Source organism: Amphiura filiformis, chromosome 14 (genome assembly GCF_039555335.1).
Source record: "Amphiura filiformis chromosome 14, Afil_fr2py, whole genome shotgun sequence".
Lineage (NCBI taxonomy): Eukaryota > Metazoa > Echinodermata > Ophiuroidea > Amphilepidida > Amphiuridae > Amphiura > Amphiura filiformis.
In genome coordinates, this window is record NC_092641.1 from 39,919,924 (window position 1) to 39,992,012 (window position 72,089).

The window sequence follows — 72,089 nt, forward strand, 5'->3', positions numbered from 1 at the left end:
CCAGGTAAATCTAACTGAAGGAATTAAAATGATACACATGTCGTCACCCTCATAACCAAAGTGCCTAAGTCATTATTACATGTTTCTCATTTGCAATTTTGATTCTCTGAGTAATAAACCCATAATTAATCAAATTTCCAGCCGCATTCTTCATTAACTTTCATCTCTTTTGATGTATTCCACAAGTTAATGGAGAATGCGGCTTGAAATTTTATAATCAACTGACATTTTGGGGATATGCTTTTTTCGTGAATATCTCCTGAAAAATGTCATAAAAAGGAGGATGCTAGGATCACAAACTGAAGGGCTTGATTCTACGTTCCATGAAACTTTCTACTTTCCATAAATGTCTAGACTATATCAGTTGCAGTAACAACATTTATTTCCAGGACAGCTTATAGTACTCATGTGTCCTTAAGGATTTTATAGGCAATATGTTTGGAAATAACAAATTATAGGCAATGTGACGAGAAACAAGGTATCGACTTTTATTGGTCTAACACAACTGGATATGACATGTCTTTCGAGAAGGACTTCTGCTATCTGGAATGGGTTGGTGACGCCGATCAGCGAGGTCGAAGGCCGAGAGCAGCCGAGAGTCTTCCTGAAGGACTAAGTATGACATAAATGATAAGCAATGTAGTGAAACATGTGAAAATATAGTGCCTGTTGTGGCGATTAAAATTGTGTTACCAGCATGTGCGGAGACTCAAAAGTGTCGGAGCATCAAATTGCCACAAAGGAAAAAAAGTTGCTGATGATCTGATTTTAATCACATCATCATGATCGATCAACATTATGATCACCACCACCGACACCAACATCACCGTCTTCCTAAGCTTCTTCTCCTTCCCCTCCTCCTCTTCTTCATAATCACCATCAAACACCGTTTATTTTGATACTAATTTTCCTCTACGCAAACAAGTTCCGTTTTCACACTAAATCATATTGACTTAAAATAATCCGAACCATTCCTCTTTAGATAAACATGTCAGCAAACTGAACTTCGAAAATTGATTCCATTTACGTGATAAACGCGGACTTCCTACTCAGCCTGCTCACCAATTCTCAGACAATCAACACAATGAATAATAAACGTTTATCAAAGTGTCAAGAATAGGTGGATTAGAATGCCGAGTCAACAGAAATTTAGATTACTTTGCCTACAGAATGAGGGATCACTTGATATTGTATAATTTGTAAATGAGTTTACATTTCAGCAGATGCGAAGGATACGGACAGTGTGTTTGTTATTCTTTTTGATTTATTCCGATGTGCCTTGAAGCACAGAGTGCTAAATGTTCGAATTCATCTTCGTAAGACGAGAGTTACACCCAATTTTTGTTGTTGTTGTAATGGCAGTTGCGCTCTCATCCATGGTAATTTGTACAATCTCTGGACGAATTTAAGGGGGACTGTCAAGTTTCAGAAATGTATTAAGTAAAATTATCGTACCTTAGTTTGAAAATTTACGATCGACACACGAAAGTATAGATTTTTCAAAAGGAAAGAGTCAATTAATCTAAATGAACACATATTTGATGTAAAACATACCAAGTTATATAGCAAAAAAATGAGCCCCCACGAAGTCCCTGACATGCTAATCGTCATAGCTAATACAGTCTAACCCACTCATTTGCACGTAAAACTTACCGTATTGACCAGGTAAATCTAACTGAAGGAATTAAAATGATACACATGTCGTCACCCTCATAACCAAAGTGCCTAAGTCATTATTACATGTTTCTCATTTGCAATTTTGATTCTCTGAGTAATAAACCCATAATTAATCAAATTTCCAGCCGCATTCTTCATTAACTTTCATCTCTGTTGATGTATTCCACAAGTTAATGGAGAATGCGGCTTGAAATTTTATAATCAACTGACATTTTGGGGATATGCTTTTTTCGTGAATATCTCCTGAAAAATGTCATAAAAAGGAGGATGCTAGGATCACAAACTGAAGGGCTTGATTCTACGTTCCATGAAACTTTCTACTTTCCATAAATGTCTAGACTATATCAGTTGCAGTAACAACATTTATTTCCAGGACAGCTTATAGTACTCATGTGTCCTTAAGGATTTTATAGGCAATATGTTTGGAAATAACAAATTATAGGCAATGTGACGAGAAACAAGGTATCGACTTTTATTGGTCTAACACAACTGGATATGACATGTCTTTCGAGAAGGACTTCTGCTATCTGGAATGGGTTGGTGACGCCGATCAGCGAGGTCGAAGGCCGAGAGCAGCCGAGAGTCTTCCTGAAGGACTAAGTATGACATAAATGATAAGCAATGTAGTGAAACATGTGAAAATATAGTGCCTGTTGTGGCGATTAAAATTGTGTTACCAGCATGTGCGGAGACTCAAAAGTGTCGGAGCATCAAATTGCCACAAAGGAAAAAAAGTTGCTGATGATCTGATTTTAATCACATCATCATGATCGATCAACATTATGATCACCACCACCGACACCAACATCACCGTCTTCCTAAGCTTCTTCCCCTTCCCCTCCTCCTCTTCTTCATAATCACCATCAAACACCGTTTATTTTGATACTAATTTTCCTCTACGCAAACAAGTTCCGTTTTCACACTAAATCATATTGACTTAAAATAATCCGAACCATTCCCTCTTTAGATAAACATGTCAGCAAACTGAACTTCGAAAATTGATTCCATTTACGTGATAAACGCGGACTTCCTACTCAGCCTGCTCACCAATTCTCAGACAATCAACACAATGAATAATAAACGTTTATCAAAGTGTCAAGAATAGGTGGATTAGAATGCCGAGTCAACAGAAATTTAGATTACTTTGCCTACAGAATGAGGGATCCCTTGATATTGTATAATTTGTAAATGAGTTTACATTTCAGCAGATGCGAAGGATACGGACAGTGTGTTTGTTATTCTTTTTGATTTATTCCGATGTGCCTTGAAGCACAGAGTGCTAAATGTTCGAATTCATCTTCGTAAGACGAGAGTTACACCCAATTTTTGTTGTTGTTGTAATGGCAGTTGCGCTCTCATCCATGGTAATTTGTACAATCTCTGGACGAATTTAAGGGGGACTGTCAAGTTTCAGAAATGTATTAAGTAAAATTATCGTACCTTAGTTTGAAAATTTACGATCGACACACGAAAGTATAGATTTTTCAAAAGGAAAGAGTCAATTAATCTAAATGAACACATATTTGATGTAAAACATACCAAGTTATATAGCAAAAAAAGTACATTTTGGGATTTGATGCTTCAAAATGATATACTTTTGTTGAAATATTACGAACATACATCCGATTGCACGGCATCAGGTTCATAAATTATTGTAACTTTCAGTTTGCGCAGTGCCATTATAAAAAATTTATGGGGGGTGGTCCATACAATCATTCCCCATTTGGTCCAAGAGATAGCAAGAATTTCTTTGACAAAAATGACCAGGTGTCTTGTTATGATAGGTGGATAGAACATCCCATGGTCATCTGAAAAGTGAAGTCTTGAGTGTCGTGAGCGGTGGAGCGTGACATCAGAGGTCAATGACCTCAAATTTGACCCGTTTTCCTGTATAATTCGTAATATGCATGCCATTTATTAACAACAGCCTCGATTTTCACATTTTTGGTGTCTAATGAAAGATATTGAAATTATCTATCAAACAAAACCAACATCAATGAGATTTAACAATGTTTCGACCCTAATTTTGAGCCAAAAACGTCAACATTTAGCATTTTTACCCATATTTTGCAAATTGACCTGACATAAAACTTATAATTTCCTGAAAAGCGTGAATGTATTACTTAAACATTCTTACTCAAAAACTGACCCATTATGTTCACAAAAAGATGACAAAAAACAATGTGTGTGGGTAAAGTCGTTTTTGGACAAGGACATTTAAAGTGCAATGACCTCTTAAATTTACTATGTAGGTTTTCTGCACATATAGACTGTGGGCTATGCTAACCCCACTCCCCCCTAGGGGATTTATGGAGGCAGATATTTTTGGGATCCTAATGCATTGAGGTTTTGAAATCCGATTGCCTGCACATTGGCCAGCGGTGGGTGAGGCGGTGAGGGCGCTTTTTTCCCAAAATGGCCGCCAAAATCACAAAAATCAACATAACTAGGCCAGTGAAGCTCCTAGCAGCATAATTATGATGTCTACACCCATGTTTTTAGGGTCAAGGAATCCAATAGTATCACGTACATTAACAGGGGACCTAAATTTCCAAGATGGCTACCAAAATTTCAAAATGGCCGACATTGAAAATGAAAATTATATATATCTCAGTCCTTGAAGCTCCTGCAAGCATAATATTTTGATGTCTATACCCATGTTTGCAGGATCAAGGAGTCCAATAAAATCACTAAGAACAGCCCAGAACACAAATTCAAAGATGACTGCCACTGAATTTTAAAATGGCTGCCATTTAAATCAATTTTGTCTATATCGCAGTCGTTGAAGCTCTAAGGAGCATGTCTCTGATGCATTATGCCGTATTGTCGGAATCAAGGATTCCAGCCAATACATTTAGGTTTTGAAATCCACTTACCTTCACATTGGCCAGCGGTGGGTGAGGCGGTGAGAGCGCTTTTTCAAAATGGCATCAATAATGACACCATAAATAATCAACGACATGTCTATTACCTAAACACAAGAAGTATCAAAGCCTTAGTAGTATAAGTGGGTAAGTGCAATAGCTGTCCTGTGAACATTTGGCAATATATTATGTATTGTGTACTCATATACACATGTCAGCTACACATGGCAGCTATTGCACTTACCCACTTGGGCACTCAACAGTCGATGTCCCAACTCCAAGATCAACAACTAATCTAATCATATTCAGTAACTCTATTTGCAAAAGGATTAATTCTAGGAAAAAAATGAAACGATAGCTAAGAGTATCTTGATGACGTAGCTCCCAGTTGCTGATTGGTGCTGGGTTTACTGTACTCGTCAATATGATTTAGTGTGAAAACGGAACTTGTTCGCGTAGAGGAAAATTAGTATCAAAATAAACGGTGTTTGATGGTGATTATGAAGAAGAGGAGGAGGAGAAGGAGAAGAAGCTTAGGAAGATGGTGATGTTGGTGTCGGTGGTGGTGATCATAATGTTGATCGATCATGATGATGTGATTAAAATCAGATCATCAGCAACTTTTTTTCCTTTGTGGCAATTTGATGCTCCGACACTTTTGAGTCTCCGCACATGCTGGTAACACAATTTTAATCGCCACATTAGAGCCAATGAACAATTGAAAGCTTATTCATCAACACCAATATCAGCAGTAGGTAGTTAACCCAGCAGCAATCAGCAATATGAAGCTACTTCTTCAAGACCAATATCAGCAGTAGATGGCTACATTAGAGCCAATGAACAATTGAAAGCTTATTCATCAACACCAATATCAGCAGTAGATGGCTAACACAGCAACAAGCAGCAATTGGCAGATACTTCGTCAACACCAACATTAGCAGTAGATGGCTACATTAGCGCCAATGAACATTTACTTCAATTGAAAGCTGCTTCATCAACACCAATCAGCAATAGGAAGTTACTTCATCAACGCCAATATCAACAGTAGATAGCACGAACATTTGGAAAAGGCCTCAAACAAATAAATTATGTAAGTGCATGAGTTATGTACCTGTTTATGTTGCTCAGTGAATTGAAGCAGTAACGCTCTTGCTTGTAACTTGGTCCCATTTGAATATCAACAGCAAATCGGTTGCCATTAACATGCCTACTTGTTATTGATTTAATTCAATCATTGATCATGAACTTAATAATTATTATAAAACAAAACAAAAATAGGATATTGGCCAAGAACAACATAATAACCTTTCTGATCGTTCCAGAATGCTAACAACTTAATATCGCATCGGCACATTAAAGATACATAACACTTCTGGAAATGTTTTAAGTTGATAATTATGACAAAGTTTAAATCAGTATCTTTTAAGTTTCAAAAAGTGAGCCGAGGTGGGGGCTTTTTAAACTTGCTGCTTTCTTTACGTTGTAACGTTTTTTTGGTGGATAAATTTCTACTGTCAGCAAAAGGTACTGTAGCCTATTCACTATACTTCCAAAAATTTTGTTTGCAACCCCATACCTGCATACCATGTCAAAAAGAATTCGCCTCTCCACGATGTACACTTGAATCGAACGTGTTACAAGCAAGAGCGTTACTGCTTCAATTCACTGAGCAACATAAACAGGTACATAACTCATGTACTTACATAATTTACCAATCAATTCGCCAACATGGAATCAATTTCATGAGCTTCCAAGTTGTTAAATTATTTCAGAAGTGTAACCACCAGGTTACATCTTGCGTATTACGTAATCGATTCACATTAAATTAAAAACCTCAATTGCCAATAGATGTTTCTGATACGTAGAATATCAAACTAATAGTATACGATTTTACTCTAAGCCTCCTGCCTCCTAATATAATAACTAAAAAATGTGTAATATTATAATTTCAACAAAAATAACGTCATGCATGCCATCCGGAGCTTGACTGGGTTTATTTGAGTCGATTCTTTCGTTCCAAACTTCCAATTCAAGCCTTTATAATTTTGGAATATGATTTTAATTCTGAAGCTGAACCGGAGGTGACCCGGTTTCTACCAATCAATATTTCACTGCCCTAAACATGTTCAAAGGATTAATCCGGGGGAATAATATCACTTTATTCAGGGTGCCGTTGATTGGGTGAGAGAAGGTTGAATTCTAAGATTTGATTTCTCTGGCGTTTGGGTGAGGAAAAAGAAAACCGTATTATATGAGCGGAAGGACCCCGGGGTTGTTTGAGTGTTTTTCCCCCAATACCTATGTATTCCCGCAACATGAACAATTCATTATTTGCAATATAGGCCTCACATTAGTGCTATATTACTTTATGTTTCAGTTGGTTTAGAATTGTCATTAGCATGATTAGGCCATGTGTCACAAGTTGGGACCCCCAAAAGCCTGGCGGCGTATCATTTTTCTTGAAACAAGAGCACCTATGCCCGAATTTATCATTACATTAATTACCAGTCCAATCAATTTCAAAAGTTGGCCCCTACATGAACTTTGACTTTGGCTTTGCTTTTAACAGGTTCCTCCACTTTGGTTTATATCCACCTACATTGAGCCAAGACACAGCTATTTTAAGCTTGACCCCTAAATGACCTTCCTTTGACCTCAACATCCTTCAGGATGTTGTAACTTTGTGCCACCCCCCCCCCCACCCCCAATGATCATTGTCACCGAGTTTCCAAGTTCAGTCCAAGAGAATGCCAAATATGGATCAGGAGTATTACATAATAATACCCTGCTATGACAATAGCTGCACTAGGTTAATCGTATAATCTCCTTATGTGGTTAGCATGGCTGGGCCAGGAAATCCACAAGGTCAGCCAATGTATGTACATGTATTCGGTACATGTGCCATATCTTTTACAATGGGTGATTAATTTCTGGTTTGTTTTATTTCAAAACGCAACAGTCGATATTCTAAAGCTTGGTCCAAATCCAAGAGAAGAACCAACTCTAGTAATTTATGTGGTTTCAAATTATATCGGTGTTGCCTTTTTGATAGAAATGGTGTTTGTTGATGTGCACAGTTTCCCATTAGATCATAACAATAAACATGCTGTTGTACATCCAAGGTCAAAGGTCTTTTAATCCATATTTGGCGTTGTTCTGGGACTGAAGTTTGAGATTCCTAGTAATGATATTTTTGGAATGGCATCTATTTCACGAAACTTTAACCAAATTGATAACATACACATACATACGGATAGACGTAGTAGTCTCTTTCTGAACAAAGTTTAGGCAAGACAAAAATGAAATGTTGATGATATTTCCAATAGGCCAATTCCATGCCAAAAGTGCCTTTTGTAACGTCCGTAACAAAATTTTGGAACATTATTGCTCTAAACAGGAGCATTTATTTCAAACTTGCTAATCATGCCTCCATAGATTGATGTCAGACCTACTTCAAGATAGTAAAGAAAAAAATCTGAGAAAGCACCTTGACAGTTTTTTTTCATTATGTAAAACGTTACGGACGTTACATTTGAGATAAAATGTAACGTCCGTAACACAAAATAAACAGTGTAGGACGATATAGGAGTATTAATTGCAAACTTGCTTTTCATGTTTACATAGATTGGAGTCAGGGCTTGCTCAATATAGTTAACAGAAAAAAATAAAACACAGAACTGAATGGAGATTTAAGGATATGTACCATCTGTCAAAAAGGCAGGCACTTTTGCGTAACGTCCATAACGCTCGTTTCTCAAACAATGGCGAACAAAACCAAAAAAGAACAAGTTAGGTTTAACTTATGCTGGTTTTATTTACTTCAAGTTTACACATACAGTTCTGCTCCGTATTTCAGTATTTAATTAAAATCTTTTAAGATATTTTTAAGAGTCTGATAGTTTAGAAATACAGGTTGCTATTTTTTCTCTTTTGCGTAAGGGCTCGGATGGCAACATTTGCAGATTTCTTTTGTGGGACCTGAGAGCCCATCAGACATGTCAAATTGCATTCTGAATACGAGGAATGTCCTGATGATATCAAATAATTTTGATACTTTGAAATTCGTGATATAATACAAATTTTATGGCAAATTAAGTGAGGTAACAATCCACTCCCTGAAAAACACGCGAGCCAAAGGCGAGCACCTCGCCAAATTTCCGGAAGTGCAAGGGGGCTTGTCCCGGGAATAGGCTGTAGGTTTTTTTTACATTTCCGGAATTATTTGATATTTCTCATATTTATGATATTAAAAACAGTCCTTGAAGTAAACTTTATGTATGTAGACGGGAGGAAAAGCTGTCTATCATCTAAAAATGCTGACCTTTCGTATTGAAGAAATACATTTTTTCCAAAAATGACTTACAATTATTTGGTCTGTTTTATTAAAAATGCACTATGAAAGGTCAAAATTTTCATGATGGACAGCTTTTCCTCCCAGCTACATACACTTTAAGTACATATCATTACATTTATAAAGTTTACTATGTCGTAACGAGGACTGTTAAAGGGGCATTTTGTGATCCACAGCCTCATCCCCCACTTTTCTCAAAAAAGTTGAGATTTTTATATCACTGGAAACCTCTGGCTACATAATGTTTATGTACCAAATATTTCTTGCAGATTAATTCGCTTAGCAAAGATATCGTGAAATTTGAATTTCGCTCTGGTGCACCAGAACGAAATTACAACGCATTGTCTATGGAGCAGTGTAATACACATAATCATGCATAACTCATGAACGCAAAATCGGAATCAACTGAAATTTTGGGAATAGGTTTTTTCGTGGATATCTAATGAAAAATGACATAAATAGAGAATGCTAGGATCACGAAATACTCCTTTAAATGTCAAAATATAAATTTGTAATAATTTGCCATAAAATAATTATTATATTCCGAATTTCACAAAATCACAATTATCGTATATATCAGGATATTACTTGAATTCAAAATGCAAATTGATGTGTCCGATGTGCTCTCATGTCCCACAAACAAAATACAGTGCAAATGTTCCTATCCGATTCCTTAAAGAAAGTCACTTTCAAATTTGTCAGTATTTGCGTTTTGAATAAAACATTTTTTTTGAGGACTGACAACTGAAGCACTCTTTTTCCACAATTTGCTCAGTCCACCACCCGGTACATATTACTCTTGTATTTAATTTATTGGGTTAATTGGCCTATTACAGTTAAAATCCATACACCCCTATGGACGACATGGCCTTAATCTGCTCGGAGGGAGTGTAGATTTTAAATGGAGTCACCTATACAGGCGACCCCATTTAAAATTCACACTCCATGTGTGGAAAATTAAGGTCATGTCTTCCACAGGGGGTGCATGGATTTCAACTGGCATAGCCCATTAGGTAATAAGCCAATATTCGCTCAGGAAGTGAAATGTTTTTTCAACCAATTATGGTATATTATACAAATATTGAATGTTTATGAGTTCAATGGTAAAAATATTTTCACGAGGTGAAATATGGACTGATCCATTCAACAAGGCTTTGCCGAGTTGAATGGCACAGTTCATATTTCACCGAATGGAAATGATTTCCATTGAACGAAAAAACATTCAATATTTGTTTTATATAACTCGTATTGTAAGTTCTCTTTCTTCCTCTTAATTTTATAAATCACCAGGAAAACAAAATAAATAAAAAAATATCAAAATGTATATTTAAAAGCAACACCTATAATTGGCAAGTCGAGGTGGAAACCTCGCACGTCTGTCAGCGTTGCTATGGCAGCTCCGCGTCAGTGCAATGGAAAAATGACTATTGCACTCGCACGGAGTGCAATACGGTAGTCTTTTTGCAGCTGGCCTCTTAAAAATAGTAGAAATAATCATTGGCCAATTAAATGACAAGAAACTTTGAATGAGTTATATAATATTATATACGTATTTACTAGTTCAAAATACATTCACTTGTTAATTTACATATCTTCATGAGAAAATACAAGCCGTTTACTGTATAACAAATAGTACCAAGGGCCCATAGTGCGCATTGTCATACCAAGGGCCCATAGTACGCATCCTTCCGCAGCTAAGCTGCAGCATACAGCAGCCACAATGCAAAGCTCCCCCTGAATGAGAGATTCCCCAGCCAAGCTAAGAAATGCTGCATACTGGTATTTAGGTACAGGCCCTAATTGAGGATCATGGTGGTGGACTGAGCAAGTTTTGCAAAAGCTGTCTTCAATTATAATAAGTCACTCCTGTGTGATCTACTAAAAATTTTTATCATCCTTTAAAGGTCCCTATCATTTTGTCTGGGGCATGTGCATCCCATTCATGGTAGGGCCTGTCCTTTCTTAAATGACCTCCAAATACACTACACAAAGGGGAAAAGAGGGCCTGAAGAAGAGTGGGTACAATCAAGGCATTAGCCAGAGGGTGTCCAAAATGGTCAAAAATACCTTATTCTACAAAATCAGGGTGTCCACTTCCTATTCACTCCATTATTATAAAAATCAGAATTTTAGGGTGTCCAAATTGAAAACAGGGATTCCAATGACACCTGGACACCCCTCTGGCTAATGCCTTGGGTACAATTAAAGGAAGATAAAGAACAAAAGGAAACTGGCTTGAGTCAAATGAATAAATAGCATCACAGAATGGTATCATCATGCACAGAGTATCTTAGCAGGCTATGCAGCAGAACAAGTTTTTAACATATTCATTCCTTGTTCACTATAATCACAAATTTTAATTAATACGCTAATGTGGATATGGTTGCAATGCAATGCAATGCAAAGGCATCATACGGTCACTCAATTACTATAGAAAAACTATTACATTTGTGTACATTGTGGAACATTCAACTACGCTTGTTACTCCGCGACTAATCATGCTATATACACGAGCGTACAACGCTACTCTATGCGTCCATATTAGCAAGGTTATCTGCGTATAACAGCTTACTACGCACAGCCACGCAAAAGTATGTTCCACGATGTACAAGAATTTAATAATTTTTCTATAGTCGGAACAATAGTTTGTGACGCCATCTGCAAAGTGCACCCACAACCACATCTTTCCTGAAAGTCATAAATGACATGTTCCTTAGGCTGCCAGAGGGCGCAGACACCTTCACTGAACTAGGTTGATGGCCGCTATACTGCAAGTACTTGTATACCCAATACAAAATATCCAGGGTTGGCCACCATTGATGTTGACTTGAAAGTATAATTATGAACTGAAGTTGACATGTAGCAAAATAAGATAAAATAAAGTTCTATGGCTATGTTACAAGTGGGTAATAGGATTAAATAAACAGTAAATAATGTAATAGACCTAGTATATTAGCCTAGGGTGATTCTTATTTTATTTCATTTTTCATTGGGCTACTGCTTTATTTAGTTCTTTGTGCTGAAAAATGGAACCTCATCCCAAATTTGGTTACACATTTAGTTAAGGGATCCAAAATGAGCGTTTATTGCGTTTCGACAGTATTTTTTGTTGGACATGAGAGCACCTCGGTCCTGTCGAATTGCATTCTGAATACTGAAGCATGTCTTTCTGATATCAAATAATTTTCATTTTTGAAAATCACAATATAATAAAATTTTATGACAAATTATAAAAATTGATATTTTTCAAATTTTTGATATATAACAGTCCTCGGTAAATTATATAAATCTAATGATATATTCTTAAAGTGATGTAGCAGGGAGGAAATGCTGAATGTCAATTGAAAATTTTGACCTTTCATATTGAAGATATGGATTTTTTCCCAAAAAGACCTAATTTTTTTGGGTGTTTTAGGAAAAAAATCCATATCTTCAATACGAAAGGTCAAAATTTTCAATTGATCGTCGGCTTTTCATCCCACCTACATACACATTAAGTATAAATCATCAGATTTATAAATTTTACTTCAAGTACTGTGTAATATCAAAAATATCAATTTTTAATGATTTGCCATAAAATGTGTATTAAATTGCGAATTTCAAAAAATCAAAATTATTTGATATCAGAATGACTTTCTTCGTATTCAGAATGCAATTCGATATGTCTGATGTGCTCTAATGTCCCAAAATAAATACTGTCCAAACATTCATACCCCAGCCCTTTTTAATGAAATTTAGAGTTAGCTAGTAATCTTGTAAATTTTAAATAGGCAGTGGTAAATTTGATTAATTTTGGGTATGTCTGAATTATAATTATAATTATAATTCTGAATTATTGTCTGAATTATAGACTCTGGTTACTTTTTATCAGTTTTAAATTCTTTAAAGATGCCGTTGTATGCTGTAGAAATAATGGCAGACATACATTTAAAAATACTAAGTTTTTTTAACCATGTAGCCTAAGAAATGGGCAAGATAATATCACACAAAAAAGCAGGACAAAACATTTAAAAACAAATTAACAATTGACTCACTTCACTAAATCATTTTGGAATCCATCCCAAACTTGTAGCAATACACTAGGTCCATTACAGTCGTAAGTAACATATACATAGATGTACACTATAGATACAAATCATGTGACCTTCTTAACAAAGGCCAAATAAAATAATAGGAAAAAATAAACCACGCCTGCATGGCTGTCATAATTCCTGGTATTTTTTTTTTCTAGGGGAAAATTTCGGATTACCTAAAGGCAACAGAACCAAATAGTTTGGTCTCTCGATCGACCATCAATGCTTAGTCGATCTTTATTATTTATGAAATTAATTAATTTATTATTGAAAATTGTGATCATATATGAAGAGTTTCATCGCGAAACGAGATTTTTTACCAATTGTTTAAGGTCAGTTTATAGTAATATTATGGTTCATCCCTTTCATAAAAGAAAAAAGAAAAATTGAGGGACAAATCAAAAACATCACACTACAGTATCATACTGAATATATAATTGGTACAAGTATTTTGCATGGACAGTACAGGGGGCTTACGTTTGTTACCTGCAACTCTCATCATCTAAAAACTTGGGTTTAGGAAAATGTCTGTTTCAACATGTGAAGGAAAAAAGAAAACAGTTTGATTTCATTGAAATAAAAGACTCCTAGCAATAAATGTGACCCATCACATCAAAACCGACCACTTCTTGGTAGAAATAAAAATGGAGATTTAAATACTAGGATAAACTTGTTTTTTAGCTTTAAAATGACACCTTGTTGAAATCAGATACAGTAAAAATGTTTTGTGAGGCTAAACTGTAAACAAGCTCAAATTTCTTTTTATTTTCTTTCCTCTTCTTTCATTGTTATCTGCCCATACAGCCAGCCGTGAAGTGGTCGGTTTTAATGTGATGGGTCACAAATGTGATGCGATCTGCTCCATGGAAGGCATTTTTGACAATTGAGTTACTATTACCTCAGTTTCAAATTTGTCACCATTGGCCTCCATGCACCAGATCGTGTCACAATAATGCCAGAATAATAAGCATTCTGAAAGTGACTTTTCATTCTTATAGATGAAGCAATAGCATTAATAAAAATGTCCATATAAAGATAAAAAAACAGGCTATTCCATTTAAAAGCCACACTACCCTTGTGAGCGAGTTTCAAAATATCTTCCACAGAGGGGGTATGAATTTCAAAAGGAATGAACACATTAGGCAGCTCCATTTGAAACCTTCCCTCTCTCTGTAGAAGATTCAGGTTGAATCTTTTTCAGAGAGTGTATGAAATTCAAATGGAGCTGCCTAATGGGTTCATTCCATTTGAAATCCATATTCCCCCTGTGGAAGATATTTACAAAATCTTCCACAGTGGTAGAGTGAATTTTAAATGTAATAGGCCAATAATATGGATGATAACAGATTTGATTACATTTCTTGAATTAATTACAAGTTAATGTACATAATATAATATTATAGATTACAGATGAACAAGTTCCAATAATTGAGATTGCAATGGGTTCACTAAACAACTCAAATAAAATCGATGAGACCTCTCATAAAATTGTCGTCTCAAATCATGCTCAATTCAGTTGGATGGTAATAGTTACTCTACCCCTTCTACAGTCAGCACACTAAATAGGGTAAACATATGCATGAATCATGACCTTACAGCCAAAGTGAGGGCTGCTTACGAAAATCAGGTAACCACAATGACCGCACACAGGCCTGGAAAGAAATTCACTTCCCAGGAAAGTAAACAAATTTCCCTCCAACATATCAAGATTTCCCACCCCACCATTTCTTATGTATTTCGTTATCCCCAAAAAGCACAATTTCCCTCCAGATTACCAAATTTCCAGGGAATGAGATTCCTGAATTCCCCATTTTTATCCAGGCCTGACCGCAAGGATGTTTTCTGGAATTTGAGATATTAGTGATGGCGCCTATATTGAGCTGCGTCTCTGAATAATAAGTTGCAATGAATCAAGGACTTTACCTAGTATTTTTAAATGTTCTTGTGAAAATACTTGCGCTACCTTGAAATTCCCCTGGACAAGGAACTATAGCTGCCTAATTATCTTGGTTTATACCCATACATTACTCCGGGAGCTGATCCTGGTTGCGATGATTACAATGTGGGTAGACCAGGAGACTGTGCTAGTGTGCTTATATTGAGCTGCATCCCTGAATGCGGTTTAATGGTTTATAAGGGGTGTCTTGGGCCACAGTGGTCAGCGAAAAATCTGTACAGTGTCTAAAGACCTGTGGGCTGACATTGTGCACTATAAATCCCAAAATTTACAAATCTATTTATTTATAACTTAGTCATTTCTGCATCATTTGCCATCACAGATATCTCAAATCAAAGAAAATGTCCTTGCGGTCATTATGGTCACCTTGATTTTTGAAATCAACCCTCACTTATACTACAAGGTCATGATACTTATTTATTGAGCTAACTGTATGCCACTGATTGCTCTTGCACATGTTGACTCAGCCCGCGGTAGGAATTCACCACTGTTATGCTTTCTAAATTTCAGCAGTCTACAAATCTTTTAAGATTTATTTAAATATACTAGGTAAAGTCCCCTATTCATTGTAACTTATTATTTTGGAATCAGGTATTTTTGTACGCATAGAGGGGAAAAAGCCAGTTCTTCCCCACAAAGATAAGCCCAATTTCATCCCAAATTGGTTTTCAAATGGTATAGTACATTGATACAGAAGAGATCTCGAGCTGTGTCCTTAACTACAGAGGTAGACCTAATATACTGCTGGGGTCCAAACTGACAAATGTTGGGTATCCTAAATCAAATGTAAGATGAAATATGTTGAGGGGCCTGGCTCTAAAGCAGCCTATACGGTCAACAAGGAAGTTTGCATACACCCTGCATTCCTGTAAAAGTGCCATCCCTGCTTAAAAGACTAAACAGAACTGATGCATCAGCACAAGTTTCAAAAGTTCTTGACGATCTATGATAAAAATATTGGCATCTTATGCAGTAAAACGAACTGGCAAACAATCAAACCGATACAAGTTGACATTCCTTTCTCTTATTCCACTTCAGAACAGCATCTGGCTATTCCAGTTGAAATCCAGACATCCCCTGTGGAAGACATGACCTTAATCTTCCACACATGGAGTGTAGATTTCAAATGGAGTCACCAATTCAGATAGCCCCATTTGAAATGCACACTCCCTGTGTGAAAGATTAATGTCACATCTTCCATAGGGGGTGTCTGGATTTCAACTTGAATAGCACATTCTCTAAAAATGTAACAAGAAATAAAATATCTGGTATTCACAATAAGAGACTCGTAATTGGTCCAAGACAACAAAATGGGTATACCATTTTCCACTCTGATGTGGCAGAGACGTCGGTGCCCATTTCATTAGGCACAGCTTCAAGTAGGTAGCGGGTACTCAAAGCACTGGTATACGCGCTTAAAGATGCCGCATAGATACGCGTGAGAAACACCTGCCTCAACAGAGTCAACACACTGACATCACTGCCACGTCAGGGTAAAAAATATTATACATGTTATAGTCAAATTTTGTTGATATTCTGCAACAGTTCATGTTCGCAGGATCTGAAAATGGTACATTACATGTAAATCACACAAATCAGATCTTATTTTATATACATAAGTTAAATAACAAATTCAATTCAACAACCTCATTTCAAAAATGTATGTGGATAGTTAACATCATGGGCACTTACTGCCAAGTTTCTTACAGTTCCTCTAATTGTGATGCATCACATCAAAAAAGGGGACTTTGCAGGGGAAGTCAATTTTGAGTTTGGTGTTTCTGCTTTGGAAGCATTCTGCAAGCTTTAAAATGACACCTTATTTGCTATAACTGTCAAGGTGTGCAGAAGGGAAAAAACATTCCAAATTCTTATTATTTTCTTTATATTTTTCTGTCTATTTTAATCTATATCTTGAAAAGCACTTTGCCGAAAAGTCCCCTTTTTGACGTGCTGTATCACAATTGGTTAATTACATGATACTATCATCTTAATAACCAATCAGAACTCTTTTAGATCTCTTAGCACATTTAAGATTAATCCCCTTCAGCACTACGGACATTCTTACCATATTTCTGATTGGCTTAAGTTAATATATAGCCCTCATTAGGACCAATCAAAACAGTTCTTAGAGGATGATAATTTGGCTGTACGTGCCCATGGGATTAACATGGAAACATATTATTGTCTAATGGTTCAAGAGCAAGAAGGATGTTTATAAATGTTTATAAAATGGATTTATTTAAGAAACTTGATGGCTTATTGGAGAGACGTCACTAAAACGCTGAGTAAAACGCACCAACCTTTCACTACTGGATTTGATATTATAACGAACCTTCCACATAATGGTTTTGCACCAAGCCAGATGAACTGGAGCTGGTTCAAAGAGGTCTTCCTTCAATGGCTCAACAACACTGTCTCGACAGAACTATAGAAACCGCATCATATTTAAAGGTAAAATGGGTTATATGTGACGTGTCATGTCAAAAGGAGACACTTTTGGGCAGGGTCGTAAATAGAGAAATAGCCAAAAATCTGCCGGTGGGTGATTTTTTCACAATTTGGGTTTGTTGCGAATTTGTGATGTTATTAATGTTAAAAATAGTGTCTGATAGTTTCAGACCGGAATATAACTGGCATCTTGTATTTTTTAGACATTTTTCAAGTTAATTCCTACTCTCAACATTGTCAATAATATCTTTAAAGGCTGATATCTCAATTTCCAATTTTATAATACCATAACTTCCGAACTCAATATCTTCGCTTAGGAATGTCCGATTTCATTGGGGAAAACGGCGTTGTGGAGCAATATATCTCTATATTTAAGGTATGTAAAAACCTCAAAATTGATAACCTGCCCATAAGTGTCTCCTTTTGACATGACACGTCACATATGTTAGGAAGATCAGCAGTGGTGATATCATGTTACTGTTAGATCGGAAAACAAACTGGAACTTCTTTTATGGTCTATTGAGTGCAGTTGAAATCCGTACACTCCTTATGGAAGACATGACCTTAATCTCTCACACAGCGGGTTCAGATTTCAAATGGAGTCACCCATTCAGGTAAACCCATTTAAAATTGCACTCCTGTGTGGAAGATTAAAGTTAAGTCTTCCACAGGGGGTGTATGAATAGCCCATTTCCTTGCCCTCATCCACACACTGCATTTCTTACACCAAACAGACAAAAAAACATCACGTTTCCACGATATGTGCCGTCCATTTGAGACTCGCCGGTTCTATCACTTTGTTACCCTTGGCCCGTTTTCTCTCTGCGTCCAGATACTCGTCGATTAGGTCTTGTCGTTTTAGCACCAGGTGTTTGCCCTTCCAGTATTTGAGCATGCTCAGTGACTGCAGGGTACTGACAATGTCGTATGGGTTAATCGCTGTCTCTTGGCTTATGTCTGTTAGAAATGGTAATGGAAAGAAAAATGGGTGGATAGAATAAGTGAAAATTTCTTCATGGGTTGTACAGGATGCGGCCTTCAATTTGTTGCTTGAGAGATTGGACACCTTTTGCGCTATATGTTGATGCGTCCAATGCACTCTCCGTGTGGGGGCTTGTGCATTGGACGCATCAACCTCCCAGCAATCATGCATTATAGAATCAATTTCTCTCTCAACAAGTGAAACACATCTATAACCATAAATAATAACTCGGTATCTGCTGTGTGATTTACTTGTACACTGCAAGATTCCTATTGCGGCCCCTGTGCAGGTACACCATCACCAAGATACCCAACTGGTACACGCAAATTTAAGTACCTACACAGTACCAATGTTGCTACTGCACAGGACACACCAGCAGTGGTACAGCACTGGTATTACATAGGTACTCCTGTGGTACTGCACAGTACCAGCTAAGTACCTAGGTGACAGTGTACCTGTGCAGGTGGCCACGGCAACATCACTGGCAAATACTGCATTATTACTTGGGAGGATAAAATGGGCTATTCCAGTTGAAATCCATACACCCCCTATGTAAGACACAATCCTCATCTTCCACAAAGGGAGTGTGAATTTCAAATGGGGTTACCAAAATGGGTAACTCCATTTAAAATCTACACCCCCTTCCTGGCATGATTAAGGTCATGCTTTCCGCAAGGGTGTATACGGATTTCAACTGTCAGCAACCCAATATCAATCACCTACCTTTGATAGAGATCTCTCTGCCATCAAATTTATCTAAGTATTTGAGCACCACACCTTTCCAGTAACTTCTGTAGCTGATGAGACCTAGATCTGACAGCGGCTTCTCAGGTGAACCAATCTTTTCTTCTCTTTTGGACAGGAGGTAACCTGCAGTAAGGTTAGAAAATAACACATTTTTGTTTTGACATCACACATTTACCACTTGACAACATTTCCCACATTTTGAGTATATACAGATCAATGACTGTTTAGAATTCTCTTTCTTATCTTGATACTCAAGTTATTGCTAGAAAATTTGAAAATTAACAAATCCATGTTTCCAATGTTAGTGCACTCCACTAAAAAATCAAGGGTTAAAAACTAGTGGGTTGCATGCTAAAAATATGAAAACAAATTTGACACAAGGTTATAAGTGATCCCACTTTATAGGTCTGCTTCCCCTAGTCCCAATGTCAGAAAAGAATACAATGGAATCAATATAAACAAATATTATTCCACTTTCCGTATCCCATAATCTTTTACTTAAGCTAACTGTGATAGTAGAAATTCTATATTCAGTACAAACATATTTTTTTGTTTCAGAATTTTCTGTCAAAAACACAAAACAGTCACTGAATTCGCAAATTTGGCCCAATTCTAAGCATTAAATATGTTGTGCACCGGCTGAAATTGGTTATTTCAGTTGAAATCCATACACCAACTAATGGAAGACATGACCTTCCACACAGGGAGTGTGAATTTCAAATGGAGTTACCTGAATGGATGACTCCATTTGAAATCTACACCCCCTGTGTGGGAGATTTAATATGGTTAGGTGTTCCACAGGATGTTGTATGTAGTGGATTAATCCAAATTAGCCAATGTTTCTCTTACATTCACTCTCTCTCTCTTGTCTTTGTTTGAATAATAGGTTTTCATGCACCGTTGCTAATTATGTTGAACTAAATTTTAGGATTGTGTTGTTTCATCTAGCAAACCGATAAACGATTTCTTAATGCAAAAAAAATTTAATCCTACTTCTTATTTTTCCGACATCGGGCAGGTGACCTAATACTATTTTTGTAACAAAAAACTCCTGTTTTAACCATATTTTCACCGTTTTTGTAAGCCAATTCTTGACCGTTTCAACCAAATAAAGTTTAATGCTGTTCCTGTATATTCCTCGATCTCCTGTGTGAATTTGACGACATTAGGATCAAAACTGACAGAGACTTTCAATGGACATACCCACAAACACCAAACTTGTTCCTATTTTATAGTAAGATGGTCTAAAGTTTATTTAAAGATGCATTTCGGATTTGACCCCTAGTGATCGCTAGAGGTCACAAAAGGTCACACAGGGTAAAAATTTGAAAATGCTTCAATCTTGTCAACAGTCATACCAAATTATTTGTCTCATCACAGGGATTTCAACAATGTATAGTTTGTGCTATGCAGTGTTTGAAATAAGCACTTATAAATCCTCTTGTCCAAAAATCACTGGGGGACAACCATATTGAGCTATGTGGCCATGCGTTTCAAGCTGGGTACACCAATAGGGTGGAGCAGTACTTTTGTGCGAGATTTTGTGTGCTAATTATTAATATTTTTAAGTCAAGGGTGTCAGCTACATAGACAAATTACCTATCAATTTAAAGCTATTGATGAGACCTTTGTATTGATACCATAATATTTTATGTAGCATTTACCATTTTCAAGTTATTTTGATTTTAGTGAAAAATTGACAGGGTGGAGCCGAGGATTGATATGGAGGATTGATATGTAAATTTAACTAAAAATGTCAAAAAAATGGTGGTATATTGATATGTTTGCTTCTTTTAATTGGTTTTATGTTGTAAAGACTTAAAGGGGCATTTCGTGATCCACAACCTCATCCCCCACTTTTCCCAAAAAAAGTTGAGATTTTTACACCACTGGATACCCCTGGCTACATAATGTTTATGTACCAAATATTTCTTGCAGATTAATTCGCTTAGCAAAAATATCGCCAAATTTGAATTTCGTTCTGGTGCACCAGAACGAAATTACAACACATTGTCTATGGAGCAGTGTAATACACATAATCATGCATAACTCGCAAACGCAAAATCGGAATCAACTGAAATTTTGGAAATAAGCTTTTTTCGTGGCTATCTACTGAAAAATGTCATAAAAAGAGGATGCTAGGATCACGAAATCCTCCTTTAAGAACAATTATTTAGAAACTAAAAAAGGTAACTCTGTCCTAAAATTGAGTGAATTTCTAGTGCAAATCACTTGATTACAGAAAATGCCTTAAATTGCACTGTTTGTGTGTAAATCCCTATTCGGAATGCCTCAAATGTGTGTTTCAAATATGTTCGCACACAGTGAAACCTGTAGTAGGTATCACAATAAAAGTATACATTTTTTTAAAGCTCTTGAGCCAAGGAACTCAAAAATGATGTTCTTTTCAGCATAGGGTATATAAAAAATATATCCCACTGAAGATAGAACACTTTTTATGGAAAATTTTGCTATTCAACTTCCACTACCTCCTTAACCAATCTTCCTACTGGGAAACTAATATCATTTTTGGATTCCCTGTTTAATTTCCTGTCAGGAAATGTATACTTTTCTTGTACAAGTGGGTTTAGTTAAGAAACAATTATATTTGTTTCAAAAAGCGTGCATTTTCAAAGAGGAAAAAAATTTGAAATTTTGAGTACTGAAAAATCTACCAACTCAAAACACATGGCCATGTACTTATCCCCTGGACAACCACTATTTGGATTCTTTGCACTCAAAAACATGACTTACATGTTTTGGGGACAACCAAAATGTTTTGAGGACAAGCAGAATTCATGCTTTAGTTGTCCTCGGGACAACCTCCATATTTCCCAGTGCTATGATTCAGCTTAGCAACTGTACTATAACTGTCAGTTTATATAAAGGCTATAAAACATTTTAGTAACATTCAGAATACATTTGTGAAAACTTGCTGGAAAACACTTTGTACAAATGTTTGCCAATAATACTTTGTGATAACATTTTGACGAGTTTGAAATTGTACTCATTTTTCATGATGGTTTTAAAACCGTCTACATGACCGTTACATAACCCCACATTTATATGCTAATAAAATGTTTTGACCAACACCAGTTATGTGTTCATAACATTTTTTTGTTTACTGGGAAGGTGACAGTAAAATTTAAATGTGGTATTAACGATACTTACTAAAATCTATCAGCATTTTGCCATACCCTTGTCTCATATACTGTGGCAACGTCAAGATACATGATACATTGTAGTTGAGGAAGGAATTTTTCTCCTGTAGCAAATAGAAATAGGAAAGAGAAAACTAACAATTAAGACTACTGAAACATTATATTTTAATTATTGCGGCAAGTTTTTCCTGCTCACATTACAAACCTATTGATGCAGTTGTATATATAATACCAAATTTATATAGACCTAGTGCTTAACATGAACGCCATCTGAATGCGCCGCTGTGTATTAAACATCCGAATCGGTTCACCTCTGTGCATGCGACGGTAGAGCATATCAATGTCTAATGATGACCATCCAAACAGATTGGGTCAGTAGTTACACCCTACTCATTTCCCACTTTGTCCAAAGTTCAACAAAAACGAGGAACTCTCACATCCATGCACAGTAAGAAACACAAACATGTGTGTCCACAGTTGGATAGTGAAATCTCTAATTGTCCATTTTCTGTTGTTTGTTTTTTCATGTCCTCGCTTGTCGTAGCTTATTACATGTTGGGGCATTGGGATGTGTGTGTTTATGCACTTACCTTGGAGAAGTAACCTAATATATGGCATCCCGTTGTGTCATTTTCTGTCATGACATAGAAGAGGAATGGTTCTACATCGTAATACAGCGTCTTGTGATCTAAGAACAGTTTGGCTAGTAAACACAAGTTTTGACAATATATCTGCAAACAGAAAACAAAACGTGGAAGCGTAAGAAGATAAAGAATTGACAAGGAGTGTTAAGCGAGGCAAACCTAAATAAAATTTGTATACAACAAATCCCAGCTCCTAAGTAATCATACGGAGTTGAATTCATACCTCAGAATTAGAGAAGTCCTATACCGCCACGTACAGTCGCGTTTTCAGCTATGGGAAGAAAATTGGGGGTATTTGGGTCCTTGCCGATGGTGCGCGGAGACAAACAAAAATAAGTCTGTGTCTCATCTGAAGCGTCTTGGTACTCGCATGCAGGTCGCATCAAGTGCGTCTCTCAAATGCTCCCATCATCCATGTCGCACTTGAATGATAACAAATGCCTCAAGCGTGTTACGAGGAAAACCGAATTATGTCGGTCCGTGTCACGTCACTTCCGGTTGATGATGTTCGAGTGAAAACAAGTCCCTGATTCGATTTTTGTTGATGATTTCTGTCATTGGTGTTATGTAAATTTCAACCGCAAATAGTCAGTGGAATCACACAACCATTTCTAAGTCTTCAGAGTGGAAGAAACTTACTTGATTTACCGTTTATATACTGACAAACTAAAAATTAAATTCCATGGTCGAGTGTAGTTTTTCCGAAATTGAATGTCACTCCAACAACATCGCTATGTAGCCTCCTTCACAGTCGGTTTCTGTTGTTCATAACAAACCGTGAGCCACATGCAGTTTGGGTCCGAGACTAGAGATAGCCCGGATGTCCGACCGACAGAATACCCACATTTTTTGTATCAAGATGGCGGTCGAGTCCTGGTTCTCCTTCTTTAATTCTGTGATTCATATATCTAGATGATATTTGACAAAATCTGATACATTCATGCAAAGCAGGACATTTTGAAAATTTAGTTTTATCATTATTAACATGGGCAGTACCTAAGCTTACTGATTTTTAAGTCCATGGCATACTTGGTTCCTGGGACTTGATGAGACTCAACCATGCGTAACTGAATTTACATTCAACAACTCTTCCTATAGCTTTGTACAGGACCCAACCGTTGTTAATCCGTGATGAATCCACAGTTCAGTAGCGTATACGAGAACGCAAGGTTATGTGTACGCGTTACGCATTAGCGCGTAAAATTCATCATGCCTGGAACGTACGCGTAAACATGAACTCTCTTTATATGTTGGCAGTAGCAGATAAATATTACCGCTTTATTCTTAGTTTCATTGCTGATATCAACAGAGAAATACTGCGATCTTCTTGTAAGGTTGAGTGGCAATGACAAACGGACATTCCGAATGCAAAGAATCAAGTGAATTCATGAATTAGACATCTTTAGCTTGTTTCGTTGTTGAAAGGGATTCAATCATGTTTCACTGTTGTTCATCACCGATTAACAACTCGCGTCCGGCGCGCGTCTGCGTGGTGCGAGGGCAGCTTGTAAGTTGTAAACCACTCAGACGACGCGGACGAATCGTTGTTAATCGGTGATGAAAAACGGTGAAACATGATTGAATCCCTAAATAATCCATTACCTCAAGTTAGGTTTATGCACATCTCAAATGAAAATGTTTTCACTTGTTGCTGGATGCACACCAAATAACTATTAGTTATATTCTTTGTTTTCTTACTTTATTTTTCTTTCCATCTACTTCAAAAACTGAGATATTTCCCTTCCTGTATATCTCGTCTCCCGGTGGGTGCCTCCAGATACACTTTGCCGTATGCCTCCTCAGTATCGTGGTGCTCTTCATATACTTAAGACAGAACTCACAGATGTACAATTTTGGAAGTCTTGCATATTCTTCGGGGTATGGGGAACTGTACCATGTGTCTAACTCAAATCGACCAAACTCGATTTTCTTTAAGTTGCCGTCCATGAGCTGGCATTCATTTTCTCTTTCCTGTATAAAGAAAGAGTGAAATTGGTTGATGTCGATTAGTAAAGTAAAACCACATCGTCATGCACAATAAAGGAAGTACAAGATCTAATTCTAACCCAATGCTAATTAATATACAGATCTCATTTCATGAGGTTACTACTAGGCACGGAGTTTCATAGCGATTTAAAACGGCAAAATGCGCGCCGTTTTTTTTATATAAAGCGCGAAAATGCGCTGAAAATTCAAGTCAAAAAGCGCTAAAATGCGTTTTCCAGTATTTAAATTCACGATTATGACGATACACACGTACCCCGGGTCTACACCTCATCAAATGTTGATTGTTAAAAAAAAAAAAAAGTGCATTTTCGCCGTGATATTCCATCTCCGTTCGCTATGATATTTTTTCTCATTTCTGTGTCAGTTTTGGTCCGAAACGTGGTCAAAAACAGGTGCAAAAACATGAGCAAAGTCTGTCAATCTTGAGCAATTTTCGTTCGTATTTCACTTCCGCGTTTCTTTTTTAAATTAACGTGTAGTTGATGCTACAAAAACTAAAACACGCGCTACCACAAATAATATGAAAAAGGAGTTATCATTTGGATTTTGTCTTTAAAATTGCTTTTATTCATCGTAACAATAATACTAATAAAGGAAACCTAGATTATTTATGAGAAAATAAACTTAAAATATTAAAAATTGAATATTGTCAGGTTGTGATAAATAATTAAATAAACATTAACTGCACGTGCTTGGTTGTAAACAAATCAATCTGGACTTCCCCACCATCACCATCAGGCCAGCAATCGTTCGGAAAGCATGCAAAAAGTGCACGATTTCCTGACGTTGCATTTACAAATATTGCAGAATTTACTTCAATTCTCAGCAGGTGGGTCAAAATTTTGGGGCTTTTATTATCTGGACGCATTGACGCACACTAACGGGAAGCCTGTTATGTTGTAAAAGGTTATTATTGGTGAATTTACATTGAAAAGTAGTGTGTTTGGCAAAATTCTCAAAATTCACGATGGACCACCAAAATCGCGATGGACCCCCAAAATCGTGATTTTTTGCGCTTTTTGCGCGAAACTCCGGTGCCTAGGTTACTACCCTTTTTCCTACTCTATCTGCGCAGACCATCAATGCAAAATCTTCCAACTGCAATCAGAGGTCCCGGGTTCAACCATCTCTAAATTCCACCAACTGATTGCTTTTTCTAACTCTTATATTAATTTCCATCACATATAGACAAAACAGTCAACTTTTATTGACTGATATGCGTCTTAAATCCAAAGCATATAACACAAGCCCCAAGCACTTTCTAACTCTTCCGTAGGACTAATATTACAGTTACGATGGTTTGCAAGAGATTACGATATATCATACTTTAGTGATATGGAGCTCAGGAAAAACAAGAAAAATCACCGACATTTAAATTGCTTCCACTTTCATTTCAGTGATTTAGGTATGTTAGGCACAATAGAAAGTGTTCTTTGACTTGTATCAAAACTAATACCGGGTAATGGAACAGTTCGTCCATGGGCAGGAAAAACCTATGTTTCTTTGGCCCCTGAACATGTTTAAAGCAAAACCTTCTATGTAACCTATTTGCAGTTTCGTTTTAAACATGTTCAAGGGCCAAAGACACAGGTTTTTCCTGCCTATGGATGAATTATAAACCATTAGGTTAGTGCAACAATACTCTATAAGCAAAAGCTGCCCTATAAAAATTCAATAATTTCTGCATTTCTATAGTACACATATGACACCTGGCAGCTATTGCAGATAGGGCCTTCCAGCGCATCAAAACTCACCATCTCTTCCGATGCTCTATTCTGTGCTTCTCTAAACAAGTCCAGATCATACTGTGACGTCAGCCCGTTTAGTAAGGGTTCTCTAGACTTGTGGAACTCCTCTCTGTGATTCCTATTCTTCTCCTTCTGCTCCTGTGTCCGTTCCTTCCTTGCCCTTCGTAGCTCTTGGATGCTGTATTTCTTTTGCTGCTGTAACCTGGCAGGAGACTGGAGCAAAACAGAATAAGGGAAGAATATTATATGTGACACGATCAAGGGGAATGAGTCGGATGTCGCTAATATTGATTTTGAGATATTGGCAAAGAAGGTGTTAAAATTCTTTTGTTTTATATTGTTTTTGGCGATTGATAAATTGATGTAACTTTGCAAAGAACAGTCGATTTAACATGGGGTTTTCAGTTTCTGACAGCTCTAAATATCCTTTTTAGAAACATATGTAAAACTCATTTTCGACCAGGGTCGACACACGGTTGTTTGATGGGATCATTTATTAATTTTTCAAACAAAACAGCATGTACAACCAAATGTTAGGCTTAAACAGCTAAAAGTGATATCATGCTAATGAATACAGATGCTTTTGCGTCATTTTCAACTTTAATTTCCCCTCTTTTACAAAATTATTCACTTTTATAGTATTTTTTAAAGCTTTTTCTGATATAAAATGTATCTATTAATGACAAAATTGGTGGCGCTATTTAGTTACTAGAAATTACTCTTTTAAGCTTTTAATACAAATAATTCCTTTTATGTTCGATAAAATACGTTTATAAAATGTCCTTCTTGCTTGTTTCACCTATTCCAGCTATTTTAATTGCAGTATTAATCACCTAACCCTTGCAAATAAAGAAATATGATTTAGGATAAATAGCGCCATCTATAGTTTGCATTTTTAGTTAATAATGAAGCCAATTCTATATATATCAAACAACCGTGGACATGTGACTCATTCCCCTTGATCATGTCACATATGAGGGTCAGAATTTCGGCGAGAATCCGAGAATCTTTTCTCGCAAAGATTCCCGTCAACAAATTTGCAAGAATCTAAATGGATTCTTGTAAATATTTCAGTTGATCATGCAAAGTTACATGGCGAGAATCCATGGATTCTTGCAAAATTCCACTGGGATAACATAACCCAAAAGGATTCTCGCAGAATTTCTGACCCAGTGTTCCCACAGCATTGAAAATTTCATGACATTTTTAGTGAGCATATCACAAAATTCTCTAGACCCAGCAATACGTCAACATACTGGTACTTGAAAATCTGCCTCCCTGACCACCACTATGGGCTATTCCAGTTGAAATCCATACTACCCCTGTGGAAGGTATGACATTAATCTGTGTACTCAGGGGTGTAGATTTCAAATGGAGCCACTCATTCAGACATCCCCATTTGAAATTCACACTCCCTGTGTGGAAGATTAGTCATACTCCCTGAGTGGAAGATTACGGTTATGCATTCGGTAGAGGGTGTGTGGATTTCAACTGGAATAAACCATTGGGTATGACAAGAATAAGCCAAATCTGCAACATGACAGTGTACCTGCCCTCTGCTCACTTATTTTGAAATTCAAACTTTGCCACAATTATATTCAGACCCCACGTCACTACATTGCGCGATGCAGATGGTGCCATGATTTTTTACACTGCAGCATTGCAAGACGAAATTTAAATGTACCGTACTGCAACGATATATCATGATATCGCAGCTGCGATGTGGAGTCTATGTCGGACTCTGTGGTCATTCTGCCAACCTGGATTTTTCAACAGCCAATCACAAGCATGCATGGCTACGATATCACAATCTTGAGAGAGTGAAAAAGTTGGACAAAATTCAATTCTCGCCACCGATAAAAATTCCATCACGCCATGAGAACTTTCACCGCTGGCTCATAAAAACCTAGATTTCATCGCTGCTGCGATGTGGAGTCTCAATCTGACTTTACTACGCTTCAAGGAAGTTTTTTTAACACCTCTATATACTCAAGATTCCATCTTACCGATTGTCGTAGATTTTTCCTGCTCAAGTCCGTCATCTGGCTTTCTTTCAGTTTTGTTTTCTCCTTGTCCTCTTGCCTCAGCTTACACTCCTCTGCCGTCATATTATGATACAGTGGACACCCTGTTATCGTCCTATGCTTCATGAACTTGCCTGTGATGTGCCCTGTCAAATTTAAACAAACAACAGCTGGGTTAGGTTTACACCTATGGATGAAGCTATGCTTTGCTTAACCTATTTTTGAGACTCATAACATCATGGACTGATAGACGGACTTAAGTGAATTTATTAGCAGCAACACAAAATGATCATATTCACCACTGTCCAATAATACAAGCATTGGTATCAGAAGGGCTTCTTCATTCAACTCAAATCATAATCTTGATCAAAATATTTTACTAAAATTGTCGCAAAAAAAAGGGCCTAAATATTGAAATGTTCTTTGATGGATTGGGGACCTGCCCCCACCTCTTTGCCTAGATGCAGCATGACACTGCTGAAAAACCATCTGAAGCCATGTTAACTCTATGCTTCTTGCATAGTATGGTCAGCAACCACGGTGTGAAGTTGATTGGAGCAAACAGTAACATGACAAGTTGGTTTATTTCACTTTATAATAAATACAGTCTAATTTTACCCCAGGCCATCCAATGTGCCATGCATTATTTTAGTACTCATCTACTGGTCAGTTTAAATACTCTTATTTCCACATCTATTTTTCAAAGTGCTACTTTAGTTTAAAGACATTGCATAGATGCCAGCACGAAACAGCTGCTGCGATAAGTTGACGTCACTGATATGTACTTGACCAAAAGTACTACACCTACCTAGTGAATCACATCCCGGCACTGGACACTTCAATTCCACCAAACTACCTAGCGTGTCCGTGGCCACCACCTTACTCCGCCTCTTCTCCTTGATCTCTTGAAAAGCCGACGCCACAGACTCGCTGTCTGAAAGTCCGTGTTTCTTCCCGTTTACGGTCGGGGCAAGTGCATCCACTGAATCTGACATGATGATTTCTGTGGTGATGGGTCGTTTTCGTTTAGCGTTCGGTGGTTTTGGGTCATCAACTGGGCCACTTTGGTCACTATCTGAGCTCTCGGCGGATTGGCTTCCATTTGACTTGGGCGATTTTACTGGTGTTTGTCTCTGAAGTGACAGGGCTGCAGAAAAGAAAATTTAATTTTGATACTTTTATAATCATGATTTACACATTCAAACTTGAGCAGTGTACATTGTGGATAACCATTAGCCACGGTGGTGTGCGCATGTTTTTAAGAGGGGCAGACTAAAGTAGGGGTTTGGTCAAAAACATAAACATGTATTTCCAATGACTGGGTACATTTCCCCCGACTGACTGACAAAATGGATGGGGTGTACGGTACACAAATGTGTAAATGATAATAGGGTCCTGGTTTTTACCTGAATTTAGCCAGAACCACTTACTTTGGAATTTCTTCATTTTTTCTAGAGAATTAAAAATATTAAGAAAAATATTAAGAAACAAGTACACTACACACTGTCTGCAAAGAAGCTTTACAAGGCAAGACTGCCAGAAAAGTGGCAAAATATTATACATATACTGAGCTCAAAAAGAAACTTATAATTTTTCACAAGGTCATATCTTACAATCCTGTCCATCAAAATCAACCAAAATTACACACATGCTTACTTCAATACTCTACTCTAAACACATGTCAGTAACCAAACAGTTATCCAACTGACACAAAATACACTGACATGGAACAGCTTCCTGGACCACATTCACAGCCCAATAATTGGCACCGAGCAAAAGAGATCTGTGAGAATGAGTACAAAATCCTTGCACATGTAATAATTCCCTGAGTAAGTGGAATTGTGTGGAACAAGACCTGTTTCTTGAAGAAAGTGTGTGAAAAGTAAAAAGCAGCACCATTTCATCATCTGTACCAGGATCTTGTATGCATTCTCCCAGATTTCCTGTGCTGGGTGCCAAATATTGGGCTGTGAAAGCGGTCCAGAAAGCTGTTCCGTGTCAGTGCTTTTTGCTGTTGTGTGACTTGTGTCAATTGGACAATTGCTTGTTACTGACATGTGTTTTGAGTAGAGTATTGAAGTAATTCTGGGTGTAATTTTGGTTCATTTTGATTGACAGGATAAAAGATATGACCTTGTGATTCACAAGTTGTGAAAAATTATAAGTTTCTTTTTGAGCTCAGTTTACTTTATTCTAAAAGGAAAAGAGTTGGCTTCTTTTTGTTGAAAAAACATTGGAAATGGCACATATATTTTTTTTAAATGAAAATGAGTATTTTCTAGCTGTATCTTTTGTACACCATGAGAGGCATTGCTACGGTGTTCCATGATTGATCCATTGGTTTTTTTTAAGCCCACTACATTTTATGCATCATTTGTAAAAGATAGAATTAGGCCCTGGCAAAAAAAGAGAATTTTCGTAAGGGGCGTTTATTAAAGACAAATTGACGTAGGTTATAATTAAGGGTCCTGAGACGTTCTAGTAGCTTTTCTGATGCAGAAAATGTATTGCAGGTTTACACAGGACTTGTAGTCCTCCAGCTATTTCACTGTATCGACGTCTATCTGTCACTTCAACATTAATGGTACCCTTTAGCAAATTGAAAATACCCTGGTGGGCGCTTATTGGGGCATGGGCGATTGGGCGCTTATTGGAATGAATACGGTACTACTACAATTTAGTATTCAATTACCTTGACATGACATTTTAGAGACCAATTAAGCACTGAAACTACACACTGGTGAGTGCATTTAAGCTTATAACATTGACATGAATTGTCAACACGGCATGGAACTCAATGATTTTCGGAAAGTTTTACGGCATTAAACACCTTGTTTTATTGCTTGTAAAAGCGAGATAATTACTCAATAGCGAGAATTGTGGCGAGAAAACCAAGATTATATTTTTTGCCGGGGCTTAGACAGAATAGACCAAATTATATCAGCAGAGCATAATTTAATGTCAGAATTTTGCATAGGCCTACAGTAGCAAAATTGTGATTTGCCTCATGTGCCAATCATAGAAGTATCGTCCTCCTGCTGTAGCATTAGATTGCCTTTTTTGAAAGTAAACAACAATTTGTAAAATAGAAAGTTTATTTGACACCAAATAGGCCTACCTTTAGTTGCCCTAGTTTGCACCCTGGTGGAGCGTCTCGTAATTCTTCTATTACCCGTTCCTTCTCCATCACAGCTGGACATGTCTTCAACGTCAACAGAGCTGCTGTCTGATTCTTCTTCATACCCTGCATCATCGTGATCATCCGAGCTACTTTCTGGCTTCTGTTATCAAATGTGGGTGAGAAAAATACCAAGCAATCAGGAGAGCGTGAGTATAGAAAATCAAAGGGTCCAATTTAATTTTTCTGGACCCTTGGTACCTGCAATACCAACATTTAAGGGGTCCATTGAGAATCTCAATCTAACTTGGGAGTTCATCTGTCCGCCGCCTCAGTCATAATTGAGCCATTCTTTCCCAGGCAGAATTGTACTTTTATGATGTTTTGCCATGAACAGGAAACTGCAATGATTCACGGCACTGCAATTTTTGGGGTCCCGGACCCACCAAAATAGATTTCGGACCCCCTGTTTTTAATTTTTTTGCAAGTTCAGGGGTCCCTGCAGACCCCCAGTTTTTCAATATAGCGCTATTGCAGACATACTATGCTGCATTTGTGCAACTCGGACTCACCAAACTCTACTCCGGACCCCCTACTTTTTAATTTTCTGCAAGTTCGGGGGTCCCTGCGGACACTGGAGTGTTTAGTTCTAGCGCTACCCCTGATTGTATACTGTACAGTGCATACTGCATGTGTAATTCGATTAAAAACAAATAATTAAATTCGATGTTTGTTCCATACACCGATTTAATTTTCCCTGTCCTTAGTTTTTCCATACACCGATTTAATGTTACAAACGTGCAATGTCTTGTACAGATGGTTTAATCTCAATGACCTGTGACTGTTGACCGAGGTCAAGCAGGAAACTCAATCTTGGCTACCGCTAAAACTCAACATATATATATATACACTGGTTTCCAACCTTTACGACTCCATGCTCGCTCGACGCCGAGTCGCTGGAGACGAAGTGAACAGGCCTGGAAAATATTTCCCTCTAACATAGCAGGATTTCCCACCATTTCCCTCCAATCCAAATCAGGCTTCCCGTTAGTGTGCGTCATTGCGTCCAGACGCGTATTTTACAAATCTGGACGCAAGTTCACATGGCTAATCAAGTATTTTGCGTCCATATCACATGCATGTGGACGCAGACAAAACTTGGAAATTTAATCATTAATTGATGATAAAAATAAGACATTTTTATTCTTTTATATTTTTAAGATAATAAAAGCCCCAAAATTTTGAACCACCTGCTTAAGAATTGTAGTAAATTCTGCAATATTTGTAAATGCAACGTCAGGAAATCGTGCACTGTTTGCAAGCTTTCCGTACGATCGCTGTTTGATGGGAAAGTCCCCCCATTGATACTTTGTTTACAAGCTTGCTGGACTGATGACGTGCGGCTACCAAGCAGTTGCTGTTTATTTAATTATTTATCACAAGCTGACAATATTCAGTTTTTAATGTTTTAAGTTTATTTTCTCATAAATAATCTACGTTTCCTTTATTAGTATTATTGTTACGATGAATAAAAGCAATTTTAAAGACAAAATCCAAATGATAACCTTTTTTTGTATTATTTGTGGCAGCGCGTGTTTTAGCTTTTATAACATCAACAACACGTTTTAAAATTAAAGAAACCCGGAAGTAAAAGTACGAAAATTTGCGCATGTTTTTGCAGCTGTTTCTGACCACGTTTCCAACCAAAACTGACACAGAAATGAGAAAAATTATCATAGCGACTGGAGATGGAATATCACGGCAAAAATGCACTTTTATTTTATTTTAACAATCAACATTTGATGAAGTGTAGACCCCGGGTACGGGTACGTGTGTTAGCAACAAGGGGCTGCTGTTCTGATCATGAAATTCCGCGGCGTTTCTCGGTATGATTGATCATTGTGTTGATCATGAATTTCAGATGGACGCACAAAAATATGTCTGGACGCAAGTTTTTTCAACCTTGTCAGCAAACTTGCGTCACACATGACGCACATTTTTAAATCCTTAACCGGAACCTTGATCCAAATTATGACCAAATTTTTTTCCAGGCCTGGAAGCGAAGCTCCATAACGCCAAGGGACTCGCATTGTTATTGTATTGACTAGTTAGGTTTGTGTGTTTTGGTTGGAACATCATATTCGGAAGGAAATGAACTCGGTCGGTGCTTCACGTCATCAGTGGTCATGCATCTTTTTTCATGACTACATACTAAACGACCGTTTTAGTCATGAAAATATATTCACTAATATGTTGAAATAATGCATAGTTTCTGACATGTTTGGGCTGTTGACTTCATGAATTTTACCTTATGTATGGCGCCATTGGCACCATACTATAATTCCGGTTTTGTGAGGTGCACCGCAACTATCGTATATCATGAAATCTTGCCGCCAGACGGGGCTGGATCAATGCATGTTAATACGTTAAACGCATGCATCACTGATGTGTTAAACGTGTAGGAAAATAAAGACCAAAAACTAGGAAAATCACTAAAAACAGCGTAAAATCAGGGTAAAAACGCCAAATATGGGCTGAAAATAAAAGAAAACCGCGTAAATTTTGGCAACAAAAAAAGAGGAAATCAGCTGAAAAGAGGAACTCTCACATCCCTGATGAGTGATGAAAGTGTTTATATTTTATAGTGACAGTTAGCCCCCCCCCCCCCGAACTCAACACAAAAGTTGGCAACAATGAGAGTTACCAAATAGCGCGGAAAAGGGGTAATATTTTTACCATTAGCGAGGACTGCGATTCAAGCGCTGTGATTAAAGCCAATCGACCAGCTAGCTGGGCCAATTTATAACATATCTAGCACTTATGCAATTGATGTGTTCAGGTTTGACAAGAAAAACACTTAATGTAGGTATCACAGGGAAACCTCAGTTAACACATTGTTAGTCAGTCAAAGGCCTAAACCGGCAATACAAATTTACATTGAAATTAAAAAGAAGCTTTTTAAGAAGGAAACCTTCATAAATATGTTGTCTATACTTCACTTGACCCAAATATATGATTTTTTTTGTGATGAGACTACGCATGGAATTTCAGAGAGATTTTGATAGCAGTTCCATTAAAAAAGATGCTATCGTCATGAGACTAAGATCTAGAAACACCCCGTAATGCTGTTTTGGGAATTTTGCTAGCAGAATCTTTTGATGAAAGTCAATCTTTGACAAGATGTAACTTTGCTTGGAAAGTGCTACAGTGTATGACAAAAAGGTTTTCAGTGTTGGCTTTCTTTACTCAAGGGCTTTAATTTGATATATAAAATGATGCAGTTTGATGGCAAATTTGAATTCACCTGGGATACCTACTTAATGGGCGAGTGGTTTTTCTGTGGTTGACAGAAAATGCACATATGACTTCACAGATCTCGTACAACATGACATGTTTATTGCCATCGTAAACAGTCCATGGGCAAGGCTCCCGCTAGCCTTAAAATAGGTATGCTAGGTGAATTCAAATTTGCCATCAAACTGCATCATTTCATATATATCAAATTAAAGCCCTTGAGTAAACAAAGCCAAAACTGAAAACCATTTTTTTCATAGCACTTTCCGTAGCAAAGTTACATCTTGTCAAAGATTGACTTTCATCAAAAGTTTCAGCTAGCAAAATTCCCCAAAACGGCATTTCGGGGTGTTTCTAGATCTTAAGTCTCATTATGATAGCAGCTTTTTTTAATGGAACTGCTATCCAAATCTCTCTAAAATTCCATGTGCGGGTGACTTATCACCATAAAAAATCACATATTTGGGTCAAGTGAAGTATAGAAAACATATGTAGGTTTCTTTCTTCGGGCACTTGTTTTAAATTTCTATGTAAAAATGCATTGACATTGTCGGCGAATTTGGCTGACTAGCAAATGTGCTAAGGTTTGCCTGGGTTACCTACTTAAAAAACTCTGCGGACGCACAACTGTAAAACCTGGTCGGGAAATGCGCGTCCCACAAAAATTTTTGTGCGTCTGTACATTGTTAATACAATTTTACAAAGCCCCTGATTGCCGGAACTATTGCATCGCATTACATCGCAGTTTGATGCAAATATTTGAATTTTTCCAGGACCATGTTTTACAAAAATTAGTGTAAATAGTGTTGGCATTTTTGAGCGAATCGATTTGGCGTTCGCCATGTTCGCGTTGCATGCATGCATGCAGTGCCGTACTATTACGCTGACTTTCGTATTCGGCGAGGAGGACGATTTCGACCTCCTGGTTTGTTTACAAACAGAGAGGTAGACAAAAACCCTTCCGCTTGTCCAAACACTCAAGTATCAGAAGGATGGTCCACAATAGCGTGATTCACGTAACCTGAATAGGGATTAAAAAGCTGTCACGTAGAACCATGTGCTTCTATTGTCCAATTTGCCATCAAGATTTCATATGGAAACAGTTCAGACCCAGTACACGATCATGTCAGAAATTAATATTTTGTTCTGGGTCTGATTATTCGGACTAGCATGCATGGACGGTTGGATTTCTGATCCGAATGATCGAGCGACGAGCGGTTCCACATCACTCCAGCGCCATGACCATGAACTAATTACCCTTAGAACTCTAAAATGGGATGTTCCCAAAGCCAGGCATGTAACGCACTTTATCATTTTATGCTAACGATTAACGAACAAGTTCAACAACCGGCACTGCAATGCAATTCCAATGCAAATGAATGGCAAAATTACGAATTGGCGGGCATACAATTTGAAAAGCGGGTCCAAAATACGTGTTGGTTCTCATTATGTACATTATGTACTTAGTTATAGAGTATCTTGAGTTATTACCTTTCGTTTTACCATTGTTCGGTTTCCAGTTTAAGCGCAATAGTGACGATTTTCAATGAAATATCGATGAAAACTGATGTCGTCGCGAAAGAAAATTTCCCGAAAATCCTTCGATGGCGATTCACAGAATATGAGGTCATCGTACACCGGGAGGTCAATTTAAACAGGATATGAAATATTTACTTTAGAATAAAAGCTCATAACAAAATTTTAATTGAACAGAATGTCTTTGCAAATTATTTTAACACTATAAAAATTTTACTTATCAAAATTAATGATGACTAAGGTTCCAACAAATAATACTGTTTCTAAACATAAATTGTATTTTTTTCCTAACAATGATCGAGGTGAAATAAATGAATTATGGGATACAAAATGTCAGCGCCCTGTCAAGCAAAAATATATATATTTTTGTACTTCGGAGAATTACAAACACATCAATTTAAATGCCATGCATGTAGATAATGTTACTCCGAGTAAGCTATTTTTGTAGCTAGTTAAGGTTGGTCTGAACCCTGGAATTATGGAAACTTTCGGGCCTCATAACTGTTAAATTGTTGGTCTAAACTTAAACTTATAACAAGGCAGTAAACGTAGTACGGTATATCCTCTTCTTCTTCTTCCTTATAAAGTGCCTCCCTCATATGTATGAGTATTATCGCACTGCGTACAGACAAGTTAAGCAAGCTGTACTTATTTTTTACTCTGGAACCTAGAGTAGATGAGTGTATTTTGAAGTACAGTCAACATGACCGGGATGATCCCCTGCTCTTTTTTCGAATAGCCTGTGACGTTCTTTAACGTGCACACTACATTAATGTGAGAAAATATGCATGTACACGGGACCGACAGCTTAAAGTGCCCTCCGAAGCACTAAGCAAGTAGAGTGAAGTGTCTTGCTCAAGGACACAAAGAGCCGGACCTGGGATTCAAACCCTTGACCCTTGGGTTCACAGTCCTATGCCTTAACCACTAGGCCACGCTCTCTCCAAGACTCTTGAGTCTTGTTATCATTCCAAGACAGATTATAAGAAATTATATTGACCGACGAACTCCTGGAGCAGCTTACCCAATATCAAGTGCACCGATCAATCGATCGTGATGACCTCTATTACTATTGATCATGTTGAGGACGTGATATACCCGGTACCGTTAATATCGCGCCGTTACTGTTATGCTGGTACTTGTCCGTATTGATGTGCATTTGATGCTATTGTTATGTGCCCGGGTTCATATTACATTGTATTAAAGTCATAATGTACGATCTTTTTTCAGAATTTACCTTTATTTTTTTCAAAACCAATTTTTTGGCATATTTGTAATAATACTTACACTTAAAATAAATCTATGAGCAAACTGTCAAATTCGTCCTATTTGTAGTAAAACGGGACGATTTTCTGTTGGTCCGACATAAAGTCATAATTTTTTAGATTATGACTTTATGTCGGCCACGATCGCAAACTGTAGTCTCATACAAAACTAGCTTGGTTAGGGCCCTACGCTTCCTCCACATGTGGAGGGAGCGTAAACAAACTGGCCGCGTAGGAGACTAACTCTGAGGTCGCACTCGCTGTCCTAATCCAAATAGTGCGAGATGTTTCGAGTGATAGAGGTGAAGTTTATGATGTTGTTTCTTTGCAAATTCCCAATGTTTTTTTCGTCCATATGTTTTGGGAACTTTCATAAATTGCATATTATCATTTTAGAAGAAAAAAAGAAAAATCTAATAATTTAAAAAGATCGTACATTAAGGCTTTAAAATGTTATTTTCTTCTCTCTCTCTCTTTATTTATTTTTATTATAATCCATTTGTTTATTTGTTTTAGTATATTAACCTTGTTTATTTATTTATTTTATATTTTATTATAATTGAATTCATTTATATTTATTCATTTTAGACTTCATTTATTTATTTATTTATTTATTTATTTGTTTAGTTATTTATGCCTATTTATTTATTTATTTTATTTATTTAGGCCTATTTATTTGTTTAAATTTGTGCAAGTGCATGTTATTTTTCAATATTTATTTATTATAATTAATTTATATATTAGCCTGGTTAATTTATTTATTTATTTATTTAACTATTTATTTATTTTTGTTTCTTTAATGTGTACAAATGTATGTTATTCTTTGGGAAACATGTATAGTTTCCTTAGACACGTTGAAGAAAGTAGTGTTTTGATACAAATAATGTATATATGTATCATAAAATGTTTCGTTTTTATAAGTTTCACAAGGTGAGACATATTTCGGATATTTTCTTTCATATTTATACCCCTTTGTGGTTTTGATTTTTTGGACTGGATTTTTTAACTTTCTAGTACAGTTAATTGTGGTCGAATAAAATATGTAGCGCATCATCTCCCAGCCTCATCTGTTAAGGCAAGGTTCATAATCAATATTTAACTTTCGAACTGTGGGTGTGATCAATCGATTTATGATGCACGGGTATGTCGTTAGCCCGGGGTCGTTAGTCAAGAGGGGCTTAGAGATCGATTGTCAAGCATGCACGGGTCTAATCTCTTATAATCTGTCTTGGATAACAAGAGGACGTACGCTACGTTTACCGCCTTGTAGTATATAAAAGTATACATCAGCATGTCAGTGTACATATTTAAAGTTAATTCTTTATTACTTCCGTGGTCCGAGCTGTGCGCCAAGCGTAGACTAGCCCAAAACATCATGGCCCTGTTTCTTCCTCAACGCGGAGAAGGCCAGTGGAAATCGTAGTGACGGAGGTGTGAGTACCTCGGGCTAAGTGTAGACGAGTGTACCCACAGACATGACAGAAGAAATAAACAATCACGCTGATTGGCTGATCAACGGACTTGACAACAAGCTGGTTGACCCATTGGTCGTCGGCGCGGCGCGCTGTAGTACGCGACCTTGTCACTTCTACGCGATCACAATTCACCAGCGCGTACCCGGACCACGGAAGTAATAAAAAATTAACTTTAGTAGAATGGCAAAGACTTGATAAGTTCATCTGTGAGGTCAAATTTGGGCCAAAATGCTCATTTTTGGCCCCAAATCCCAAAATACTGTTTTTTTGGCCCACTTCTTTTTTGTGCATCCTACTAGCTCGTTCACGTAGCGGTTGCGTTGTCCCACTGGCCTAATAACATATTGCCTGGCGATCGGAGTGTTATCGTCAGAGCACCTCGGACTAGCATCCTACCAAAAAAATTCTTGGGCCAAAATTTTTTTTTTATTAATTTTTAAAAACTAGATTAAAATATCTAGGAGCCGTTTTTCCATTTTTTGAACTTCACCAACTTCGAAATTTGCACCAAAATGGTCATAAAATGCTGAATTTTCAAAAAAATCATAAAAAAGCCTGATTTTCGCCCAAATTTCAAATATTTTTTTGGTGAAGTTGGTCAACATTCCAAAAAATAAAAAAACGGCTCCTAATTCGTCGTCATGGGCTAAATTTTCATATTTATGCTGATGATGTTCAGATATACATGGTTTTCAATCCTAAGGTACCAGGGGATGTAAGCGTGCGCAATTTTCAAAATAACATCTTGTGTCGAGGAGCTTCGTGTTTGGCTGTTGAACAACATGCTAAAACTGAATGACTCTAATTTTTAATGCTGCTTCGAAATATAACATCAACAGATTGTCTGAGATCACAATACAAATTGGTTGCGCTGATATTGTTCCATCTCCCACCATTAAAAATCTGGGTATCATTTTTGACGCTGCTATGACTATGTCTAATCAAATCACATCCATGGTCAAATCAATTAATTTCTTATTGGTGAACTTGGCTAAGATACGCAGATTCATAGATCATGATGCTTCCTCAAATGCTATGCGGGCACTTATTTTATTTAAACTGGCAATGCACTCCTGTTTGGATGCAACGTAAAAGATCTTGCTCGTCTACAGCGCCTACAAAATCAGGCGGCTCGCATAGTTTACCAAGTTCTGCGCCGTCATTCTACATCTCCTTTGTTAAACTCGCTTCACTGGTTACTGGTTGATAAACGAATTTGATTTAAAATTATTCTTCACATATTCAAAGTGCTAAATGGACTATCACCGATATATCTCACTGACTACATCGCTACCTACATTCCACCTAGGAAGGGCCTTCGCTCTGAGCTTGATATTACTCGCCTTGTCATCCCCAGGAGTAAGAGAAAAATTAGTGATGGCTCATTTAGTGTGTCTGGTCCAACCCTCTGGAACCAGTTACCGCCTACACTTCGCACTGCTCTCACAGTTGAATCTTTTAAAAAGGGTCTTAAAAAGTATATTTTCTAATGTATTTTGCTGTTGTTATTTTTGTATTTGTAAAGCGCAATGTTCATATTTTTGGTATTGCGCTATATCAAGCGCCGTTGTTATGTTAAAAGTGAAGAAGAAGAAGAATTTTTGACTTGGCACCCCCGGGATTCGAACCTTTGACCCCCCGCATGCCAACCACACGATCGCGGACCGGGACACAGGTTATTGCTGCCCAGGCAGCAATTCCGTGAGCATTTGACACTTGGGGTGATTGCGTCATCGCAGACCCTGGGATGCATGCATGCGCATAATTTTTCATTGTGGTATTCTGTGGTATTTTTGGGTGTAATAAGGGTTAACATCTAGGCTCTAATCTGGAAAAATACATCTTAACTAACCCTAACACTGACCCAGGTTTTTTGCTATCGGAAGTCACAGAAGATCCGAAAAAGTGAACAAGAATAATAATTTTTGACTTGGCACCCCCGGGATTCGAACCTTTGACCCCCGCATGCCAACCACACGATCGCGGACCGGGAGCTACACGGGTTATTGCTGCCCGGCCAGCAATTCCGTGAGCATTTGACCCTTTTTAGGGTGATTGCGTCATCGCCGACCCTGGGATGCATGCGCAGAATTTTTCATCGTGGTATTCTGTGGTATTTTTGGGTGTAAGGGTTAACATCTAGGCTCTAATCTGGAAAAATACATCTTAACTAACACTGACCCAGGTTTTTTGCTATCGGAAGTCACAGAAGATCCGAAAATTAAAGAAGAAGGAGAATTTTTGACTTGGCACCCCCAGGATTCGAACCTTTGACCCCCCGCATGCCAACCACACGATCGCGGACCGGGAGCTACACGGGTTATTGCAGACCCTGGGATGCATGCATGCGCAGAATTTTTCATTGTGGTATTCTCTGGTATTTTTGGGTGTAAGGGTTAATATTACACCTCTGTTGACGTCGTTTGAGAGCTGTTGTGTGTAGCCAGATTTAAAAATCTCAACTTTTTTTAGGGGATGATGCTGTGGATCACGAAATGGCCTTTTAAGGAATCATCAAATAAATAAATAAATAATAAGGAATTAAATAAATAAAAAAGGCCCATTAATTTTTCTCATCATTATTATTTCTTATGACTTATTAATTATTATTATTTCAGGGCTGTCAACTCTCACGCATTGGCCGTGAGTCTCACGCATTGGGTCACTTTCTCACGGTCTCACGCCAAGGTAGTATAATCTCACGCCTAGGTAGTAAATCTCACGCAAAAAGATGAAAAATTTGTAAAATCTCACGCATAGATGAATAATCCTGTATGTGCGTGATAGCCACATACAGTCTGGCCCGAAACTACCTCCACGAGGGTCTACGCTGGGCTATTTAAAATCTTGAATTTTGGTCACTTTTTCAGCTCAAGATGCAAGCTACTCTCTCAAAGCGCAAACTAACGACTATCATATCTGTTCAAAATATATATTCAAGTGCAAGGAACCACATCTGGTTTCTTTATGGGTCTCATAGGCTGGAGCCTGGACATTTGCGCAGAATTTTTTGCATAAATATTTAATTGTTTAATTACTGTAGATACCTACATAGGCAAATTATATACCAAATTAAAGCTCTTAGTGAGTGCTTCAAATTGGTACATGTACCTTAAATTTTAACATAGTACATATATTTCAAAAGTTACAGCAGCTTAACGAAAAAAATGTCAGGGTGGAGTCGGCCCATAATATGCTGGCCCATAATATGCACTTTTGTGTTAATGTTTGCTCCAGCTTATTTACATGTTGTTTCAGATGTGCCTTTTTGCCCCAAATTAGTACAATTGCTTAAGTATGACAAGCCTGAATACTATTAGGTATCCTGAATGTGTAATCTTTTGAGTTTTAGGGTTTTAATTAAATTAATTAGCCAGGGTGGAGTCGGCTCACGATATGCCTGCTCGGGAAATGCTGGCTCAGGATATTGCTCTTTTCTGGTGAAGTTTGCGAAAACTTATCAGGATTGCATTTCTGATTTGATTTACACTGTTAGATTTAAATAGTTAAGATACAAACATAACCTTCTTAATCTACATGCACATGGTTTTGCTAAAAATCCTTTTTTTTTGGGGGGGGGGGGGGCTGCGTATTTTACATGTTCAGTGGCGCATCAAGGTAACTTTTCAGAGGGGGCAAAGACAATCAAATTCCTGGTGGTCATCATCTTACCCTGTGTGACTGTGATTGCCCGGTGTGCTTATTGCACAAACAGATGTCAATAAGTGTACACTATATTTAAGACCAAAATTAAGGTGAAAATTCGTGTTTACCAGGCCAATTTTCAATTTTACACTATTGTGGGGGTGACATTTTCTTTGGGAAGGATTGGTTTTAGGGGAGTCAAAGTTTCTTTTGGGGGATTGAGTTAACTAACTCATTGAGGGCTCAACCACCTAACCCCCTTGGTCTTCACAATTTCAAAGGACTAGTATTTAAGTCAACTTCAGTGTACATCAGTTGAGCATGTGTAAAATTAGCACTGACTTCACCTCAGTTTTTGCGATTCTTTGTATCGGCAGGCCTACCTGTATATCTTTCTACCACAAAGTAATTTTGTACCAGAAACTTTCCCAGGAGGTAGTCATTCCAAAAGAAAATGTTTTGTATGTTGGGATTGACTTACAAACATATAGATCTGAAATTCTGCAAAGCAGTCAAACTTAATATTTTAACTCCTGTTGATGACTGATGTGATATCATATACATGTGCAACTTACTTCAAACTTCACATTATGGACAAGAAATTTCAAATTACTGAATTACCTTGCGCGCAATTTGAGGACCGTAACAGGTAGCATAGTAAAACTATATATTTTCTGAAAGCTTTTGATGTGGGGAATGCAAAAATGGAGTCTGTTTTGATGTAGGGTAAGTCATTTTAAAAATAGGACCACTTGATCTTTGGTTATTTATTTTTTTATTTTTCCCTTTATAACTTAATATATATTGCTTAGTACTGCCCCTACATCAGAAATAACTGCATTTGTGGATTCCTCATGAAATTTCCTTTCAGAATATGTATACTTTGCCTATAGTAGCATGTACAGGTATTGAAATAATTTATTCAAAACAAAAAATGGTGCGATTTCCCAAAAATATGCAATGTCCGGCAAAAATCCTCCAACTCAAAACGCATGGCCTTATACTAAATCATTTACGGGAGATATTCATCATTTTCCACCCTGGTATCCAAAGATTTATCGTCTGAATATCAATCGTGCATAGCACATTTACGTGCATCGATCCCGTGTATTCATTTCAGTGTCTCTGGTTGTATGTAATTATTAACCGGGCGATGTCGGTGTGTAACATTGATGCTCAATATGTCATACTCATAGCACCATGATCGTCAGTGCATACACACACACACACACCGAACTTAAACTGCATGACTGAAGTCATGTGGAAGTAGGATGAGGAGGTGCGACATCGTCAGGATCGAATAAGGAGATTATAATCCCTCTTAATCCAACGAGAACAAGTGCAAGGAGGTGCTTCCTTTACCGCCTTGTGTGTAGAGTATTGGCCAAACAATATGAATATAAATTATAATTAGTCCAGATTCATGAGATTTACAGGCGGTCCATACACATGTACTAGATAGAAAAAATATTTAATTTGTGTACATCGTGGAACATACTCTCTTTGCTTGGTGTGCGTAGTAAGCTGTTGTACGCAGATAACCTCGCATATATGGATGCGCAGAGTAGCGTTGTACGCTTGTGTATTACTAGGATGATTAGTCGCAGAGTAACAAGCGTAGCTAAATGTTCCACGGTGGACACAAATTTAATATTTTTTCTATAGTGAAAAATCAATTGTAATATTTATTTTGTTTTTGTGACTTTTTTTCCAGAGCTCTTCTGATTTGAACTTGCAATGCTGATTCAAAAGTGGATGGCCAGTACCTATCAACTTCTTCCCAGAAGTGTAGCAGTTGCAGTCCAATTGAAAACAAGAACAACTTTCACCATGTCAGGTGCAGGGCAGTTGCAGTATTTAGATAGACCTGGAGGGCATAAAATCTCCTATAGAAAAACAGAGGGATTGAAAAGTCCTGGTGTTATCTTCTTGCCTGGATTTATGTCTAACATGAATGGAGGAAAAGCATTGGCTGTGGAGAGGTATAGTCAGCATCATGGACATTCATATGTGAGGTACGTGAAATAGACATGCACAATTTTGTTTGTGTGCAATTTTACCAGTGGCGTAGATTTCTTTTTGACATTGGGGGGGATTGGGTTGGAATTTTTTTTTGAAATATAGTGAATCCAGCCCCTTTTGGCGACAGAATAATTTTATGGTACAAATGCGCGTGAAGCGCACAAAAATGTTTGCCATTGTGAGGCTATAAGTGGAATAAATTTGCATCTCGGGGGCTAAAATGGCCAAATATGAGGTTAATTAATTAAACCCACTTAACAGGTGTCAACATGGGGGGGGGGGGGTGATTGTATGGACCATCCCACCTGGCAAAATATTGGGGGTTATCCCACCCCCATCCCCCCGGGATCTACTTTGATATAAAAGCATCACATTTGGTATTTGGGCTATTTCACGTTAAGTGTACACTTACAGTCCCACAGAGGGTCAAAATTAGAAGTCCTTAAATTCATAAAAAGTTGATGATTTTTAGAACTTCATGATGTACAAAATTCAATTCCAAAATATCAGAGCGTGGGATCATCAATAACATTGTTAAATTCATCACTAAAGCTTCAATGGGAAAATGCATGGCGTCTGGAGAGGACATTTTGTTTAACAAAATAACATTAACCACTTCAGTGCTATGTAGTTCAAATAATGTATGGGTCAAAATTATTTGCATTTGTTTACATTGTTCATCAGATGATAATACACATTTTTTAATCATTCTACATGACATTTTGTGTTTAAAAATTAAAGTGTGGGCTTCTGTAAATCCAGAAGCAAGTTAAACGATTGTTGAAAAAACATGAAACTCTTACTTTATTATAACAGTATATCCTCTTGTGTATCATTTTTCTTATCATAAATATTAGTTCTGATGTGTTTTAATTAAATATTGTCAAATGCCCATATTTTTCAGTAGAACTTGTGTTTTCTGAGCTTTCCAACGTATGGGTGTCTGGAGAGGACATTTTGTTTAACAATCAGTTTTGCACTTTTTTCACTGATATTCAAGCAGCAAACTTATCTTCATCAGTCTAAAAGTTTTCATCAGATGTTATTACACACAAATACTGCTAAAAAGCATACCAGCTCTTATATTTTATTTTTAATGTAGGCTCCTGTAAATCCAGACACAGGTCACAGCTATTTGGTGAGGCATGAAATGCACACTTTCATCATCAAAACATATCTTGAAAATAGATGTTTCTGACTACAAATGTTCACTTAAGATGTGTTGTCAATATCTAGATGAAACATTCACTTGAAATAAAAGTACATGCTTTTTGTGAGCTGTTAAGGACCACAGTTTTTGGTTGTTCTGGAGAGGACATTCTGTTTAACAACATGATATCATCATATATTGGCTACTTGAAGTATTGTGATTAAAAACTAATGCCTTGTCTTGTAAGAGGGAAGGAGAAGGTTAATTTTGTAAAAAGAAAGTCAAACATTTACCCCTGGTTTTGTGTCAATTGCCATTTACCCCTGTTCTGGAGAGGACACACTTTTAACGCGAAATCAAGACACCAAAACTGGCAGGTTGTGATATTTGATACAAATATCCTCAGAACTAATTGTCCTGTTTTATGATTGCGTAACACCTTGAAGGTTCTACAGATGCAAGTTTTGGCAGGAACTACCAATTTAGTTTCAATTTTGATAGTACTTGTTTTGGAGAGGACATCACTTTTTTGTTTAACACAGAATCTACATAGTTACAAAAATGGTAATAATTTTTGCAAAACTGGACCAATTTGTGCCAAATAAATTGCATTGTATTTTGTATGAATCATACTTTGTTACCAAAGCAATAGCTACCAAGGAGGCTTATTTATATTCCTAAGAAATCATTCACAAGACATTCAAAATATGAAGTGGGACTCCAGAAATGTGTTAAAAATGCATGTAAATGCAAAAATCTGGTATAAAAAGTTGTCAGAATTTAATAAAAATGCTCCTGTAGCTTCTCCTCCATAACACCCACCTAATGAAATCACCCACAATATATAATGTTCCAAATTCAGGCAACCAGAAATGCTGAAGCACCATTTTGAAAAGTGCACGCTTAACATGAAATAGCCCATTTTTTGCATCCAGAGTAGAGTATTTGATGCTTTTGTTGTTCTGACTTGGGGCACTCTGATAAAGCCCCCTTCCTTCCTCTGCCACTGGCTTGAAGTAGTGCTATAGTCTGAGCCTCGATCTGTTTTTAATAAAAAACAAGAAAACAACTAGAGACATTTTTAACAAATAAAACATATTGAAAAGTGTTACTCCATAAAAGAAAGTTAATATGTGACATGATCTAATCCATGGGGGCCAAAGGAGGCATTTTTAAAAATTGAGTTACTGTAATTATTACATTATACATACAATAGGCTATCATTTACTGAAAACACCAAAGGTCTAGCTTACTTGGTTCTAAAGTTTCTTATGTATTTGATTGTTTTTTGCTCCATATTTTGACCTTTATCTCAGTTTCAAATTTGCCCATGGACCAGATTGTGTCACATATTAGATGTGTACTAGCAATCAGTGGCTCCGACAATTTTGTTCTGAAAATTTTGCAGTGTCTGCGCGCCTACAATAGGCTTTTGGTTCATTACTAGGGGAAGCAACCAGGTGGGGCAGCTTAAGTTTGAGAGTGGTTAATGCCCCACCATATCCTATTGTCCCTCCTCTGGAAATAATGCCATCACAGGTAGGAATAATGCACTGGTTTTCTCTGTAGCTTAATCTTTCTTTTGTTTGCATCTTTTTTCCTAGATTTGACTACCAAGGATGTGGAGAATCAATTGGAGACCCTGAACTTGCAGCTGGAACTAGGGCTTTTGATGTTTGGAAAATGGATGCTCAAGCTGTACTGGATCAACTTACATCTGGACCTCAGGTGAATGACCCACCAACAGTGTGGAATGTTATTTTGCTATTAAAGTATTCACAGTATGACCATTGGCCACTTGTGCTGAACAATTTACTGTTGAAAGCGTGTGGCCATTAATTAAACCCACTGAAATGGTGCTAATTACACTGAAATTAATTGAACCATGCACTACCCTAACTCTAATCTAACACATCGGGTGTGCAGGGTAAACCAGAATAATGCCAATACACGAAAGTGATACAGTGTTACTGTTCAATTATCCAAATTCACACCATTGACCATACTTAAATATTTTGGCTAAATGCAAATATCAAATATAGCAAGAAAGCAAATCTAGCCAACCAACCCTTCACTGCAGAAAAAAAAGGTGGAGGACAAACAAACATTTTTTGTTGACAGCCATGGTGTTACAGCCTATGGTTTATTCAGATTTTCAATTTCACACAATAAAAAATGGCTGATTTTTTATACATATACAATAGCAAAACAACAAGGATACACACAAACAACAAAACAACAACACTCAAAAACAAGGACAAAAAGCAGCATATCAAAACCAGCGAACAACAACTACCAAGAACATGTCAACCTGTTCATGCATTTCTTTGAAAAATCTCCATTATGGACTTATTAGTTAATACTGACAGTTCCTTAAGTATTCCCGTTAATTTTATGTTTTAAAATAGTTAAGAAGTCTGGGGAAACATTTTTAAAATGTGTCAGGATGTCAAATTTGATTTAGAAACACAAATTGCCTTTTTCTGACATTTCCAAAGTTCGGGTCGGTATTTCTTTATGCAGTAAAACTGGTTTTCAAAATCAAATGACTACATGTATAATCATTATTCTTTCATGAAATACTGAAACTTTTGCCCCTACCTAAACTGTTGTCATCATTTAATTTGTTTCCCTTATAGATTCTTGTAGGATCCAGCATGGGCGGTGCCATCATGCTACTCCTGGCCATAGAGAATCCAACACGTGTCCAAGCTCTATTGGGTGTATCCACTGCAGTGACTTTTGATAAACCGTTAACATATACAGAAGACAATGTGTCAACACAAGTGAGTAATCTTATACCCCAGCAGGGCATAATTTAGTTGGTATCGCATAGCAGTTTACTACTCAATTTTGGCAAAATGCTATGCAATTGTATTTTCATTTGCATACAAAAGAATACAACAGCTATACAAATTTTCATCAATGTCAGTTTTTGCTATACAAATGGCCAACACTAAATTATGCCCTGTATCTTAGCTCTATACAGTGTATCCCAAAAGAATGGTGCAACCAAAATGGTTAATTAATCATTTTCTGCCAGACTTACGAAAATTTGGTTTACAGAAATTTATGTTAATACCCATGGTGTAACACATGTGTAGTAAAGGTATCATTCAGCACATTGTTGTGGCACCAAAAAAAAATTTTGGGGGGGGGGATTTCATCTCACCTGCAAGAACATCAAATTATTTGAAACAAAGTTGAAACCTAAATATCTGCTTGTTGGATGATTAACAAATAACAGTTGCATCAAACCATGATTAGGGTAGCAACCAGCCATTTTTGGTTGCACATTTAATTTTTTTTTTTTTTTTTTTTGAATAGGCGTTAGACTATCCCATGTTGCTGCCTTTTAGTAAAATGATGAGGGCCTCCTACCATCTGTGGCATATTTGTTGATCATAATCCCATCAGGATTAAATATGTAGCTAAAGCATAAAGAAGGTTTGTTTGCTGTAACCCAACCGACTAAAACAAAGGTGCCAGCCCAGCTTTTTTGTCCAAATTATCTTCCGAATGATTAACCATGATTTTTTTTACATCCCTTAAGGGCTATGGTATGAACATTTCGACAGTATTTTTTGTGGGACATGAGAGCACATCAGACATATCGAATTGAATTATGAATATGACGAATGTCCTTCTGATATCAATTTAATAATATGTACTTAAAGTGTATGTAGCTGGGATGAAAAGCTGACGATCAATTGCAAATTTTGACCTTTCATATTGAAGATATACTTTTTTTCCAAAAGATCTTTTTTTTTGGTGTTTTGGGGGAAAAAATCCATATCTTCAATACGAAAGGTCCAAAATTTCAATTGATCATCTGCTATTCATCCCAGCTACATACACTTTACGTGCTTATCATTAGATTTACAAAGTTTACTTCGAGGACTGTTAAATATCATTAATTAGTGGTGTAGTGCCGGATATGACTTTTAAAAGTGGTGAGAATGATTCGTTTAGCAATTACAGACCAATCTCGGTCCTCCCTGTTTTCTCTAAAATTCTGGAACGTATAATTCACAAAAGACTTTATAATTATTTTTCTCGCTTCCAATTACTTCATAAAAATCAATTTGGTTTTCGTCCTAATTTTTCCTCTGAAATGGCAATACTTCAATCGTTTCAGAGCTTGATAAAAAAAATCATACTTTGGGGATATTCCTGGACCTCTTGAAGGCTTTCGATACCATAAACCATGATATACTCCTATCCAAGCTTGCTCATTATGGTATTCGTGGTGTAGCCTTCGAGTGGTTCAGAAATTATCTCACAAATAGATCGCAATTTGTTTCTTTTAATTATCACAATTCATCTCGTTTAAATACTTGTTGTGGAGTTCCCCAAGGCTCAATCATTGGGCCTCTACTGTTTATTTTATATATTAATGATTTGGTTTACACTGGGAAAAACTCTGATTTCATCTTATTTGCCGATGATACTAATATTTTGTTCTCTCATAATGATTTGAAGCATCTTATTGATAATGTTAATTTTGATCTTGCAAATATTTCCTCCTGGTTCAAAGGCTTAATAAATTATCTCTTAATGTAAATAAAAGTAATTATATGATTTTTAAAAACAGGTATAGTAATCGTACTTATACCTACAGATCGTCATTGACAATAATATTATTTTACGAGTTGCCAGTACAAAATTTCTTGGTCTTACTATGGATGAATGTTTGACATGGAACCAACACACTCGTCATGTGGCAAATCTTGTTTCTAAATATTCCTTTTCAGATTAAAGCACTTTTTACATGTAAATATTTTAATTTCTTTATATAAAACCTTAGTTCTTCCACATATTCAATATTGTAATTTAATTTGGGCTGATCTTAATAATTGCGTTTTAGATTCAATTTATCGTAAACAAAAGCATATTATGCGATTATGTACAAATTCTAATTTCTTGAACACTCGCCTCCTTTATTTGCCAGGTTTAATTCACTCACTGTTTATGACATTCATAAATCATCCAAAGCTGTTTTTATGTATAAGTATAAGAATAATTTATTGCTGGTTAACTTTGCTGATTATTTTGTCACAGTCAATTCACTCCATAATTATGGGACCAGGTCTGCTGATTCGTATCGTCCTCATAATTTTGTCTTTGATCTTGCAAGAAATACAATCAGAAGGCAGGGTCCTATTTTATGGAATGATATACCAGCCTCTATTCGTAACTCAGTTTCTATTAAAATATTTAAATCTATGTATAAACAAAATTTACTGTCAAATTATCATTAGGCTACCAAACTTATCTCAAGTTATATTTTCCTATGTAGTTATATATTCATATACATTTTGTAGACTACTCTTCCGGACCTCCTAAATTGTTTTCGATCAGAGCATTTCACACCGTTCAGCCAACCGGTTTTCAGCTTGTTGCTTCTGTTTTTGGCCACTTTTTCTGCCTTGCTTGATGGTCCGGGAGCCGGGTTCCTTTAAACCTTTTATCATATGCCTTGAGTGCCAGCATATATGTCTGTCTCACCTGTCTTGTCATGTCTTGTCCTCACATCTCTGGTGTCTCTGTCTTTGCACCATCTATTGTATTGTAATTATTTATTTATTTATCCAAAGGGGTGGTCATAGTTCCTTCGAGCTTTGCTCTGTTATGGCCATCCTTCCATCTTATTGATAAATTTAATGAACTGTATATTGATTATGTCATGGAAAATAAAATCTGAATCATAAAAAAATATCAAAAATAATAAAATGTGTATTATATTGCAAATTTCAAAAAATCTAAATTATTTGATATCAGAAGGATATTCTTTATTCAGAATGCAATCCGATATGTCCGATGTGCTCTCATATGCAGTGATTTTTTGTTGTGTGAGAGAAAGTATGATGGTTTTATTTGTTTTTAAGGTCAATATGAGTTTGTTTAAAATAAAGCCATGTGATGTATGCTTGATAATTGAATACCTGAGTGGAAGAAGGGCCCAACTCCAATTTTTTACCAAAATGAGTTAGACCCAGCATTTTATTGCCAGCAGACTGTTCTTCCTTGTGTGTGAAAGATGAGCCAAAATTCACTCTCTAAATGGTCTTCGACGTACACTTTATCATGGTTTTCATGGAAGAAAGGCCCAACTCCATGTAGTTGGGCCCTTCTTTCACAATATTGGATTAAAGAGGAATTTTGTTCATCCATGAAATCTGCTTTTCACTACAATAAACTTTCTTGCTATTATTTACATGCTTCTACTTGTGCAATTAATGGATATTACCAAATTTCTGTAGCTATTTATAACACATTTGCTTACGGAACTGGCACTTTCAGTATATTAGTGGAAGAAGGGCCCAACTCCAACTCGTATTAAGACATGTACCGTTGCTATGGAAACATCATATATAATTTTGAATGTATGTAATATTGTATGTTCATGTATTAAAGGTTGAAGACGCATTCTGTCTATAAAACTTTTCCTAATATTAATTTTTTCTTAATATCTCAAAAACAGATTTGATGGAGTTGGGCCCTTCTTCCACTCAGGTATTCAATTATTTTTCTATCATATAAGGCATAATGTTGTGATTGCCGGAGACTTCCTTTAAAGAAATGAGGGCATAAATTGTGAACTGAAAATCTGATATCTTCTATCAAAGCACACCGAAATTGATATACATGTAGGCCATGCCACAGTACAGTGTCCCATGAGAAACATATGCTAAGCAAAATGACCAAAAATTAATTGCCTTCCTTAGTACAACCAGCTACTTGACCCACGCCTACAGAATAACATGTTGAGATGGTCAGGCACCCCCTGGGAGTTCTCCATTTACTGTTAAAGTGGGAGATGGTTGTGCTTATCAATCATTGTGAGGTTCATGTATCAGACAGTAGTGCCAAATAACCATTTAATCTGCTTAATTGTGCCTTTCATCCTGCTGAATATGATACAATTAGTAAACTGATATTACATCAAAACTTGTACACCATTGGATCAGACCAATCTATTGGGGTCCTGACAGTTGTGTGGGCAGTTTTTTGGAACAGGGTGGGTGGGGGTGGAGGTCACAACTTGCAAATTTAGCAACAGAATTTTTTTTTTTGACGAAAGTTGTGAAATGTTGACCCAGTTTTTTTTTACCCAGTGCTCTCAAGAATCTAAAAGGTGTGGGGGGTGCAATTTTTTCCCAAATTTTTCTTAATTTACATTAATATATCTAGTGCCATTAAATATGACAATGTCAACGGGTAACAACTGGCAAAAAGGAATGGGTCACATCCAAGTTTTGAAGTATTTGGGCTACATTTACTCTTTGCTTCTTCACCCTGCCTAGGCAGTGCACACAAAAATGTATATTATTGACCCCAACTTTTTTTTTCATCAACACCCTATATGTATCGACGGCCTTAGATGAACCGACGACCATGCTGGGGGACCCTAAAATTTTCTTTGAATAGTTAGGGTATTTCAGCATCATAAAAGGGCAATTAAATATTTTTTTTAAACAGGGTGGTACCTGCTAGCTATATTAAAACAGTAATCTACTGTCTTATGTCTACATGAATGTAGATACAAGTTCTTGCATTAGAACATAATAACATGCAGTGTTTCCTATTTTTTATCCAAGTCTATCTGTAAAAATTGACCTTGGAACTATTTTCAGATACATGTATGACACAGAAAAGATACAGTAGACTCCGGAATGCAATGACTCTTGCAATGCCACCCCTTATATTAATGTTGTCAGTCATAGATTCAAATTTAGGGTATGGGATCCCATATTACAAGAGCATGCTGAAATAAATGATGTAAAATTGGAAATTGTGCATCATATCTTCATCTCTTAATATAAATATACAAATCTTTTTTACTATTGTTGCTATCTTTAATTTGCAGGCATCTACCACAAATGAATATGTAACCCCGAAAGACTTTTGGGACAAGAAATACCAGCGTTGCCTTATGAGTGATTCTATACCAGTGACTCAGCCAGTTTGTCTCATACACGGGATGCAAGATGACACTATTTCATATATGACATCAGTTGATCTGTCAAAGAGACTGCAGAGTAAACATGTGGATGTAGTGCTGAGGAAAGAAGGACAGCACAGGATGTCAAAGAGGGATGATTTGGCATTACTGGTACAGTGTTTAGGGAATTTGTTGTCACTTTCAAATTCAAAATTATGACAATACATGTACTGATGTACATTAAAATACTGGGACTAACTGCTAGTCTTAAGGTATAATAAGGGTTATTAAAGTCTGAAAGAAACATACACTAGTCGGAAAAATGAAAATGGGGCAATAGTAAAAAAAAAACTTTGGGGTTTAGGGGTATAGGATACTCCCGGGAGGATACTGGAACTTATGGACTAGCAACCCTTAGGACTAGCAACCCTTACGATTAACAGTCCTTAGGACCAGCAGATGTAGAACACAAGATGTAAAGTGGATTTTAAAGATATATATATATGTATAAATTTATATTTTTATACCAGGGTTTTCATTGTTGCGTAAGGAGCGTAATTTGGCTGTGACTGTAAGGTCCCAAAGGTTGCGAGGACGACGAAAAGCTAGAATTGGAGGAACGGGAAAAATCTGTTTTAACCTGTCATGTTAATGTGAAGCGAAAGGATTTGCCGGATGTTGGTGAAGGCCAGGTTTTATGTGGCAACTTAAGGAACACGGTCTCGGTTCCTTCTTATCTTGAATCAGTCTTGACTGTTGTATACCACGTTTGAGACTAGTTCAACAGTTTTTTGATGATATCTTCGGAAATGCACCAGTTTGGAACTCCTAATTTCAATATGTTAGTAAGAAAAATAGGATCTCTCATTTGATATCAATTTATTACATGATCATGATGATTATCTTTAATAAAAACACTGTAGACTACCAGTATCACACTGTATAAATGTCAGTAATTCCATAAGGAACTACATGTAGTCACATTTACAAGGAACATTTACATGTTATTTTTGAATGAATGTTTGAAAGGGACAACATGCATTTATGTTATAGGTAAGTTTTAAAGAATTTGATTTTTCAAAATATATCAGGCCACCTTCCTTTAACACAATATTAAAGGAAAACGTGTTTGTCTGTGGATAGGATGATGATAATGATAAGCTTAATTTGCTTAATTGCTTCAGTGCACCAAAGTGTATCAGATTTATGTGATATACGATATATACTTTAAAGATAATTAATTGATTGTCTTGAAAGATGGCCATCTTTAAAATAAAATGTTGCTGCGTAGGTATCATATTCTATGCACTGAGGATGTATATGTTTACAATCTCTTGTGAGGGTTCATATTAAGTTCATACAGGGATATGAATTTAATCAGGGTTGCCAACTCTGTGATTTTGGTAGCCCAATTGGGTGACTTTAGAAATTTTCCCTGCCACTTTGGACCATATTTGTGACCTGCTACCACAAAATCTGTGTAAACTCGTAAGGTGTTAGTCACTCAAAACGCCCTGGCTACTGCGTTGGTGTTCGCTCACCTGTTAAAGCCACTAAGTATGTCTGTTGTGAATGGGGGCACAATGGGCCATTCATGAAGGATAATACTACTGGCTTGTACATGTGCGGCAAACAAAGAACATCAACTTAGTCAGACCAAATATCTCGAAACTACCAACTCAACAAAATGAGCATAAATTTGTGGCGACTTTACGCTGATTTCGTGGTAGCAGGTCACATATCCTATACCAAAGAATACATTTAGTTACGATAAAAATTGGGCAACTTTTCAACAGTGGCTCCCAAGACATCCGGTACTTTCCTATCCCATAGAAACCAATAGTTAAGAGAAATATCGGGTGACTATTTGACCACCAAATCTGGCTATAAATTTGTAGCAATCCTGTGATTAATTAAAGGGAAACAGAGATCTGTCAGTGTAGAATGATTACCTGAACTGTTACATATTAACTCTTGAAAGTTTTGATATACAATTTTGATCAAATTGTAATTTGGTTATTCAGTGCCACAATCTCAGAAAATATTGTTCGAACACTTTAAAGGCCTTATTGGAAATAGTCCCCCTTCTACCCCCGTACAATGTTGGCATACCCAATATGCTCATCTTCACATATCTTCTCCCAACATTGATTGGTGGGGAAAGGGAGGGATATGCTTAAGATGAACATTGAGAGAACTCTATTATAAATCTTAGTTTCCAGTGACTCATATAGCGTGTGCACTATACTAAGATGAACATGGGAATTACAGTGGGTGTTCGAACACATTTTTTCCGGGATTGTCTACAAAATTGCTTAGCAAAATCATCTGATTTTAGTTTTTGGACAATAACTCTGCAGTTACGCCATCGATTTTAATGCAATTTGGCACACATGTTAGACATATAATTTGCTATCATCCCACAAAATGTGGAGGAAATCAATGAATATTTTGATAGCGTTCTGTTAGTATAGATTTAACATAGCGTTTTGTACACACAAATACAGGCCTAAATTATTTATGTGCCATGTTTATTGAGCATATGTACATGTGGTATAATTAATTTAGAGAAGGTGTTAATATTTTATATTCAGCTAAAAACAGACATTACTCGTAAATTTAATGTTATGTATTTAAATGTCACAAATTTACCACTGTGTGATAAATCGGAGGGGGGGGCGAGAGAGAGAGCGAGTGATAGGAGGGAGAGATACGCACAGGCTATGCACATTTATTGTTTTTAAAAACATTACTTGACCAACATTTAAGAAAATCAGCCTAATGTGTGAAATTGTGTTCATTAAACATTTTAAATACACCATGGTTAGGATGGTCAAATGGTGAATCATAACGATTTACACACATAGACAAGCACGCATTTCCAACGATTCACCATATAATAGAAAAGTAAATCCTATTAGTCTTTATGTTTTGTGGTCAACCGTGCACAATGTGTGTTTTCAATGGGGAGATGTGCAATGATTTACCTTTACCATGAATAGGCTTTCACACTTTCAGTGTACACAGTTATACCCACTGAAGAGACAACGCAAATCATGTTTAATGAAATGTGCCAATTTGAGATTGCATAGGCCTAATAATAAAGGTCATTATCTATAATGCTCATAATGATCGGTGTTTGTTTAACTGAAAAACAACATTTTTGAATTGTTTATATTTTCTTTCTTTTTTCGATCAAAAATAATGACAATCATGAAATAAGCCTGAACTTGCACACCAATCATTGACCATGTTAGTTAAAATATTATTGATTGATGTGTCCTATACATTGCGCATGTGTCTTTTAATGTAAAATTGGACTTGAACTTGAAACATATTGAACAGCAAGTGACATTTGCACTTTTTATTCTTCCTTCTTTTTAATGCATTATTTTCCTTTTACTTAGATTTTTTGTTTTATCTTCCTTTATTTAATTTTGGCATTTTCTTTCCTATTTTGTGTTGGTTTTGTTTCTTTGTTTCTTATATCTTTCATTATTATTTTTTGTGGGGGGTCTTTAATGACTTCTTTTTCGTTTTATTTGCTTGAAATCTTTGAAGTTTACTTTTGTGGGGTCAGGAATTACTGGTTTGGAAGGAGAAGTTTGTCAATGCATTGGACATAGGGTGGTAGATGTCGTTGCATTATTTTGCTATCTACTGCAGATAGCATTGACAAATTTGCATCCCACATCCGTGTGATGTTTGATTGACGGTGCCCTTAGTGTTATAGCAAATATAAAAGATGGTCCATGATTGTCCAAAAACATTGTCAACTTTTTGTGGCGCCCTCTACGGAGGGGCCACATATAGGCATGTACTTTGTGAAATCTTCTAATTTCAGTCTTGCTAGATTTACTCCTTAATTGTTTTGCTAAAATTATGCCCAGCTCAGAAATAAAACCACAATATGCTAGGATTTTATTTTATTATTGTTTTCTGATATGCACGGGATAAAATGATGTGTGTATATTCTTTGTTTAAAATACAAAATTAATGGACTTATAAAAACACCAAATAACCCGTGACCTTTGTATGGTTTAAACCAGTTTACCGCCTCTTAGAACCCGATAGACGGTGACATTTGACCATTCTAATTATGTATGTTTTGAACATGTTTGCACATGCACTAGTTGTTTACAGTGTGAAGAATCTACAACATGCTCATCTATCAGGGCACAGTTCTTTAACCCCAATACATTTGTGCATTCATTGAATGACCTTTGAAAATGTGAGTACAAAAACTCATACTTCGCAAATTAAGGTCAAATTTTGCACTATGATTGTTTAATTGAGGTTATTGATAATATAGTGATTGCACACAGTGCACCTAATCCTTAAACAAACACCAATTAATTATAGTTGACCAACACAACCACTGACCAAACATGAAATCACTAATGGTTTATGTGCTTGAATACAGCTCAGTATCTTTGTGGTGACTATCTCTGATATTAAACAAAACATTAATTAACGAAAATCAACCCTGGTCAGCAGAGAAAGGAATAAATTTGGAAGACATGACTGTGTTGAAGGTCAGAAGTTTATTTGCAAAAATAATATTTATTGTAATATGCCTAACTGCTGGGATGGGTTCCTAGCAAGGTAAAGTGAAAGAAACCCCAATGGCTATTTTGTCTGTTTAAAATAGAGTTCTATGGCCGACTTAAAGTCATAATTATGACGTAATTTTGTTATTTATTAATTAATTTTTAGCAGAATTAATAACATAAAAATGGGCTGTGCCCGTTCATGAAGAATAACGATCGATCTTACCCTTGATTTAACAGGTCTGTCAATTTCTTGGTATTGTTTGATATGAAAGGAGGGTATGATTGTTTTGTATTAGTTTAAGTATTTCCTAGCCTCTCTTAGCCACATGGTTGGCTACAAAAGACACAGAGTAGCCTATACCTTATAAACTGGCATGAGTGCGCCCGACCCCAAGTTTTCAACATTTCAGGATTGTTTCTGGACGGAGGTCGGGTGAAAAACGAAATTACGTTTACATGACTTTGTCGAAATTAGCGTGTGACAAGAATGAGTGTATAGATGACTAGGGGAAGCTTACTTATTTGTGTCTTCTAGTTATCCATCATATACCCTAGGCCCTGATAACGAAATTCAACAATATTCAATATCCAAAGCAATATCCTCACTACAACGGCCCCCAAAACAGAACTCCCACCCCACATAATCGCAAATTGACACGAAAGTTTCATTCCATGAAGCATTTCTCTCGTATTTGATCATCTTCTACTCTTCCCTAAAAAAATCATTATAATACCAAATCTAATCACCATGGAATTCACCATATCCCGTCCAGCTCACATTGGGCGCCACATTCCTTTTTTAAAGGAATTTTTATTAGCTATTCAAATTGCTATGTTTTAAACTGTTTGGGGATATGTATCAGGTATTTTACGTCTTATTCGACTTAAATTATTCAAAATTTGATGAAAATATATGTTTAAAGTGACCGATCCCTGAAATATTTGTGGATGTAATGTAATATTATTTATTGCATGTGTTCCCTATTATATATAAACTAACATGTCCAAGTTTCATTTGAATCGCTCTACTGGATCTGAAGTTATGATCCCAAATGTGAAAAAGCAAACACTGATTTTAGAATTCCTCAGACAGTCTCAGAAAATATTGTTCGAACACTTTAAAGGCCTTATTGGAAATAGTCCCCCTTCTACCCCCGTACAATGTTGGCATACCCAATATGCTCATCTTCACATATCTTCTCCCAACATTGATTGGTGGGGAAAGGGGCGGGGATATGCTTAAGATGAACATTGAGAGAACTCTATTATAAATCTTAGTTTCCAGTGACTCATATAGCGTCGCACTATACTAAGATGAACATGGGAATTACAGTGGGTGTTCGAACACATTTTTCCGGGATTGTCTACAAAATTGCTTAGCAAAATCATCTGATTTTAGTTTTTGGACAATAACTCTGCAGTTACGCCATCGATTTTAATGCAATTTGGCACACATGTTAGACATATAATTTGCTATCATCCCACAAAATATGGAGGAAATCAATGAATATTTTGATAGCGTTCTGTTAGTATAGATTTAACATAGCGTTTTGTACACACAAATACAGGCCTAAATTATTTATGTGCCATGTTTATTGAGCATATGTACATGTGGTATAATTAATTTAGAGAAGGTGTTAATATTTTATATTCAGCTAAAAACAGACATTACTCGTAAATTTAATGTTATGTATTTAAATGTCACAAATTTACCACTGTGTGATAAATCGGAGGGGGGGGGGCGAGAGAGAGAGAGCGAGTGATAGGAAGGGAGAGATACGCACAGGCTATGCACATTTATTGTTTTTAAAAACATTACTTGACCAACATTTAAGAAAATCAGCCTAATGTGTGAAATTGTGTTCATTAAACATTTTAAATACACCATGGTTAGGATGGTCAAATGGTGAATCATAACGATTTACACACATAGACAAGCTCGCATTTCCAACGATTCACCATATAATAGAAAAGTAAATCCTATTATTCTTTATGTTTTGTGGTCAACCGTGCACAATGTGTGTTTTCAATGGGGAGATGTGCAATGATTTACCTTTACCATGAATAGGCTTTCACACTTTCAGTGTACACAGTTATACCCACTGAAGAGACAACGCAAATCATGTTTAATGAAATGTGCCAATTTGAGATTGCATAGGCCTAATAATAAAGGTCATTATCTATAATGCTCATAATGATCGGTGTTTGTTTAACTGAAAAACAACATTTTTGAATTGTTTATATTTTCTTTCTTTTTCGATCAAAAATAATGACAATCATGAAATAAGCCTGAACTTGCACACCAATCATTGACCATGTTAGTTAAAATATTATTGATTGATGTGTCCTATACATTGCGCATGTGTCTTTTAATGTAAAATTGGACTTGAACTTGAAACATATTGAACAGCAAGTGACATTTGCACTTTTTATTCTTCCTTCTTTTTAATGCATTATTTTCCTTTTACTTAAGATTTTTTGTTTTATCTTCCTTTATTTAATTTTGGCATTTTCTTTCCTATTTTGTGTTGGTTTTGTTTCTTTGTTTCTTATATCTTTCATTATTATTTTTTGTGGGGGGGTCTTTAATGACTTCTTTTTCGTTTTATTTGCTTGAAATCTTTGAAGTTTACTTTTGTGGGGTCAGGAATTACTGGTTTGGAAGGAGAAGTTTGTCAATGCATTGGACATAGGGTGGTAGATGTCGTTGCATTATTTTGCTATCTACTGCAGATAGCATTGACAAATTTGCATCCCACATCCGTGTGATGTTTGATTGACGGTGCCCTATAGTGTTATAGCAAATATAAAAGATGGTCCATGATTGTCCAAAAACATTGTCAACTTTTTAGCTATTCAAATTGCTATGTTTTAAACTGTTTGGGGATATGTATCAGGTATTTTACGTCTTATTCGACTTAAATTATTCAAAATTTGATGAAAATATATGTTTAAAGTGACCGATCCCTGAAATATTTGTGGATGTAATGTAATATTATTTATTGCATGTGTTCCCTATTATATATAAACTAACATGTCCAAGTTTCATTTGAATCGCTCTACTGGATCTGAAGTTATGATCCCAAATGTGAAAAAGCAAACACTGATTTTAGAATTCCTCAGACAATCTCAGAAAATATTGTTCGAACACTTTAAAGGCCTTATTGGAAATAGTCCCCCTTCTACCCCCATACAATGTTGGCATACCCAATATGCTCATCTTCACATATCTTCTCCCAACATTGATTGGTGGGGAAAGGGGCGGGGATATGCTTAAGATGAACATTGAGAGAACTCTATTATAAATCTTAGTTTCCAGTGACTCATATAGCGTGCGCACTATACTAAGATGAACATGTGAATTACAGTGGGTGTTCGAACACATTTTTTCCGGGATTGCAGATATGTCTCAATATTACCAGTAACTACTGTCAGGAAAGTTTTAAGCCAAATGAAAGAAAACTCACATACTATCTTAGCTGTGGTGTTTTATGGAAGAGGATTCAAGTCATAATTATGGCTTTAATCCAAACTTGCTCTGTTGCCCTAAAAACACAGTGAATTTGGCTGAATCCATTTAGCTGTAAGTTGGGACATATGTAAACATTACAAATATGCCAAAAAATGAGATTTGAAAAAAACAAACATTTTATACCAAGTTTTGAGTTGAATTCAATACCCAAGATCTATAAGGGGTTTTTTAAAGTCCAAGCTCACATAATTTGGGCGCCCCATTTCTTTTTTAAAGGAATTTTTATTTAAAGTCACATTGAGCTAATTTTGAAATAAAATTGGCAAAAATAAGTAATTCCTAGCTTTTTGTGATTAAATGACATGTTCAAGATGTTGATGTCTGATTATTCCTTGCATTACTGGGACTACTTTATAAAAGGTTGTGTAAACAAATTATGTAATTTGGTTGTTTTTGCCATTTTCAAAATACAGTCCAACCTCTCTTATCCAGTCATGATGGGACCAAGCATTGTCTGGATAATTGAGAAATCTGGATACATGTATTTTATGTAATTTTGATAACATTGAGTCATAGTAAGCAAAATATACTAGTAATCATAATGGGGTAATAACAGTAAAGTTATGTGATAGCTGATATGTTCCTCAACGTCATCAGTTATTTAGTTACGTTTGCTTTAGTATCTAAATAATCAGTTTCCGACGATACAGTTCTTTCAGGAATACCCTGTATTTCAAGGTCTTCGGCTGAGTTATCACTTGTTCGCCTTTTTGGCGCAATTCAAAAGGAGTAAGTTTGGTTAACTCAAAAATAGTGTAAAAGTTGCCAAAACAAAATATATTTTAGTTATCCAAACTTAAAAAATGCTGAAAAAGCTCAAAAAGTTCTGTCAACTAATCAACTTTGTTGGCATTACTTAAAAGTTGATGTAAGTAGTTGTTGCATCAACTTTTTAAGTAATGCCAACTTCTGAATTCAAGTTCAGGGAACTTAGAAAAATAAACAAGGTTCAAAGATCCAATTAGTTGAGTTATTGTAACTCAACATGTAAGTTGATGTAACTCGTTCATATTAAGTTACTGGTACTTATTGTTTTGAGTTATTCCAATTTGGTACTTTGTCACGTAATTAGACCATTTTCTGCACAATTAGCAGTATTCAAATATTTATTTTTTGTAATCAGTGCAAAATTTTGTATACTATAGCACACCTCTAGAAAATTATGCTAACCTAGGCTAGTTTCATTTTCTGAGTTGTAACAACTCAATAAAGCAAGTGCAAATGAGTGCGACCAACATAATGATATCGAGTCAGCGTTACTCAAAATTGTACGCATTGGCATTGACACAACGACTTACATCAACTTACTGAGTAATTGCCAACGAACAATTTCTATGAGTGCACAAACAATGCACAACCTTTGGAAACCATTTTACTTCGCAACTGGACTACATCAAAGGATAGTGCATACTTCCGAACTGTTGATTGTTGCCACTTTTTACCACATTTTTGTTACCAGCATCTAAATGAAACTGAGACGTTAAGAGTTTATTTGGGTATAATGAAAAAAAGAAGAGATTTCTTTTATTACCAATTCAGCATACACAAAAATGTTTTTAAAACGTTTTAACCATATTATATGTTTGGTTTTGGTTTAGATAAAAACGTTTTAATAACATTAAATGTCGGATTATAGAAAGGTCATGGAAACGTTTTAAAATGTTTTGTATGAAAACACACTACAACAATATTTTTTAAATGTTTTCAAAATGTTAATGTAAAATATTTCTTGCAAGTTTAAGATTTTTGCCAAATATGTTGTCAACACTTAAGTGTTAGTGTTGACAAAATATTAACAAAACATAACATAATGTTATTTAAAAATAACATTATGTTAGAATATTTGCAGTAGGTTATCAACAGATGTTTTTAAATGTTATGAAAACGTTTTATACCCTTTATACAACCTTTATATAACCCGTTTCTGGCAACCTTTTCTAACCTTTCACGAATGAAAACGTTTTGTGTTTGCTGGGAAACTCGTTTGATGTATTGGCGAGGAAAAATGAAGGGAGTGGGTGATAACTTGTGCGGAAAGACACAAACGACGTTTTACAGAAAAGGTTTCAATGTCGGGGTATCAAAATAGTCATTAAACATATTTGAAGAGCTCTGTTTCAAAACACCTTACATCCACTTTTGGCTGAAATTGAGTTATTGACATGACATTATAGTGTGGGTAAAAATACACATTTTGGTGGTTGTTTGACCTTCATACCACTTTCCCTTCCGGAGATATGGTATATTTCCCGTTCGGGAAATCTTAGGGAATTTCCGGAAATCTGAACATAAAATGATCATAGAATTGTTTTGTTTTAAATTTTTTGATGTATACTAGTAGCGTGGAATGTTCTTTACCTATTTAAACCAAAGGGAACTGTTTTTGGGTCACTATTTTTGAAAAAAATCATTCTAATTAACAAAAGGTGTAGCTTCGGAAATACTCAAAAAATGCCATTTTCCCGAATTTAATTAAAAATTCATAATTAAAAAAGTAAATGAGATATTTCAATTTTTCTTTTTGATTTTGAAAGCATTAGTCAAGTTACATAAAGTAGTGTAAACAAATGGGCTCAAATATTATTGCAAAGGTGGTTTCTAGAAAAGGGGTAAATTTGTTTTGTTGCAAAAGCCCTTACATCCACAAAAGGCTCGATATAAAATATATAATAAAATAAATAGGAAGGCTTCAAAATTGTACTAAACCTATTCTTTTAGTTTCTATTCATCAACACTTTATCTAAACCCAAATTGAATCAAATCGATCCAGTAATACTTGCACAATTAAAAAAAGCTGTTTTTCTCAAAAAGTCAAAAGTGGATGTAAGGGGTTTTGCAACAAAGCTCTTCATTTGGTAACGTGATGCAAAACATTCTACCAGAAATATTTAACGGTTGAAAAAATATTATGCAAAAATGTTTGCCCAAAATATTTGGCAACAACGTTTTAAAAATATATTCATGATCTTTGTATAATTATCCAACGTTTGAATATTCGGATGTTTTGAATAAACGTTTTAAGAATATCTTTGTGTTTGCTGGGTCCACAATCAGTGCTCGAAATAAGCCAAAATCTCCTCGGTCATTCCGGTCCTTGGATTTGAAATCTACAGGCCCCTTATCACTTTTTACGGACCGTCCTGCAGTTTATGTTATTCTGGTCCACATTCTGGTGACACTTAAAGCCTTAATGTACGATTATGATATTTTGGACATTTAAAACATAGTTCTATGGGAGGACATAATAATTAATATCATAATTTTTAAATTTGGCCGATTCCATTTGGGTGCAAGTTGGGACATGTGTAAACATTACAAATAGGCCTATGCAAAAAAGTCAGGTTTGAAAAAAATTAACCAATTTCATATTATAAGATCGTACATTATGGCTTTAATAAGACTTCAGACTCGTCTATCAACAACATGTAAATGACCATGGATTTGATTGACGTTGACGTGATTCTGCATTGAGTCAGTCTACTGACTTTGGTGATAACATTTCACAGACCCGCAGGTTTAGTGTATTGACGGGTCCATAGTGATTTTCGCGAGCTTTTGGCTCGCGAGCCTGTCTGAAACTCATAATAATTATGTTCACTAGGAATTACTCTTCTGATCCTGATAGCTCTTAAAAACATCTTCTTAAAAGTGATGCGTGGACCGGATGGAGTCAAAGCTTGTAATTAATTAACCTAGGTAGTTTTGTTTCCCTTTTTTTTTTAATTGAAACTATAAAATGCACATGAAAGGGTCCGAGACAACCATGTGTGAAAAATGCTTTCCCCGCTTTTTCATGTGTAGATGAAGCCCGGAGATGAAGACTTTACGCCAACGTCGTCGTCGTCGTCGTCGTCGTCGTCGTCGTCGTCGTCGTCGTCGTCGTCGTCGTCGTCGTCGTCGTCGTCGTCATCAACATCATCATCATTATCATCATCATTATTATTATTTATTTATTTGTTTTCCTGATTTTGTTGTTGTTGTTGTTGTTGTTTTGGGCATAATTGTAATGTTTATAATGCATGTCTTATCATATACCCCGTTTACATTGGGCGAAAGTCGTAATCAAATTCACTTAAGTCGTAATCGACTTTTAATTAAAATTCGTATCATACGTGTAAACAGGTAGAGTCGTAATTCAAAAGTCGTAATTCCAATGATGACTTGTATCATCATTCATTTGAAGTGAATTCGAATAAGTCGTCATTAAAGAGGAAGCCCCGCCAGAGCATTTCTTCTGGGGTGAACCAAACCTGCCTGGTTATCAAATTAATCAGTGACAATGTTATCTCTGAATTTGATAGATGCTAATTAATGTTTTAATGTTATTACATAAATTAGCATCTGTCTGATTCAGAGATAACCTTGTCACTGATTAATTTGACAACCAGACAGGTTTGGTTCACCCCAGAAGAACTGCTCTGGCGGGGCTTCCTATTTAATTATGACTTTTCACTAATGTAAACGAATATGTTGTTGAATTCGTATTTACCTGCCGTAACCATTGGTAACAAACGAATTCGATATTCGTGAATGCGAACTTGGAATCGAATTCAGCCGATGTAGTGTAAACACCCACCAAACGAATTAATCTGCTGTCGTAATTCAAAATACAGCTTAAGTCGATTACGACTTTTGCCCAATGTAAACGGGGTAATAGACTCTGGTCTTATAAAATGCAGATTTCAGTGTCAGGTGAAATCTAGTTTCGGTCGCCAGGGTGACTTTATACTAATGCCACATTTCACCAACACTTGATTGTGGAACCTATGATTGATAGTATAGATATCAGAACCGGGGATGCCACCCCTTCTCTTTTCGAATAGCTCTGACACTTAACGTGCACAGGGTTTGACTCTTTCTGTTCACGTGACCAACGGCTTTACGTAACTTAAACCACGAAATGTCACACATAGGCCTACACTACCTACCGTATATCTTCACGTGCTAAGCAGTGCAGGGGGCCAGAAATTCTACCATTTTATTCTGTAACTGAACACAGTTGTGGGATTTCCGGCCTTATAGGAACATTTTGGGATGAGAGTTCCCACCTAACATGCCTAAGGCAAGCCCAAGGCTCGAACTCTCGCCGATCGTATTCTCCTGGCCGGCAGCGCAACGCCTTAAAAGCGTTCGGCCATCTCGCCCGAGATGACCTGTAATATTTTTCGATTTTACGGTGGGAACAGAAACCCCGAGACCTATGTGCATAACAATTTAACTCGAATTCCGGTATCCATGAAAGTGATGGTGGTCCAAAGATGCTAAATGCCTAGATACGGCACGGTTTAGAGAAACTCCAGGTAGCTAACGAGGTAGAATTCCACGATCTGAGAGTAAAAAGGAGAGCACACAAATAGGCCAAATCATTGATTTGAGAGTCTCTCAGATGCGCTAAAACGTCGATCTGAGAGTCTCTCAAATGGGCTAAATCATCGATTTGAGAGTCTCTCAAATGGGCTAAATCATCGATATGAGAGTATCGCAGATTCAATGGGTTATTGATTTTAGAGGAGGAAGTACACGAACGGATCGTTGCTCCCGGATATGGCCCCATCAATGGTCTGTATTAAAGCATATCGCGACTATATAAAACAGCTTAAAACATTAAATTTCAACTAAATAATTAGGTGCAAAGTTTTCAGAACATTTTTCAGTTCAACTTTAAAATTTGTTCTTTTGTTCAATAAGACTTCTGTTGTAGTCGTTTAAAATTTCGCACGTGTGATTTGACCAAGCTTTCCTTGTGTTTACGATAATATATAAAAATATAACCCCCGATGATACCACGTAAAATTAAAAAAAATGAAATACTGATATCATTGACGGCGTGCCGCATTTATTAAAAAATAATGATATTTTTAAAGCTATGATTATATAGCATAAATATTATTGCATCTAATTTCAAACATTGAATAATGTGTTGGAAGCATTGTATAGGCATTATAATAGCGTGCAAAAAACAAACAAACAAAAAACAAAACAAAACGATGCACGGCTTCAAGTAAAGTTCAGAATCAGATCATCAATAATTTTATCACTGGTTTTTTTCATAGACTTCCGTTGCAGTCGTTTTGGAATTCGTATGTGGTTTTTCGGTCTTTCGTCATTCCACTCTTGATGACAATAGACCTCGAAATATCCGGGCGAAATATTTGAATTCTGAATTTGAGAAATTTAAGAAAGGAGTTTATACAAACAAAATAATGCATCAGATCGTGCCTCTGTCCTTAATACCGAGTTGCCTAATTTGTTCATAGACTTCCGTTACAGTCGTTTTGGAATTCGCATGTAGTTTGCAGACCGAATCAAGTTGGTATATAATTATACTGGTCACTTTTGAGAAAACAAAGTGGACATGATATGGACGAGCAAACAATCTTTGTCAAATGAGCTAGATATTTTTCTCTTTGCACTAAATTGAGTAGACACAAGGAATATCGGATCTCTTTATTTGTTTCTATTCGTTTCTTTCTTTTTCAGAATGTCATATTCATTCATATTCATATTCAATTTATTTCCATCAAAAATCACAAACATAGGCTAATAATAACACCAACGACTTAAGGATAAAAACAAGATGGAGGAGGTGCAATGACTAAAAGCAAAAGCCTGAGAAAATGTTGCACCACCTGACAATTAAATTAAAACACTCATTGCAATGACAAATTGCAAATATTTTAGTCCACATTGTTATGAATTAAAGTTTTAACTTCAACACTACACTATTTTTCGCTCACCTAGCTCATGACACTAGCGTCTTCAGCAGATGGCGATGCTATGATGATATATCTTGATATCAACTGAGATATCACATCATCACCATCTGCTGAAGACGCTATAGTCGGACTAGTGAAAACGTTCCCGTGGCGAAAATAAGTGTAGTGTTGAAGTTAAAACTTTAATTCATTTTATCTACCACTAGGCCTACGTATGATTCAGTACCAAAATAAATATAGGCCTACATCTGGCGCAACGCTTGTAGGCCTAGTTGCCTTTACTGTCATGTTACCGTATGTTTTTCAAAAGACAAAGCAAAAACAAAGCAGCAAATCGACTTGGACCTTTCCGACAATTACCATGATAATTAAGTCAGTATAATTATGCATGTCCATTAATGGCGTAGATGAGATTCATGCAGTCTAGGTAAAGTCAGAGTCTCCCACGTCAGGTTCTATGCTTCATGTCCATGATCCGGGATTGAGCATTGAGACCCCCCTGTTTTTGGTGTGTTTTTTTGTGTGTGTTTTTTGTTTTTGGCCCGTTTACCCCACCGTATGAGACCTCATATTACTAGTGCCCTCCCCGACACCATTTTTAGGCAAATGCTCCTAATACATGAGATTCATGCAGTCTAGAGCATATTTTCACAACCAGTGTCATCATTCCTCATGATCATGCATATTCACCCAATACCCTACTGTTACAACACTCTGCTCCAAAAGACCCATTATTTAGCACCTGACCTTACTGAACCCATATAGGATCTTCCGTCGAAAGACGTATAGGCCTACCCTTAGTATACATCTGCCCCGAAAGACTCGATTTGTTGCCCCCCCCCCCCCCGAAAATCGAATAGCCTTATTTTTGGTAATTTGTGTTTGTTCGATATTATCCAATGGATAGTAAAACTTTTGCAAAGCAGGGTACACAATAAAAGAGCAAAAAACGCACATGTCACTAAAAAGACCAATATGCAGCATGCAGCATGTCAAGATAGGTATATAATCCCCGTGGGTAACATTTTCTTCGGAAGAGGGGGTCCCAAATTTACAAAAAGTCGGCGTCAATAAAATTGCCCCCCTATTTTTGCAACAAAACTCATAATTGGGACCCCACCCCCTTCCGAAGAAAATGATGATAGCCCCCTTATGTGTCACAGGTGATCTGCGCATAATCAGACATCTTGGTCGTTTGACCATGGTCATAGGGTGACCTGAAACAAATTGACTCTGAACTACTCATTATATTCAGCTGAACATTGGAGTGGGAGAATCTCAGACTATATTTCGAACATCTCCATAGACCTCCAGTCCTTTATATGCATGCGCTATGCATTATGCATATGATGCGCAATAATGAAGTCCCAAAGTTTCTTATTTGCCCACCAAAGACCATTTTGGTGTAAAGTCTTCACTGACTGCATTTTTTCTTTAAATTCCTACTATCGGAAAGGCCTACTATTTGCTGGATTTACCCTCCCCCCCAAAAAAAAATCTTTCACAAATAAGACCAAACATTTCATAGAGGGATTTTCAACTAAGCATTCCCCCACAAGACCCCTATTTTAGCGCCTAGAGGACTTTCCATGACCATTCTGTAATGAACAGGGAGCATGCAATCCTGCTTGAGTAGGCCTATCTCCAACAGATTAATGATGCTTCTAATGCTGGTATATCACTGGTTATTTAAGTCTTATGGCCTAAATTTCATGACGGTTTATGGATGGATATGCCTCCTCTCCTATAAATCAAATGATTGAAAACATTTTGTGCAACTCGTTCTTTTCCTGTCCACACGCATAACCTTCCATATCTAGGTATATCAAACACCCAGATTTGGAAGCATAGTAGGCCTATATATAAAGTGGATCGGTTTTATGTGCATGGTCAGGCTGTATAGACCCGGGGGGCACTCCAACTAACTTTGGAGGTGACGCGTATGTAGGGCTGTTAAGACCCCCTTTTTCAGCATCGCTGCACCCAAAGACCCCATATTTTTACGAACACATGCTCTGTCACCCGAAGAGCCCCTATTTTTCCATTTGATCTGTCACCCACAGACCCTTACAAGTTCAATTTGAACAGCAACTTTCATTTTCACTGATTTTGTTACTTATTTTGAAAAAACAATGAAATTTGAAGCCATTTAGAACTAGAAATTCGATTTTCGAGGTTTTTGTGGCGCTGTTTCGGCTCTCACCCAAAGATTCCATTTAAAAAAAAGGGTCATGTTCTCACCCAATGACCCCATATTTTTTACATTTTGCTCTCACCGAATGCCAAAAATCATGCTCTCACCCAATGACCCCATATTTTTTACATTTTGCTCTCACCGATGCCCCTTAGTGCGAAAGTGCCAGCCCTACACCTATATCCATTTCATATTGAAGTGCCCCCGGGGCTGTAGACAGTAATAGCATCCATTTCTTAGATAAAGTAAGATGACTTTCTTTTTCAAATTAAAACATATGATATATTTCTTTCTCTCTTTCATTTTGTCTTTCAGTGACTTTTTTAAATTTTATTCCACATTTTTTAACAAAACATTGCTTTGTCTTTTTTAGCGTGTTTTTTTCCTTTCTTTTCTAAACACTATCCCTCAATATACTCAAACATGTTCAGCATTCAAACATGTTTAAAAATTGATTGCAATAATGTGTTAAGCGATATATAGGCCTATATACATTTCATTTTAAACTTCATATAACTCGTTATTTTTCCTGCTCACGCGCGCACATCTAAGGTCTTCCATATCTGGGTATATCAAATACCCAGATTTGGAAGCATAGAAGTGGATCGGTTTTTTTATCTTTGCAATCAAATTTGTGCCCATTTGTTTGCACTATACATTATGTAACTTGACTATAATGCTTTCAAAATCAAAAAGAAAAATTGAAATATCTCATTTACTTTTTTAATTATGAATTTTTAATTAATTCCGTCAAAATGCCATGTTTGAGCATTTCCGAAACTATAACTTTGGTTAATTACAATGATTTTTTTTCAAACATAGTGACCCCAAAACAGTTCCTTTTGGTTAAAGAACATTCAAGGCTACTATTATACATCAACAATTATTTCCCTAAAATTTTATATTCATTTTAAGTACAGATTTCCGGAAATCCCCTAAGGATTTCCCAAACGGGAAA

The 72,089-nt window shown here is 36.5% G+C and overlaps 2 protein-coding genes across 4 annotated transcripts; one reads left to right on the top strand and one right to left on the bottom strand.

Moving 5' to 3' along the window:
* Window positions 1-18,024: 18,024 nt before the first annotated feature.
* LOC140170078 (histone acetyltransferase KAT7-like) lies at window positions 18,025-36,725 on the bottom strand. Its single transcript, XM_072193398.1, has 10 exons — window positions 36,590-36,725; window positions 31,805-31,967; window positions 29,495-29,833; window positions 28,669-28,832; window positions 26,669-26,875; window positions 24,606-24,878; window positions 22,854-22,994; window positions 22,274-22,367; window positions 19,079-19,225; window positions 18,025-18,330 (listed from the first exon to the last, which is right to left on the bottom strand). The coding sequence occupies exons 1-10, from the start codon at window positions 36,602-36,604 to the stop codon at window positions 18,119-18,121; spliced, it is 1,755 nt and encodes a 584-aa protein (XP_072049499.1). The 5' UTR covers window positions 36,605-36,725; the 3' UTR covers window positions 18,025-18,118.
* Window positions 36,726-36,961: 236 nt separating this feature from the next.
* Window positions 36,962-56,159, top strand: LOC140170085 (palmitoyl-protein thioesterase ABHD10, mitochondrial-like). 3 transcript variants are annotated; one of them, XM_072193402.1, is made up of 6 exons: window positions 36,962-37,065; window positions 44,734-45,034; window positions 47,796-47,919; window positions 48,831-48,977; window positions 54,062-54,307; window positions 54,667-56,159. In XM_072193402.1, exons 2-6 carry the CDS (start codon window positions 44,757-44,759, stop codon window positions 54,703-54,705), a joined length of 834 nt encoding a protein of 277 aa, XP_072049503.1. In that variant the 5' UTR covers window positions 36,962-37,065; window positions 44,734-44,756; the 3' UTR covers window positions 54,706-56,159. The 3 variants fall into 3 exon arrangements, with proteins under 3 accessions (XP_072049503.1, XP_072049501.1, XP_072049502.1); XM_072193400.1 differs by lacking the exon at window positions 54,667-56,159 and having other exon boundaries at window positions 54,062-54,367; XM_072193401.1 differs by lacking the exon at window positions 54,667-56,159 and having other exon boundaries at window positions 36,968-37,091; window positions 54,062-54,367.
* The last annotated feature ends 15,930 nt before the right edge of the window (window positions 56,160-72,089 follow it).

Excerpts from the sequence above, each read along its gene's own strand:
- LOC140170078 (XM_072193398.1), bottom strand. Across the intron at positions 24,879-26,668 it reads ATAGAGCATCGGAAGAGATG|GAAAGAGAAAATGAATGCCA; the intron begins GTGAGTTTTGAT and ends TTCTTTATACAG. Across the intron at positions 19,226-22,273 it reads CAAAATGCTGATAGATTTTA|GTTACCTCCTGTCCAAAAGA; the intron begins GTAAGTATCGTT and ends ACCTTACTGCAG.
- LOC140170085 (XM_072193400.1), top strand. The coding sequence starts at position 44,757 with ATGCTGATTCAAAAGTGGATGGCCAGTACCTATCAACTTCTTCCCAGA. Across the intron at positions 45,035-47,795 it reads CATGGACATTCATATGTGAG|ATTTGACTACCAAGGATGTG; the intron begins GTACGTGAAATA and ends CTTTTTTCCTAG. Across the intron at positions 47,920-48,830 it reads AACTTACATCTGGACCTCAG|ATTCTTGTAGGATCCAGCAT; the intron begins GTGAATGACCCA and ends TTTCCCTTATAG.